The sequence below is a fragment of the Microcaecilia unicolor genome, chromosome 1 (assembly GCF_901765095.1).
Source record: "Microcaecilia unicolor chromosome 1, aMicUni1.1, whole genome shotgun sequence".
Classification (NCBI taxonomy): Eukaryota; Metazoa; Chordata; class Amphibia; order Gymnophiona; family Siphonopidae; genus Microcaecilia; species Microcaecilia unicolor.
This window is the reverse complement of record NC_044031.1, coordinates 182,734,901-182,806,989: the sequence shown is the minus strand read 5'-3', so window position 1 is coordinate 182,806,989 and position 72,089 is coordinate 182,734,901. Positions and strand designations below refer to the sequence as shown.

General features: G+C 46.1%; 1 protein-coding gene across 1 annotated transcript; it reads right to left on the bottom strand.

Moving 5' to 3' along the window:
• Positions 1 to 16,556: 16,556 nt before the first annotated feature.
• RBX1 (ring-box 1) lies at positions 16,557 to 65,137 on the bottom strand. The gene is made up of 5 exons (XM_030189980.1): positions 64,992 to 65,137; positions 58,154 to 58,232; positions 43,506 to 43,576; positions 42,246 to 42,332; positions 16,557 to 16,785 (listed from the first exon to the last, which is right to left on the bottom strand). Exons 1-5 carry the CDS (start codon positions 65,067 to 65,069, stop codon positions 16,750 to 16,752), a joined length of 351 nt encoding a protein of 116 aa, XP_030045840.1. The 5' UTR covers positions 65,070 to 65,137; the 3' UTR covers positions 16,557 to 16,749.
• Between the last annotated feature and the right edge of the window lie 6,952 nt (positions 65,138 to 72,089).

Below are 72,089 nucleotides of genomic sequence, written 5' to 3'. Positions count from 1 at the left end.
CATTCTTTTCAATTTGTTGGCGTAGTTATATTCAACATGTGAAACGAGGTAGCCTGGCTTACTCTTGTAGGCTTACGGCAGTCCATCATCTGTTCAAACATAAATTGTGTGAGCATAGGCTAGAAACCTCTCTTCCTATCCTGGGTCTCTCTGGGTCTGGGTTTTTAACTTCCTCGCTAAGGTCCACCCTCAACTCCAGATCCTTATGCTCCTGTTAAAGTGGGTTGGGGCTGTTGTGTCCCTTAAGAAAGGCAGAGACTCTCTTCTGTATACCCCTTCACACACCCTTCTACTCAGCTCAGTCTTCCTCAGTTGAGATCTGCCTCTGCCAAAGTCATCTCCCAAAAAAAGACAATCCTATTTCTGGTGGTCCTTGCCTTCTCTATATTGTACTTCATAGATGAAGGGTAGGAGACTTAGGAACCAGGTCGTTACTCTAGCATTGGTCCCTTTATTCTGCAGCATCCAGTTGAGTGTGTAGTGGTCTATCACTATGGTGAAATAAAGTACCTTGCAGCAGGTAATAATAGAATGCTTCCAATGCCCAATTCATTGCCATTGCTTCTTTCTCAGTTGCTGTATATGTTTTTCCCCAAGGGAGTAGATTCCAATTTATAAAAGTCGTTCCTAATCATTGTTTTTATTGGGCAAGAACTGTTACCAGGCTGACTTCTAGGGCATCTGATTGCACTACGAAGGGGCAACTGGAGTTATCAGAAACAGTTCTACACACACTGCCTCCTTCAATTCTTGGAAGACCTCTAACTCTTCAGACCTGAAAATCTTAAGAACATAAGAAAAGTCATGCCAAGTCAGACCAAGGTACACCGAGTCCAGCATCCTGTCTATGAAAATGGACGGTCCTGAGTTGAAAGTACTTGACAAATCCCAAAAGTAGTTATTTTTCCTATATTCAGTTCTAAGGATGAACAATGGCTCTCCAAAGTATGTATGTATGTATTTATTTATTTATTGCATTTGTACCCCACATTATCCCACCTTTTTTGCAGGCTCAATGTGGCTTACAGAGTGTTGTAATGATCTAGTCGTTACATGGTTTTAAATACAGTCAATAGTAAGCTGAAGGTAAAGAGGGTTTAGATGGAAGGTGTTAGGTAAGGTCGTGTGAGAGGTGTTTTTTGATGTACTTGGGTGGTTTAAGGAATGGTTTGTTTCATTAAGGATGTTTCTTGTAGGCTTTGTTGAAGAGATGTGTCTTCAAAGCTTTGCGAAAGCTGGTTAGATTATTCATGGTCTAATAATAATAACTCTAATAATTGTTTATGGATGTTTCCTCCAGGTACTTGTTCAGTCCTCTTTTGAATTCCACTATGTTGTTTTCCTTGACTTTATCCTTTGGGAACAGATTCCACAGCTTAAATATAAAGCTGTGGAAATATAAATATAACTATGCTATATGTTAAAGAACAAAAAAGAAAAAAAATCTTTCTGGGGGGGTCAGATGATGCATTGAGCTGAGGAGCAGCGTTTCTTTTCAACTCCTGGTTCATCAACAACGCATTAACCCCAAAGAGCAAAATCAATATTTGTTTTATTCCTCCTGTCCCTATTTGTGATCTCTTCTTGCTTTATGGACAAATTTATTTGTTAAACTCTGACAACGATGGCAACAAAATGGGTAAGTGTGACAAACAGAACTGAGGCCTGTTACAGCGACTGATCTTAAAATGGTGGCATTGGGGGAGACATATGTAGAAGTTACTGAAACACTGCTTCGTCAAATAAAGGAAGTGGACAACATTAAGGGCTTCTTTTACAAAACCGTGCTACCGATTCTCGGTGCGGCACATGAGAGAACCCATTAAATTATTATGGGCTTCCTCTCATTTGCCATGCGGGAATTGCTAGTGCAGCTTTGTAAAAGAAGACCAAAGTAAGATCAGTGAACAACTTGAATATCTCATCCAGTCTATGGCTGACATTAAAGAGTGAATTATAGGGCTAGAGACCTGCATGAGTAGTGCAGAAAATTCAGTGATGGAGGCCTTAGTGGACTTAACACAGTTGGAAAAAAGTAATTACTGGCTATAAAGAATTGGGCAATCTTGAGAATAGATTATGATATAACAATATGTGACTTGTTGCCTTTCCAGAATCTTTGCTTGTTTTTTGTTTTGTTTGTTTTTGTTTTTTGAGTAGTGGCTTACAACAGAACTGTTGCAGGGGATGTATCCGAGTTCTAGAAGAACTGAGCTTGCACATATACTGGGCAAAGTATTGACATTCATTGTTTGGCCTCGGGTAGTAATCGCCTGTATACTGAATTTTGCAACAGTATTGGCAACGTAAAGAACTCAGCTACAACAACCATCATGTTTTGCTTTTTCAAGATTACTCCATGGTGGTTGTGGGGAAAAAGCATGTATACAGCATTCTGTAAAGAACTAGCAGAACATAAACTGTTCTTCATACTTCATTACCCTGCTTGACTCAGGGTGTTGTACAAGGACAAAGCATATGATTTCTTCAGCCCAGAGGACATAAGGTCCTATTTACAAAATGGATACTCAAGGGAACTGGAAGATGCAATGGAATTGTATTGATATTAGGAGTTGCCTATCAGGAAAAGGATCTAGGTGTCATTGTTGATGACACATTGAAACCCTGTGCTCAGTGTGTGGTGGCGGCAAGGAAAACAAATAGAATATTAGGTATTATTAGGAAAGGAATGGAAAACAGAAATGAGGATGTTATAATGCCTTTGTATCGCTTAATACTGTGTGCAGTTCTGGTCACCATATCTCAAAAAAGATATAGTGGAATTAGAAAAGGTAATGAAAATGATAAAGGGGATGGGACGACTTCCTCTGAGGAAAGGCTGCAGTGGATAGGGCTCTTCAGCTTGGAGAAAAGACGGCTGAAGGGAGATATGATTGAGTGGAGTGGAATGGGTAGATGTGAATCACTGTCAGGCTCATTTTCAAAAGAGAAGGGCATCCAAAAAGCGACACAAAAGAAGGTCACCCAAATCCAATAATCGAAACAGGGCCGCGAGGACGCCCATCTATTGTCATCCCCACAGCGGGTGTGTTAGGGGCGGCACCTCCAACGTGTAACGGCTAGCGAAATGGTTTCGCATGGGTGGGAACATGGGCGTCCTTAGTTAGACCTGAAATAAAAGCGACCAGGGTAAAGGGGAAGTTGTCTTTAGACCCATTAGTGATTTTGTGGAGTTGGAGAGTGGCGAGATCGTTGTTGGGAGAGAAAGCTGAATCATTGTTTGCAGAGAAAGCTGAGTTTGTTCAGTACCTGTTACCTTTGTCTGTGTGCCATAGTCGGAACGTTTTCACCCTCACCTACCTAATTTGTTTTACCTTTTCAGCTTTCCCTACCCCTTCTAGCCCCCAAACCCAGACACCACTACTTCTTCCTCTATCTCCCCATATCCCTCTCCATTCACTGTCCTCAAGTTCAAATTTCATTCCCTTACCTGTTTGTAGTCTCTGTTTGTCTCTTTGTCCTGTGTACTGCTGCAGCGTGTTTGTGAAGACTGTCGTTTGCTGCTTGGACAGTGAGTGGCTAGAGGGTGTGGCAGGAGAGTTTGTAGTGGGTCAGAGAGTGCTTGCAGTGTGGCTCTGCTGTGTGTGACCGCATTGTTTGTCGGTGGTGGGAGAGTGAGTGTCACCTTCTGTTTGTTGCTGCTGTGTTTCACCAAGCTGGTAGGGAGAGGTGAGCACTGGTGTCACTGCATTGCACCTGTAGTGTGGGGAAATGGAGGCACTAAATGCACAGGTGGCTCACATGTTGGAGGAAGAGGGGAGGCACTGCAGGAGGTACTCACACCCCAGAGTTTTCATACCCTGTAGCAGTTTCCTAGACCTCACTGACCTGAAGTGTCTCACTAGGTACTGGTTTGATAGGGCTGCCATCCAGCACCTTTGTGACCAGCTCCAACCCCTCCTGCAGCACAGGACCCATAGGAACAACACCATCCCTGTGCACCTAAAGATCATAAGTACATAAGTATTGCCATACTGGGAAAGACCAAAGGTCCATCAAGCCCAGCATCTTGTTTCCAACAGTGGCCAATCCAGGTCACAAATACCCGGCAAGATCCCAAAAATGTACAAAACATTTTATACTGCTTATCCCAGAAATAATGGATTTTCCCTAAGTCCATTTAATAACAGTCTATGGACTTTTACTTTAGGAAGCCGTCCAAACCTTTTTTAAACTCTGCTAAGCTAACCGCCTTTACCACATTCTCTGGCAACGAATTCCAGAGTTTAATTACACGTTGAGTGAATAAACATTTTCTCAGATTCGTTTTAAATTTACTACATTGTAGCTTCATCGCATGCTCCCTAGTCTAGTATTTTTGGAAAGCATGAACAGACGCTTCACCTCTACCGTTCAACTCCACTCATTATTTTATAGACCTCTATCATATCTCCCCTCAGCCACCTTTTCTCCAAGCTGAAGAGCCCTAGCCGCTTTAGCTTTTCTTCATAGAGAAGTCGTCCCATCCCCTTTATCATTTTCGTCGCCCTTCTCTGCACCTTTCTAATTCCACTATATCTTTTTTGAGATGCGGCGACCAGAAATGAAACACAATATTCGAGGTGCGGTCACACCATGGAGCAATACAAAGGCATTATAACATCCTCATTTTTGTTTCCATTCCTTTTCTAATAATACTTAACATTTTATTTGCTTTCTTAGCCAAAGCAGCACACTGAGAGAAAGTTTCAACATATCATCAACAACGACACCTAGATCCCTTTCTTGGTCTGTGACTCCTAACGTGGAACCTTGCATGACATAGCTATAATTTGGGTTCCTTTTTCCCACATGCATCACTTTGCACTTGCTGACATTAAACGTCATCTGCCATTTAGACGCCCAGTCTCCCAGTCCCGTAAGGTCCTCTTGTAATTTTTCACAATCCTCCCGCGATTTACGACTTTGAATAACTTTGTGTCATCAGCAAATTTAATTACCTCACTAGTTACTCCCATCTCTAGGTCATTTATAAATATGTTAAAAAGCAGCGGTCCCAGTACAGAGCCCTGGGGAACCCCACTAACTACCCTTCTCCATTGCGAATACTGACCATTTAACCCAACTCTCTGTTTTCTATCTTTTAACCAGTTTTTAATCCACAATAGAACACTACATCCTATTCCATGACTCTCCAATTTCCTCTGGAGTCTTTCATGAGGTACTTTGTCAAATGCCTCTGAAAATCCAGATACACAATATCAACCGGCTCCCCTTTATCCACATGTTGTTCACCCCTTCAAAGAAATGTAGTAGATTGTGAGGCAAGATTTCCCTTCACTAAATCCATGTTGACTTTGCCTCATTAATCCATGAATTGAATATGCTCCTGTAATTTTGTTCTTATAATAGTCTCTACCATTTTGCCCGGCACTGACGTCAGACTCACCGGTCTATAATTTCCCGGATCTTCTCTGGAACCTTTTTTAAAAATCGGCGTTACATTGGTTACCCTCCAATCTTCCGGTACCACGCTCGATTTTAAGGATAAATTACATATTTCTAACAATAGCTCTGCAAGCTCATTTTTCAGTTCTATCAGTACTCTGGGATGAATACCATCCGGTCCAGGAGATTTGCTACTCTTCAGTTTGTAGAACTGCTCTATTACATCCTCCAGGTTTACAGAGAATTCATTAAGTTTCTACGACTCGGCAGGGACTGTCCTTCTATGTTTGAATTGTACAGCGCTGCGTAACCCTAGTAGCACTTTAGAAATGATTGTTGTTGTTGTTGTTGTCAGCTTCGAATACCATTTCCGGCACCGGTATCCCAACCAAATCTTCCTCGGTGAAGACCGAAGCAAAGAATTCATTTAATCTCTCCACTACGGCTTTGTCTTCCCTGAACGCCCCTTTTACTCCTCAGTGATCTAGTGGTCCAACTGATTCTTTTGCCGGCTTCCCGCTTTTAATATACCTAAAAACAATTTTACTATGTGTTTTTGCCTCCAACGCAATATTTTTTTCGAAGTCCCTCTTAGCTTTCCTTATCAGCGCTTTGCATTTGACTTGATATTCCTATGCTGTTTCTTATTATTTTCAGTCGGTCCCTTCTTCCATTTTCTGAAGGATTTTTTTTTAGCTCTAATAGCTTCCTTCACCTGTCTATTTAACCATGCCGGCTGTTTGGTCTTCCGTCCTCCTTTGCAGCAGGCTTTGATCCTGGTGACCTGGGTTCAATTCCCACTGTAGCTCCTTGTGACCTTCCATTATCCCAGGTACAAAAACATAGTAGATGACAGCAGATAAAGACCTGTACACAACAAGATAAACTCATAGAATAAGGCAGTAGTTCCCAAACCTGGCCTGGAGGCACCCCATTCAGCCAGTCAGGTTTTCAGGATATTCATGAGAAAGATTAGCCTGCACTGCATCCACTATAAGCAAATCTCTGTCATGAATATGCATTGTGGGTATCCTGACTGGCTGTGGTGCCTCCAGGACCAGGTTTGGGGAACTGGTATAAGGTATGATACGTATACTTGGTCTTGATTTGTCCATGCTATTTCCGGTCACAGTCTGTTCTCTGGTTACAGAAGCTGAATCTGTCCAGCCATGATCAGGGCACAGACCATAGAAGTCTGCCAGCACTGGCTTCACTTCCCAATTACTGGTGTTGCCATCCAATTACCACTAAGCTTGTTTGGTTCCACGCCTCCTATACAGGATTCTTTGTGCTTATCCTACATTTTTAAATTCCCGTTACCATTTTCATCCCCATCACCTCTCATGGGGAGGGCATTCCAGGCATCTCCCACACACCTCAATTTATGTCCTTAGTTCTACCAGCTTCCCATATCTGGAAAAGGTTTGTTTGTAAATTAATACTTTTCAAATATTTGAATGTCTGTATTATATCACCCCTGTCTCTCCTGTACTCCAGGTATACATGTTCAGGTCCTCAAGTCTCTCCTAATACATTTTGTGATGCAAACCCCATACCATTTTGGTTGTGAGCCCTCTAGGAACAGAGAAAGTACCAGCATATAATGCGTACAGCACTGCGTATGTCTAATAGCACTATAGAAATACTTAGTAGTAGTAGGAAAGGTGGAGGAGGAGTTCTCAGCTAATGATCCCCTGGCACCCTATGATGTAATTGGATAGCACCCTCATGTTAAAAAACAGGCCTTGACAAACATTCTTGGGATTTAGAATTCAGTCCAAAAACTTAGGAACTAGCGGCTCAGATATTTTTCAACACCCCTTCTCCTGTTTCCCTTGAAATAAGGAGTGTGGTGGAGGTGGTGGTGGTGGGGTATTCTAAGGTCTATGTGAGGTCCTTCAGGGCCTGATTTACTAAGGCTGTTTTTTGTCTTCCTTGTCCAAGGGAAAAAAGTACATTTGGTACATCAGGCCTTTAATGCATCCTTGAATGCCACTGGCAGTAATACATAGCAGCAACTTCCCTCCCCATTTGGTCATCACCTAGTCCAGCTCACTCTCTTCATCCGCACCGCACCCCATCTCACATTCTCTCTCTCTTTCTCTCTCTAGTCCTGTCATCACTCTGCATGCCCTGTGGTCACCTACTCTTTTTTTTTTAGCCCGTCCACCTCACCTGTCTCCCTCCTCCTTTATATCAACCACCCCTAGCCCTATCCCTCACCCCAGGGAAAGCAGGAACACCGTTTTGTTTGGGGTGACCAAGCTCTGCCCCCAACTCCACCACCAATCCTTCCCTAACACCCCATAGCTCCCCCATGGTGTCCAGAATCTCTCTCCTTCCTCCCAACATCCACCACCGGCCTGAGCCATCACTCCCCCCCCCTCCAGGATTGCCGCCGATGCTGCCCCCCCCCCACCCGAACTGCAAATACCTTGGCTGGCGGGGACCTCAAGGCCCTACCAGCAGAAGAGGTCTTCCTCCAGTGCTGCTTTTTTCTCTGCCGTATTGCCTGCCCCTGCTTTTTCTCTCATGTCGTGCATACTCAGAGTGAAGTCCCACCCAGCACATCACAGGATGCACTGGGCAGGGCTGGGCGCCACCATTTTTGAGGCGGCACTGATGGAAGAGGAGGGAGGCCACCTCCCTCCTCCAACAAAAGTGGGGGTGGGGAAGGGGGCCGCCGCTAGACCACCAGGTTGGGGGGGGGGGGTTGACTTGTGGTCCATAGACCATCAGGGCTATTTGAGTGGATGCTAGGGGGGGTTTAAGGGGGCTGGAGACCCACCAATCTCCAGCCCCCCCCACCGAACTTGTCGCTTGGCTCAGGGTAGGGATACTAGGCCACCAGGGCCATATTTTTTGGGAATCTGGTGGTCCCATGGACCTCCAGCCCCTGTGTTTGACAGGTCTAGGATTTTGACAGCCCAGACCTGTCAAACAAGTGCAGGATTGTACCTGAGCACAAGCTCAATCACAATCCTCCCACACTTTACCCTATGATCAGAGATAATAAGGTGCTTAAATTTGCATGTTATTATCTCTGATCATAGGGGTGGTAAAACCCCGCACGCTGTTCCAGCACTATTTTTAGAGTGTTATTTGGAACAGCATGGGCCTTTCAATCATCTGCCCGAGAGAATCAGCTGCAGGGAGTTAACGGGCTACCTAACCCAGGACATAAAGGACACTAAAGTTAATGCAGTGCCTGAGAAAGGGGGGAAGAACAGGTTTCCAGTCCTCACCAGGAAAAGTGCTATTGTGAGACAGGCACTGACCTGCCTGAAGACAGAAAAGGGGTCGGGGTCAGGGGCACACGTAGTGCCCAATGCAGATGCAGAGCAGACAGACGCCTACATAGAGACCTTGGACTTAGCACCAAAGAGTACCCTGTGAGCCAATCTGGCTACCTGGGTTTCTGGTATGGATCTGAAGACATAGAACTCAACTGGAAGGGGTATGTTCAGACCTTAAACACGTTAAAGAGTAAAAGAGTGGACGTGCCAGAAGCAGTCTAATTGGAATGGCAACACTGGGAACTTCCGAAGGAAAATGGGAAGACTTGATGATGCTTCAGAAAGGACAAACAACCAGAGAAATAAAATAAGGGAAAAACCCGACTGGGGCTCAGGTCTAAGTGCGACCTACTGTGTACAGTACATAAAGGGTGGGGGAGGGGGGGGGAAGAAAAGAAAAAGAAACTAACAGGAAGACATTGAACCTGAATGAGGCACAGAAAAAAAAGGCACATAAAGCAGCTCTGTTAAAGAACCAAAATCAGAAGCTGTGAAGAGAGGAGGAAAAATGCGTCCTCTCCTCACCACGGGGGAGAAAAAAAATAAACGACTGTTGATCCTGCACTTGCGTGGCAGATTGGGAAGGCACTTGCGCATGCGTAGTGGAGCATGACTCGCGCTCCAAAGGGCTCTGTAAAAGCTTGATACACGCTCCAGACCAGGCAACGTAGCTCAAATTATCCACATGTGAGATATTAGCCTGCTTGTCCTCGGAGAAAGTGGGGAACAACATAATAAAAATCCATAAATTAATACTAAGAGAATGCCAGTATAAATCCATAAATTAAATACAGTATAAATCCATAAATTAATACTAAGAGAAAGACAGACAACAACCAACCAAACAAATCATTATCAAAAATGCTAAGTTCCAGGCTCCAGTGAATATCTCCCCAAACACTGTTAGCTATACCAATCCATAATCAAAATAAATTAAGGGGTGACACCAAAAGCTTTTTGAAAAATACAAATTGTGTTTTAAGTAATCTTTTGAAGAGCATCAATGAGGTTCCCAGCCTCAAAAAAGTCGGCAAATGACTCCAAAGCTTATTTCTGGGATAAGCAGCATAAAATGTATTGAAGTTTTGGGGGATCTTGCCAGGTATTTGTGACCTGGATTGGCCGCTGTCGGAGACAGGATGCTAGGCTTGATGGACCCTTGGTCTTTTCCCAGTATGGCAGTGCTTATGTACTTATGACTCTCTACACTAAACAAGGAGATATGCAAAGATACCAAAGAGACTTGGTGGAGGGATGGCACTACCAATTGACATTTTTGAGCTAACCAGAGGGTCCAAGAGGGGATATTAGATATCAGAAAGAATGCCAAAAACAGGGGAGAACCCAATCCGTGAATTTTAAAAATGAACTCCAAAACCTTAACAAAATGCGAAATTGTACAGGCAGCCAATGCTTCATCTGCAAAAGCGGGGCAACATGGTCAAATCCAAATAGGAATGTAGTAATGCATGAATAAGAACTCGCAGCACTCCTTTGGTAAGCAAGCACTGAATTAAACGGGTCTCAAGTGATAAACACTTCCTGTAATAAAATGCACAGCCACCCGCCTGGGGTTACCCCACGGCCACTTAGAGGATCTATCCCCAGCACAGCTGAGGTCCGCCTGCACTCTAGGCTAGCAACCTCCTCCCACAGACTGGGTCCCAACCACCTCTGGGCAAGTCTCCCGCTCTCAAATTATCTCCTTACGTAAGTACAAAAGTACGTAAGTATTACCACACTGGAACAGACCAAAGGACCATCAAGCCCAGCATTCTGTTTCCAACATTGGCCAATCCAGGTCACAAATACCTGGCAAGATCCCCCCAAAATTCAATACATTTTATGCTGCTTATCCCAGAAATAAGCAGTGAATTTTCCCCATTTTAATAATGGGTCTATGGACTTTTCCTTTAGGAAGCTGTCCAACCTTTTTTAAACCCCGCTAAGCTGCTTATACCACAAAGTGGAGGAGTGGCCTAGTGGTTAGGGTGGTGGACTTTGGTCCTGAGGAACTGAGTTAAATTCCCACCTCAGGCACAGACAGCTCCTTGTGACTCTGGGCAAGTCACTTAACCCTCCATTGCCCCATGTAAGACGCATTGAGCCTGCCATGAGTGGGAAAGCGCGGGGTACAAATGTAACAAAAAAAAAATTCTCTGGCAATGAATTCAAGTTTAATTACACGTTGACTGAAGAGAAACTTTCTCCAATTTGTTTTAAATTTACTACTTTGTAGCTTAGTTGCATGCCCCCTAGTCCTAGTATTTTTGGAAAGAATAAACAAACTATCACATCTACCTGTTCCACTCCATTCCTTATTTTATAGACCTCCATCATATCTCCCCCAGTCTTTTCTCCAAGCTGAAAAGCCTTAGCTGCTTCAGCCTTTCCTCATAGGGAAGTCGTCCCATCCCCTTTATCATTTCATCTCCCTTCTCTGTACCTTTTCTAATTCCACTATATCTTTTTTAGATGTGGCGACCAGAATTGAACAGCACTCAAGGTCTCCCATATGGTCATAACCATTCCCACTAAAGCAGTTTCAGTATTGTGACCAGGGTGAAACCCCATCTGAGAGGGATGTAATAAAGAGTTCTCCTCAATAAAGGAGTTTAATCGGTCAGCAACCAGGAATTCAATTGCTCAGCACCAGAAAGTGAGCAATAGGCCAATAGAAGCCAAGACCACACCCACTTTGAATCTTTTCATGTGGTCTAATAATTACTTTCTTCCAAACTGATGTGACCAATCCTGAAGATAAACTCTCCTTAATCACAGCAAAAATAAAAGGGGGAAAAAAAAATCAAACGTTTCAGTAAAGGGGTAGGAAATGGATCGTGGAGTGAAGTAGTTGGACGCACCACCTGTATAGGCATGAGTGTGGAAGACAAATCCAGCAAAGCTTTTGACAACTGTTCCATACAGATGACTAATAAACTGAATTCCCTTGGTATGGGTCCTAAAGTGACTGACTGGATTAGAAATTGGTTGAGTGGAAGGCAGTAGTAAATTGAAGATTACTCGGGGAAAAAAAGGGATGTTACTAGTGGTGTGGCCGCAAGGTTTGGTTCTTAACCTTTTTGTAGGTGATATTGATGAAGGGCTGTCTGGTAAGGGTTGCCTCTTTGCAGATGATACCAAAATCTTCAATAGGGTAAACACACCCTGTGGATAACATGAGGTAGGACCTAGTGAAGCTTGGTCTGGAATTGGCAGCTAAGATTTAATACTAAAAAATAAAAATAATGAAGGGTCGTGCATTTGGACTGCAAAACCCAAGGGCATGGTACAGTTTAGGGAGTGAAGAACTTCTGTGCACAAGAGGAACGGGATTTGGGTATAATTGTATGTGATGACCTTAAGGTGGCCAAACAGGTAGAAAAGTCAATGGCAAAAGCTAGAAGGTTGCTTGGGTGCATAGTGAGAGGAATGGCCAGTAGGAAGGAGATGATGATGCTCCTGATTAACACTCTACCGAGACCTCATCTAGAATATTGTATATAATTCTGGAGAACATACCTTCAAAAAGATATATACAGGATGGAGTCAGTCCAGAGGGTGGCTACTAAAATGGTCCAATGGTCTTCATCAAAGCATAGGGGAACAAAGATCTCAATATGTATACTTTGTAAGAAAGGTGAGAGGAGATATGATAGACATCTACATACCTATGTGGCATAAATGCACAGGAGGCGAGTCTTTCAACTGGAAGGAAGCTCTAGAATGAAGGGGCCATAGTATGAAAGGGGAAGACTCGGAAGTAACCTGAGGAAATAGTTCATGGAAAGGGTGGTGAATTTGTGGAACAGCCTTCTGGTGGAGACAAACTATCTGAATTCAAGAAAGCTTTGACAAGTACATAGTATCTCGAAAGGATAGATGTCATGGATGGGCAGACTGGATAGGCCATATTGTCTTATAGCCTTCTTTTTTACTTTTGTTATGTTGCTCAGCACACGATTGAAGAGTGTGGCATGCATTTGGTAGATAGCATAGTTCTCCCTACTGTGGTCCCAGCTGACGTGGTTTTCAACTGCCCTCACCTATATCATTCACCAGTGTTCAGGATGGCTGACTTGACAACCCCAGTGTGGTGGCACTTGATTATATCTGGCATGGTCAGACTGCATATGTCTGCCCTGTTTACTGACCAGCCTCAAAAAATTGTAAGCTGCAGACATATAGCGAAGAAACCTGTAGCAGTAATTCTTGAGGACAGCAGGTCTTATATTCTCACAAGTGGGTAATGCAGGCCATGTTGCCCAGTCCTGATCTTATGACGAGCAGCTTTGTCATACATGTGCAGTGGAGCAAGACATGCTCCACCGCTCATGTACAAGTGCTTTCCCTCCTGCCACGCAAACACGGCCTCGTCAGTTGGGTATAACAGCAAAAAAAGGAAAAATAAGAAAAGGAGACAACTCCAAGGGGAGGTGGGAGGGACTGTGAGCATATAAGACCTGCTGTCCTCAGAGAATACCTGCAACAGGTAAGTATCTTCGCTTTCTCAGAGAACAAGCACGCCATTAATTCTCACAAGTAAGGAATCCCTAGCATCCAAGCTCACCAAAAACAACCTTACAAGTGGGGGAATCCCTAGCCCCAGGCTCATCACAAACAACAAACATTGGTCAACTGGGCCTCGCAACGGCAAGAACACAACACAGATCAACCTCCTTGGCTTGACAGAAGTCCTCCTAGTTGAGGTACATGCAGAAGATGCCCAATGGGAGAGAGAAGAGATGGTATCTATGTTTTTTTATGTGGTCTGCGATCTCCTTAATCTTCTCTCCAAAAGGGTTATAACCCCAGAATCTGCCCACTGCTGATGAACAGAATGTTCCAAGTCAGAAACATGCAGCTGTAAGAAAGTCTACACATTGCTATACTCTGAGCAGAGATCCTGGATACCACGTCAAAAGTGTCTAAGTGCCCCTGGCCAAGTACTTCCGACATGCCTTCTCCTGCTTGACCAACTCATGAAGCAACTGGCCTGCTCTGGAGGTAGCGTCTCAAGCCAGGTCCAATAACTTGTGCACTGAGGTTTCTCAAGTAGACACTCGTGAAGAGCCGATAGGATTGTAGTCGGGAGATGAGCATGGAGGCCTGGAACATCTTTCTCCCAAAAGAATCCAGGGTTCAGCTCTGGAACTCCTGGCTCTTTGAAAGCAGATTCCACCACCATGGAATTGAGGCAACTGAGGGTTATCAAATCCAGGTGTACTGAGGATCTGGTACATGGAATTGATCTTCTTGGGCAGTACTGGACCAACAGAGGGACTCCCAATTCCTAACGAGGACTTCCTGAAGTACGTCATGGAGAGGGACGGTCACAGCCTCCCTATGAGAAGACGTGTGTAGTCCAGGACCTCGAGCATCTTGGCCCTGGCTAGTCCTCCACTTCTAAAGGAAATGGAATGGCGTCAGCCATGTCCTTCATAAAAGATGGAAATGAAAGGCTCTCCAAGGAAGATTTTATTCTTTCAGGTGGAGGGGAGGGTTCAGAAAATATCCTAAAGGGCTCGTCTGAGGAAATTTACCTGGATCTTCGGTGTAAGACAAAACCTCTCTATGGGAGGGTTGAGACATGTCCTCAAGAATGGTGTAGAGGTGTTTGTTCCCATCTCAACTCTGGTGAAGCTTCCTCCACTGACATTGAGGGAGATCTCAGTTTGGGTGGCAGCACATGATACAGGTGTCTGAGGTTGCACCACAAGCTAAGGGTGGCAAAAAACCCCCAAAAACCTAAGAAAATAAAAGGTAAAAAATTCCTCAAATGGAAGGACCGCCAAAAAGAAGAAAAACACGCTGGAGGCATAAAAGAAGCTCTTGGACTGAGCAAGTGTGGACAGTGAAAAAAGTACACCCTCTCCTCATCGCAGTAAAAAAGCAACTGAGACCAAGAAGGCACTTATGCATGCATGTTGGAGCATATCTCACGCACCACAAAGCTCTTCTTATGCTTGTGATAAGATTCAGACTGGGCAACGCAACCTGTGTTACCCACTTGTGAGAATTAATGGCCTGCTTGTCCTCAGAGAAAGAATGTTTACAAGTGAGGAGTGTGTTGGCACATGTAGGGACTCACTGGCGGTAAGCAGGTTGGTCAATCTTCCTTCCCCTACCCTTGTAAAAGTCTGCTGGTAGTTATTCTGGAGTCATTTTGGACTGTGCTTGCTAGGCTGGACACCTCAATGTGCTGAGCTTAAAGCTCTTTCTGTTGAGGTAAAAGATATTAAAGGACTCTAGGCTAGAAGCTAGTGTTAAAAAACAATCTCGGAATTTTCAGGTGTTACATTCCTCAAGGTGCCCAGGAGTTTCATTGCAATATCTTAAAAAATACCAAAAAATATATGAAGGTGGTACTGAAAATTCTATCAGATACTACTCTTTATTGACAAGTCCTATTATCAACCTTCAGGGAGGCAGTCAGAAAATAAAAAAGGAGATTCAGTTGATGGATCCCCTCCTCTGAGGCTGGGACTCCATTTTAACAGCTATACTTGAACACTTCTGAATCTGTTGTTTGTAGGAAGGCTGCTTACTTTTTGGTCTCAGTGGTGTTTGAGCAAGATCTAAACATGGTTGTGTTTGTACTTCCGAAGCCTCAAGAGTTTTATTCATGGGACACAGAATATGGATTTACATGAACTTGGCCAAGTTATTACTTTCTGTGTTAAGAGGTGATTTAACATAGTAACATAGTAGATGACAGCAGAAAACGACCTGCACGGTCATTCCAGTCTGCCCAACAAGATAAACTCATATGTGCTACTTTTTGTGTATACCTTACCTTGATTTGTATCTGTCATTTTCAGGGCACAGACCATAGAAGTCTGACCAGCACTAGCCCCGCCTCCCACCACCCAATCTCAGCTAAGCTTCTGAGGATCCCTTCCTTCTGACAGGATTCCTTTATGTTTATCCCACGCATGTTTGAATTCAGTTACTGTTTTCATCTCCACCACCTCCCGTGGGAGGGCATTCCAAGCATCCACCACTCTCTCCGTGAAAAAATACTTCCTGACATTTTTCTTGAGTCTGCCCCCCTTCAATCTCATTTCATGTCCTCTAGTTCTACCACCTTCCCATCTCCGGAAAAGGTTCATTTGCAGACTAATACCTTTCAAATATTTGAACGTCTGTATCATATCACCCCTGTTAAGATACCCTTGTAAACACTTATTAACATAATGGAGGCTAGGAGCTTTACAACAACAAACTCTCTCAAATGCTCAGCTTTTCAATGCTGCTTGTGCGAATGTGAGGCTAACACTGTAGTATGCCAACTCTTTTCAGGGTCCAAACACCACATCAATATACTCACACCTCTACCTACTATACAAATTTTCTGTCTTAGATGTTGTTTCCTACTGATCTTTTCTTCTTTGGAGAACCCCCCCCCCCCCCAAGAGTCCTGGGAAATTTACATGATAAATTACTAGTAGGCTAAACCAGTGATAAGTACTATGAGGAATAGCTGTGCTCCACATAAGCCAGCTGAGGCTGCTGTGGTGATGCCATTCATAGTCCCTGGGAGTAGACTAGAGTTAAGGGTCCATATTAGTCAGGTTCTAGAGAGAGCCATAGATTTCAGCTCTTGGCAGAGGACCATTGTTGCGATTACATAATTGGACAGCTATTTCACAGAAAAGGTTCACAATACTATATCCAGTGAAGGGATGGCTCTGATCGAGTAAAAGTCCAAAAAGAAAATGTTGGGTCGAAAGAAAAAAAAAAAAAGGCACAATAAAGAACAGATTACTAGGGTGATTAGAGACAAGCATAGCAAAGAAACTCATTTTACTACAGAAACTAAATCTTAAGGAAGAACACACAAGTCAAAAGTTTAGAGCAGACGAAACACTTTATTTAAACAAGGGGGGGGGAGAGGAAATCACATGACTTGCATTTACAAAATCAAAATAAGCTCAAAAAAAAGGGGAGGAGAAAAAAATAGAGCTATAATGCTTTGCAAGAAACATCCTGTAAAGGTTCTCTCTTCTCCCACTGCTCGGATAGAGTACAGACATAACTTAAGCTAAATGTGCTTCCAAAGTGTCTTTAGTGCCCATACCTGTAGAAGGAAAAAAAAAAATTGTTTTTTCAAAATTTGTAGGAGTTAGGATTCATCCAGTTTAGAAATTTTAAGGCAAAATGTCATGTTACAAAAGGTGACAAATATGGAAATGACTGATATGTGAAACCAAACCAGATATCCAAATATACTTTCGTAGTGGGATCAGTGGTGCAGCTGGCATCTAAAGTATCAGCATATTTTATTCTCTTTCTACAAAATATATACACCTTATAATTGTTCTTTAAAAAAAAAAACAACCACAAAACCACTGCAACGTGCAAACAGGTGCTTTATTTGCTGCAAGGTGAAATCAGATTTTTTTTTTTAGTATACTGCATCATGAATTTGACAAAAAGAAAGAATACAGAGATGAGTGGAGGAGCAGCCTAATAGTTAGTGCAGTGGGCTGAGAACCAGAGGAACTGTGTTCAATTCCCATTCCAGTTCCCTGCGAACCTCGGCAAGTCACTCAAACCTCCCAGGTACAAAACTTAGATTGTCAGCCCACTAGGGGCAGATAGTATATAATATGTAAACCACTTTGGTTGGTTCCACAGAAAGATGGTATATCAAGAATCTAATAAGAGAAAACAAATATAAACATCAGGCTTTAAAACTGTATATTAGAGCGTTATCAATCAGGGTCGGTCTTAGCAATTGCGGGGCCCTGTGCAGACCAGTTTGGGGCCCCACCCACCCCCGTCACACTTAGCCCCATCCCCACTAACCACACCTTGTTGACAAATGTGTTTTAAACTTTTTTAAATTTTCAAATAAAGACAAATTAAGCAAAACTTGTACAGAAAAGCTAATTCAAATATGTAAAATGCTATCATAGGAAACCTTTGGGTTTAAAAACCAAATCCATGTGCATGTAAGGACTGGATAAATGAATTAAACAATTCCCCTTAATATGTATACTTGGTAGTAATAATGAAACAGTGATTGAATCAAACATATAAACGGCAAGTGACCGTACTCACTTGCAAATGCGCAGTACAGACTTCCCTCTCTATCCCGCCCTCGCGTCAAGACGTCAGAGGGCGGAACAGAGAGGGAAACAGAGTCGAATTGTCGGACGCCGCTGCTGCCACCTGGAAAGGAACATCACGCGAAACAACCTCCACCCTCCCCCCCATCACCGCCGTCGCTCCTGCCCTCCTCCATATCAGGCCCCCTGCAGTGACCTGACACGGAGATGAAAGGCGCTGTCAGGTCACTGTAGGGGGCCCGGCATGGAGGAAGGAGGGAGTGGCGGCGATGAGGGTAGCTGGACATGGGGGGAGGGCAGGGGGGGGAGAGGCCATGGTTGCTGGACTTGGGGTGAGAGCAGGGCACAGAGGAGGGTTTGCTGGACATGGGGGGAGGGGGAGGCCAAAGGAAAGAGGAGGGTCGCTGGATATGGTGGGGAGGATCGGTGGACGGGGTGAGGCCAGGGGAGAGAGAAGGGCTGCAATACTCGCCCATTTTTACGGGCTTAACGGCTAGTATTCACATAGAAAGCAGACTGAGCCAACAGATTTATTTTCCACTGAACATAATTAACTTTGCATGAATTTGGCTGCTAACAGTGTGCTGAACTGGACAATGTTGGCACATTTGGCAACACCCCCTTTTACCAGCCATGGCGCATATAAACAGTTAATCACTGAAAATATTACACCAGTACAGGAGAAGAAAAAAAAATTTTTTTTTTTCATTATAAATAAATAATTTCTGTAAGCTGTTACAGCTCCAGTATACCCAAAATGACAAAAACCAAATTAGCATACAAACTCTACATGCAGCACAAAACCAGAAAAACAGAAAGAAACACACTGCTATACACTGCAAAATAAGATAGCAGATGTAAATTATCAAACTGGACATCTTCCAAACACTAAAATGAAAATAAAATGAATTTTTTTCTACCTTTGTTAGACTGTTTTTCTGATCATGCAGGTCCCAGTCTCTGATTCTGTTCTTTTAACTCCGTTTCCAGAGCTTTATTTCCATTCATTTCTTTACTTTCCTCATTCTTGCTCTACATCCATAGGTAAAAGCTGGGTCCTCCTCGGACTTGACTGGAGAAGGTATAGAGTGGATCCAGCTTTTGTCCATTTTTCTCATCCATATGCAGTTTTTCTCCTCTTTTCCCTTTCCTTCATCTCCGTCAGTATGCATCTCCTCCCTCCCTCCCCTCCATCCATATGCATCTCCTTCCCTCTCCTCCATCCAAGTCCAGCATTTCTGCTCTCTCTCCTCCCCTCCCCTCCATCCCCTGTCATCTCACTTCCCTCCCCTCCATCCATGTCCAGAATTTCTCCTCTCCCTTAAATCCATGTGCATCTCCTCTGTCTTCCCTCCCCTCCATCCATGTCCAGCATTTCTCCTCTCCCCCTCCATGTGCATTCTTCCTGTCTTACCTCAATCCATGTCCAGCATGTCCTCTCTCCCTTCCCCTCCATCCATGTGCATCTTTCCTTCCCTCCAACATCTCTGCTCTTCCGTCCTCCACGCCATCCATGTCCAGCATTTCTCCTCTCTCCTCTCTCCTCCCCCTCCATGTACATCTCTCCTTCCTGTCCTCCCTCTCCTCCATCCATGTCCAGCATTTATCCTGCCCTCCCCTCCATCCATGTCCAGCAACTCCTCTCTCCCCCCTGACCTCCCCTTCCATCCATGTCCAGTGATTCTCCTCTGCCTCACCTCCATGTCCAGCGATTCTCCTTTGCCCCCTATCCTCCCCTCCCATTACGTCCAGCGATTCTCCTCTCTCCCCTGCCTTCCTCTCCCATCCATGTCCAGAGATTCTCCTCTGCCCTCCCCTAACCATCCATGGCCACCGATTTCTCCTCTCGCCCCTCCCATCCATGTCCAGCGATTCTCCTCTGCCCTCCCCTCCATGTTCAGTGACTTGCCCCAGCCCCCCACCTGCCCCCCTTTTCAGCCCCCAAGTTCCAGTTCCAACCCCAGCCCCACCTACCCACCCTCTTCTCCCACATCCCCCTTTTTGTTCCTGCCACGCTGCATTTAAGTCTTTTATTTCATCTCAAGTCGCAGCAGTGGCAGCAGTGAAAGCAGCAGACTTGCCTCTAGCCTCCCCTTCCCTCATGGTGTCCCGCCTTGCAGAAACAGGAAATTATATCAGAGGAGGGCGGGACACAGAGGGAAGGGGAGGCTAGAGGCTAGCCTGCTGCTTTCACTGCCACTGCTGCAACTTGAGATAAAATAAAAGATTTAAACACAGAGCGGCTGGAAGGAAAGGAGGGCAGTCGGAAAGCGGAGTGCGGGCAGGTGAGGACCCAATGGCAGGGAGCGGGAGCACTACGGAGCCCCTGGAAGCATGGAGCCTGTGCGACCACTCCCATCGCCCCTGCCTAAGACTGGCCCTGCTATCAATAACAGGTCCAAGTTCCAAAGATTTATGATAACTTTTGAGAATTATGTTCCTAAGTTGATCTCTTTGAACATATACTAGGGCCAAGTTCCTAAAGTTACTCAATTTCACAAAAGTCCTAGATTTAGGGGTTTAAAAAGTGGGTGATAAGGACAGGATTTAGGGGGAAAAAAGTTAGGAGCTTAGTTCTGATTTTCAGGATCAAAATAAGGGTGTGTGAGTTGCAACATCAGACAGAACGGCCAGCACAGTTCGTCCAAATGCACTGTCCTTACTGTAGATTGGTCCAAGCAATAATCCAATGTAAAAGATGCAAAGACCAGGCAGCTGCTTCACAAATAGTATCCAAGGAAGATGATTTCAAAGGAGCTATAGAAGCTGCAGTTGAACTGATTTGCTAAGATTCACTTCAGAGATAAGAGGAGAACCTGTTTGCTCATAACAGTCTGATAGTACGTTTTGTAACCAAAATGCTAATTCTGTTGGGGTCAAAGGAGACAAAGAGCTAAATAGATTTTCTGATGGATTCAGTTCTTTTGAGGTAATAAGCAAAAGCCCATAAAAGCGTGGATAATGATGAACAGACATAAGGTTCTTCGATAACTAGAGACTGAGTCTCATTTCTAGCTGAAGTAATTACCACCGAAAGAGGACTTTCCATGTGAGGTAATTAAGCAAGGTGGACTCCCATTGCCTCAAATGCCAGCTTCATAAAAATTGTAAGGACCATATTAGGATCCCATGGTACGAGAGCTTTCTTCAATGGTGGTTTGACATGAAGGAGCCCCTTCATGAACCAAGAAATGACTGGATACTGGGAAGTCCGTTGCTTGTCAGTTCTAGTACTATAGGCTGTCAGCATGGAGAAGAACTCTGAATGACAGAAATATGACAGCTGAATCTGAAAAAGTATTTGTGCACTGAACAGTCCTGCAATCCTGTCACTGAAACTGGAAAAAAAAAAAAAGGAATTCGAAATATAAACAGTATAATTCGCTGCTAGCAGAAATTTTATATTATATATATATATATATTTTTTTCCTCTCTCTCTATCACTGAGCTCAGATTTACATAAATTTAAAAAAAAAATTATATATCTATATTAATAATTCTCACCTCCAGGATTCTCACCTCCAATTCTGAAGCTCACAGTGTGGCAGGGAAACACTGAAGCCCTGTACTGGTGTAGCCTGTCAGCACCACTCACTCTCACTCATACAACCACCCTCAGCCACGCGGACATAATTCGCTACCTGAACGTTCTTATTCAGGCCCCAAGCTCCTGCCACTTCCGTTCAGGGTTCGTAATGTCACGGTGGTGAAGCCTCTCTACTCACCATGTCTCTCGGCCACGCCCTCGTGTCGGCCGTGATGACGTCACCACAGAAATGACGTACGGAACGAAAGGGTCATGAGGAGGTGGAGCCAGGACGCAAGTGCCAAATCCGGGGCATCGGACGCATGGCAACAGTTCCCGTGCACCGCAACTGAAACCGCTATTGTTTCGACCGGCCACGCTGCCACAATGCCTGGCACTCCAAACACCTGCAGTAGCAAAAGCGACGCACCGCCGCTGCCATGATGGGAGAGGTAACAATCACGGACACCAGTGTGCTCTCCGAGCATGGCTGATGTTCCCCTTCACAGAGGTGGGGGCCAAGGAGCTGGCAGGATGCAGGGAGCAGCGAACACGCACCCGGCGCGACCCTGTGGACACCACCCTTTCCAGCGGGAAAACCTCCCTTGAAGCCTCTGGCCGCTACCCACCACCCCAGGTCGGTCGCTTGCTCCTCCACCCAGGTCACCGCACCGCCCACAACTTTGCCACTACACCCGCTCCCCCCCCCCTTTCCAACAACGGCCCACGCCCCCCCCATTGAATTAACACAGCCAACACCTCACCAATGCAGCAGTACAGCACATCGCTTCTCTTCGGGTCTTCTTCCCTCCCTGTGTCCCATTCTTCCAGACGTGACGTCACAAGAGGGCGGGGACACAAGGAGGGAAGAAGACCCGAAAGGAAGCAAACTGGCTGGGCTGGCCTGCTGCTTGCAGCACTTTCAACGGACTCAACGAAGGTAAAACCCGGAGAGGGAGGAAGGGGGGGAGAACCGGTGACCGACGATCTCGGGGGCTGGGGCGACTGCAGAGCTCAGGGGAGGGGCATGGATGGCCTGGCCTGCTGCGTGAGCACTTTCTAACGGAGGTAAGACGCGGGGGGGGGGGGGGCCTGAACGGTGATCTCGGGGGCAGGGGCGACAGGAGAACTCAGAGGGAGGGCCATGGATCAGAACACAAAGGGAGTGATGGTGGACATTGCGTTGGTGGGGACAGATGCTGCATGGGAGGGCAATGTAAGAGAAAAGGAAGACAAGTCAGGGAGCACTCTAGAACCACAAGGGAGAGAGGACCCCTCCAACTGCGACGGAGGGAGGGACCCCGAAACAAGGAGGGAGGGGGGAGCATCAAACTAAGAGGGAGGGAGGGAGCTGCAATCTGCAGGTAGGGAGTGGGGGACCTGGAACTGGGAGGTACGGAGGGACAAAACTTGGAACTAGGAGGTAGGGACCATATTGGAAGATGGGGGAACGTGGGGAGTGACGACAACCCTGGAACTGCGAGGGGTAGGAGGGGAACCCCCCCCCCCCCCCCGTCTCACTCTCTCAATGTCACACACTCGCAAATTCACTCTCTCTCTCATACACTCACTCTCACACACACTCTTTCAGACATACACAATCTGAGGAAACACCTTGCTAGCGCCCATTTCATTCATTTCAGAAACGCGCCTTTTTTCCTAGTATATATATATATATTTAAATTTGGCAAAGACACACTCCAACATTTAATTACCAGAGGCACAAGCAAAGCAAACTCCACGTCACTAATCTTTATATCCTCTGCTACCAAATGTTTATAGTGGAGTCTGTTCTTATGTGCCACCCCCCCCCCCCCCCCCCGACATCCTAGTCTCAGAGAGGGCTGTAAATTATGTGGGAATTATCTCTGGTATATTTCCTATGGTAAGTAGAAATATACCAGAGAGAACAGACTCCACTATAAACAATCCCATGGTACGAGAGCTTTCTGCAATGGTGGTTTGACATGAAGGAGTCCCTTCATGAACCGAGAAATGACTGGATACTGGGAAGTCCGTTTGCTTGTCAGTTCTAGTACTATAGGCTGTCAGCATGGAGAAGAACTCTGAATGACAAAACGTTTGAAGTCTGAACTAATAAAGAGGATAGAAATAAGTTTAGAGTAACTGGAGGAGGATACTGAATAAGGTAGTTGATTTGTCATCTGCGTTTGACTTGGTGGACCATGCTATTTTATTGGATATTTTGGGAAATTAGGAATGGTAGGAGAAGTAATACAATGGTTTGTTCCAATATTTTTTTTTATTTTTAAGAGGAACAACAACAAAAGCAAGATGACAATATTTAACAAATGACTAAACAGGTTAGTCAGTGAGGAAAGGAAAAGACTATAACTAAGCATCAATATACATGTCTGAGGAAATGAATGAACAATAATTATTACATCATAAGTCACAGTGTAAATACAGATTTCAATTCTGTGAAATAGTATTGTGCAGTTGGTCTTGTAAAGGAGCCCAGCTGCATATTCATATTTAGCTAGTAAACACAATATTCCACCATGTCAAGTTACTTTAGATAAGTCTTTCCAGCAGAAGAAAAGTGTTCTTAAGGCTAGGTGAAGAAGTATGTCCCAATAATTGTGCTTGATATTCATCCAGTGGAGATTGTATTGCCAAGGAGCCTAATATGGCTCTCTTATAAGAAAAAGAATCCGACAATATTTAATGTGGATGATATAGTATTCCATATGGAGTACCAGTAATCTTGTATAAATGAACATGAGTAGATAATGTGTTTAAGAATTCCAGTGTTCATATCACAGTTCAGCATTTGTCCAAATGGTTTTTTTTGTAGTTTTTTTTAACTTGGCCAGTTTAGATGGTGTCCAAATGCTTTGTGCGCCAAAAACAACATGGATTGTGAGGGTAGATGCTGATTTGGTGGCAGTGTAGCCTTATGCCAAACTTTTTGCCACTCTCGCTCATCTAGTTGGTAATTTTAAGGTATGTTCCCATGACTGCATAGTACTGGTGGGTGAACCAAATTTTTCTTGTGCATTATTTTGTATCATTTAGATGCCATTAGAGTTCTGCATAGTTGCCAACAACTAGGAGTTTCAGTTGAAAGCTTATGTCTAAACTGCCAGCTATACAGTGCTTAAGCTGTAACCATTGATAGCACATGAATTGGGAAGACCATATTTCAGGCTTAACTAAGAAAGGGTATCCAATTGTGGTCCTTGATAATATCATTTAATGACCAAATGCCAACTTTTTTCCCATACAGTCCAGTTTATACAAGATTTATTGATTTTGAAAATTGGATTATTCCAGATGGGGATGTATATGGAATTCTTAAACGGATTTTTTTTACAACTGAATCAAGTTCGTTAAATAGAGTTTTGAGAGACATATATAAAACATTATTAGAAATCTTGTCATATTGTGACCATGGAAAATAGTGTAAAGGAGTGTCTGTTTGCTTAATGGCTTCTAAATGAAGCCAAGTGGGAGTGTTAAATTGCTCCTTGTCAGCCATAAATAGTGAGTTTGTTTTACTAAGAAGGATATATGATAATCATAGAAGTTGGGGAAATTAACACCACCACTCAGTGGACAAGCTTTCAATTTTTTAGTAGATATTCTGGGTGTCTTATTGGTCCACAAAAACTGAATTCGTTTTGATTTAATTTTCTTGTAAATTGTCGATTTAGTAATATCGGTAACATACTAAGTATATAACTGATTTTTGATACAATCATCATTTTTATAGTTACCAGTCGTCCCCACCAATTCAGTCTCAGTGGGTGACCATTTTTGAGTTAAAGCGTCAACAGTTTAATTATATTAGTGGAATTATAGTTAAGAGTGTCTTCTATTGTGGGGCCAAACAGAACACCCAGATACTTGATCTGGAGTTCATTCCACTGAAAGTGGTATTGTTGCATGATGTGTTTCATATAAATACAGTTTATAGGTAATAATTCAGTTTTGTGTTGTTCAATTTATACCCAGATATTTCAGCATAATCCGATATAATATTCAAATATGAGGTATTGAAGGAGAAGTAAATAGTAATACATCATCTGCATATGCAGCTAATGTAATGATGGTTTTGACTGATCTTAACACCTTGAATGAGGGGAAGCCTGGCGAATAGCTTTAGTAGGGGCTCAAGAGCTATATTAAATAAGAGAGGGGAGAGGGGACAACCCTGTCTAGTACCTCTTGTTGGGTTAAAAGGTTTAGAGATACCATCATTTATTTGTATGTATGTAGTTGGTGATTGTATGTAAGACCTTAATTTGATAGAATCTTCAGAAAAGCCATACCAGTGAAGAACTTTAAATAAATAAGGCTATTCTACATGGGCAAATGCCTTATTTGGCATAAGACCAATTGCAACCAAGGGCTTGAGCATCCTGGCCATGTATTAATACATTAGAAAAGATTCTTGTATTATCTGATGAAGATCTACCATGCATGAATCCAGATTGATCTGGATGTATTACTTTGGGTAATATATTTGTAATCTTTGAGATAATTTTTGCAAAGATCTTAGCATCTAGATTTATTAGAGACAGAGGTCTATAATTTTGTACTAATGTGGGATCTTTGTTCTGGTTTCAATAGCACAAATAATAATGGCTTCATTAAAAGAGCCTCTGATAATGCCTGTTTCTATCATATGATTATAATAAGCACATAGGACAGGAGATAATAATGTTTTGAAAGAATAAAATTCTATAGGAAGGCCATCCGGCCCTGGAGCCTTTTTGGTCGCCATAACACTGAATGTCATCATTAATATCATCAACAGTAATTTTTTTGATAGTAGCTCATTGTCCTCCTTTGTGATTGTAGGATGATCTAATTGTCTAGAAAATCATATTTTACTGTTTCTTCCACAATTTCAGAGGAATATAAATCCTTGTAAAAGGATTGAAATCTATAATTAATGAAATGACACTCTTTTCTTCACGAGCTTTCAAGTAATTGGCTAGTAGATGGCCTGCTTTATTACCTTCGTAGTAGTATTGGACCTTTTTGCTAAAGAGTGCCTTACTGGTCCTAGAGCCAAGTAATGAGTTATATTTAAGTTTGGATAATTTGAGGTCTTCTAATATTTGTATATTAGAAGTATCACATATATAAGTAGCTTCCAAGGATTTTATTTTATTTTCCAGAAGCCTAATTTCTTTATATAGTCTTTATTTCTCGATGCAGCAATGTAATTATGGCACCTCTAATGAAAGCCTTGAAGGCATCCCAAAAATTATGCCAAGTGGTATGGTAGGTGAGTTTAAAGGAAAGATATTCTTGTATTTCTCTCAGAAATTTTTTTAAACTTCTTATAGTAGTAAGGTAAAATTATGTATCATACCTGATAATTTTCTTTCCATTAATCATAGCTGATCAATCCATAGACTGGTGGGTTGTGTCCATCTACCAGCAGGTGGAGATAGAGAGCAATCCTTTTGCCTCCCTATATGTGGTCATGTGCTGCCGGAAACTCCTCAGTATGTCGATATCCAAGCTCCATCCGCAGGAACTCAGCACTTAGAGAATTACACCCACAAAGGGACACTCTGCCAGCTCACCACCGCCCGAAACGGGGGAGGGGAATTAACCCAGCTCATTCCCACACAAGTGGGGGAGGGGAATCCGTCCAGCTCATCCCCGCGGAGCGGGGGAGGGACACCAAACCGCCGATGCGGGGGATCTGGCTTATCCTGCAACCGCAACCGCGGGAGGAGCTGACTGACCCTAACACCGCCGAAGCGGGAGGGGTACAAAGCTGCCCTACTGCCCGCACGAAGCGGGAGGGAGCGCCGGCAGAATTTAAGTCTCAATCCAGCCCCGTAAAACGGAGGGAGAGGAATGCAGCAGCTCACTGTAACACAAATTAGTCTCAACTCTTGAAGAATCCATTGAAAAACTTGAACACGATGTCTTCCTGAACAGGAACTGAAGACTAAACTTGAACCTGAAATGCACCAGAATATAACCAATACAGATATCTGGGAGGGACTATGGATTGATCAGCTATGATTAATGAAAAGAAAATTATCAGGTATGATACATAATTTACCTTCCATATCATCATGCTGATCAATCCATAGACTAGTGGGATGTACCGAAGCAGTACTCACTCAGGGCGGGACATTGGAAATCCCTGACCGCAACACTGAAGCTCCAAACCGGGCCTCCGTCCGAGCAGCCACAGGCAAGCGGTAATGCCTGGAGAAGGTATGGGCCGAAGCCCAAGTTGCCGCCTTGCAAATCTCTTCCAAGGAGACGGAGCCGGCCTCTGCCATAGAGGCCGCCTGAGCTCTAGTGGAGTGAGCCTTCAGCTGGATAGGTGGCACCTTCCCCGCGGCCACATAAGCCGCTGCAATGGCTTCCTTGACCCATCTTGCCACTGTAGGCTTAGCAGCCTGCAGACCCTTACGCGGACCTGCAAACAGGACAAACAGATGATCCGATTTCCGGAAATCATTGGTCACTTCCAAGTATCTGAAGATGACACGTCTCACATCCAGATATTGAGAGCAGAGTATTCCTCTGGGTAGTCCTCCCTACGAAAGGAAGGGAGACAGAGCTGCTGATTCACATGGAAGCGAGAAACAATCTTGGGCAGGAAGGAAGGCACTGTGCGAATAGTCACTCCTGCCTCAGTGAACTGCAGAAAAGGCTCTCGACATGAGAGTGCCTGGAGCTCGGAAACTCTTCTGGCTGAAGTGATAGCCACCAAAAAGACTGCTTTCAACGTCAGGTCTTTCAGAGATGCCCTCGACAAGGGTTCAAAAGGCGGCTTCTGCAATGCTCTTAGCACCAGGTTGAGATCCACGCAGGCACCACTGAGTGCAGAGGAGGGCGCAGGTGATTAACTCCCTTGAGAAAGCGCACCACATCTGGCTGCGAAGCCAGGGAAGCACCCTTCAGGCGGCCCCTGAAGCAAGCCAGAGCCGCTACCTGGACCTTTAAGGGAACTGAGCGACAGGCCTTTCTCCAGACCTTCTTGCAGGAACGCCAACACTGAAGAAATTGGAGCAGTGAAGGGAGAAAGTGAGCCTGCTTCACACCACGCTGCAAAGATACGCCAAACCCTGGCGTAAGCAGAAGTAGAGCGCTTCCTCGCTCTCAGCATAGTGGCGATGACCTTGTCTGAGAAGCCCTTCTTTCTCAGACGCTGCCGCTCAATAGCCAGGCCGTAAGACCAAAGGGGGAGGGATCCTCCATCACCCACGGGACCCTGATGTAACAGGCCCTGCTCCACTGGCAGCCGCAGAGGATCGTCGACTGAGAGCCTGATCAAGTCCGCATACCAGGGACGTCTGGGCCAATCCGGACCCACCAGGATTATCCGGCCCGGATGCTTTGCCACCCGGTCTAGCACCCTGCCCAACATGGGCCAGGGCGGGAACACATAGAGAAGCTCCTGTGTGGCCACTGTTGGAGAAGAGCATCTACTCCAGGGGATCGAGGGTCCCGTCCTCTGCTGAAAAAGCGCGGCACTTGGCAATTGGCCGATGACGCCATCAGATCTAGGCTCGGCTGGCCCCAGCGCTTCGTGATGTCCAAGAACGCCTGAGCAGATAGCTGCCCACTCTCCGGGCTCCAAGGTATGGCGACTGAGAAAGTCCGCCTTGACATTCATGACTCCGGCAATGTGGGCCGCTGACAGCTGTTCCAGGTTCGCTTCCGCCCACTGGCATAGATTCATGGCCTCCTTGGCTAGAGGGGCGCTCTTGGTACCTCCCTGGCGGTTGACATAGGCCACAGCCGTGGCATTGTCCGACAGGACCCGTACTGGCTTCAACGCCAGTACCGGGATGAACTCCAAAAGCGCCAACCGAATGGCTCTGAGTTCCAGGAGGTTGATAGACCACTTTGCCTCTGCAGGAGACCAGAGCCCCTGCGCTGTCCTTCCCGAGCAGTGGGCTCCCCAGCCTGACAAAGAGGCGTCCGTCGTGATGACAATCCACTCCGGGGTCACCAGAGGCATTCCCGCAGACAACTTGTCTGTCTGCATCCACCAGCTCAGCGCCTTGCGCACTGCTGGGTCCATGGGAAGGCGCACAGCATAATCCTCCGACATCGGAGTCCAGCGCTGCAGCAGAGAGTGTTGTAGTGGTCTCATATGAGCCCTGGCCCAGGGCACTACTTCCATCGTGGCCGTCATAGAGCCCAACAGCTGCACATAGTCCCAAGCCCGAAGAGGAGAGGCTACTAGGAACTGGTCCACCTGAGCCTGAAGTTTGACAATCCGATTGTCTGGCAGGAACACTCTGCCCACTTGGGTGTCGAATCGAACTCCCAGATACTCCAGGGACTGAGTCGGGCGCAGCTGGCTCTTCTCCCAGTTGATGATCCATCCCAGGGAGCTCAAAAGAGCAACTACCCGGTCCACAGCTTTGCCGCACTCTGCATAAGAGGGGGCTCGGATCAACCAGTCGTCCAGATAAGGATGGACTTGTACTCCTTCCTTTCGCAGGAAGGCCGCGATGACCACCATTACTTTGGAAAAGGTCCGCGGAGCAGTAGCCAACCCGAAAGGGAGGGCTCTGAACTGGAAGTGTCGTCCCAGGACTGCAAAACGCAGAAAGCGTTGATGAGGAGGCCAGATGGGAATATGCAGGTACGCTTCCTTGATGTCCAAGGAAGCCAAGAACTCTCCTGCCTTCACTGCCGCTATAACAGAGCGGAGAGTCTCCATGCGAAAGTGCCGCACTTGCAAGGCCCGATTGACCCCTTTGAGGTCGAGGATAGGCCGGACAGAACCTCCTTTCTTTGGTACCACAAAGTAAATGGAGTAACGTCCCTTGCCAATCTGATTTTCTGGCACCGGAACGACCGCACCCAGGCGGATCAGGTTGTCCAGGTCTGCTGCACTGCCACAGCTTTGACCGGAGACTTGCAGGGAGAGAGTACAAACCCGTCTCTTAAGGGTCGGCAGAACTCTAGCTTGTAGCCGTCTCTGATGACTTCCAGCCCCCAAGCGTCTGAAGTTACTTTGGTCCACTCGCCCAGAAACGAGGACAGCCGTCCTCCAATCTGCACTGGGCCATGGACCAAGACCCCGTCATTGGGTACGAGACCCTAGGGGAGGACCGGAGTGCGTACCTCCGGGACGGCGGTCTCTGTGAAAGGAATGCTGCTTGGGGAGAAGTTCCTTTTGAAGGAAGAGGGGGCAGAGGAGCCCGACTTGCCGGGCGGTACCGACGGGCTTCTTGAAACCGTCCTCTGGAGATCCCGGGGCGAGCACTGGCCCGAGCCCTGACCTCTGGTAACCTCTTGCCCTTAGACGTGCCGAGATCGGTCACGATTTTGTCCAGCTCGACCCCAAAGAGCAGCTTGCCTTTAAAAGGCAACTTAGCCAGGCGGGACTTAGAGGCGTGGTCCGCAGACCAATGTTTCAGCCAAAGCCAGCGCCGCGCAGAGACTGTCTGAGCCATGCCTTTAGCCGAGGCTCTCAAGACATCATACAGTAAGTCTGCCAAATAAGCCAAGCCCGATTCCAGGGCCGGCCAGTCAGCCCTCAAGGAAGGATCCGAGGGGGAAGCCCGCTGCACCAACGTCAGGCACGCCCTGGCCACATAGGAGCCGCAAACTGAGGCCTGCAAACTTAAGGCAGCCGCCTCGAAGGACGACCTTAAAGCCGCTTCCAATCTTCTGTCTTGGGCGTCCTTTAGTGCCGTGCCACCTTCCACCGGCAACGCCGTTTTCTTAGTCACCGCAGTGATTAAAGAATCCACGGTAGGCCAACAAAGGCCTCACGCTCACTTTCAGGCAAAGGATAGAGGCGGGACATAGCCCTAGCCACTTTGAGGCTCGCTTCTGGGACATCCCATTGAGCCGAAATTAAGGTGTGCATGGCATCATGCACGTGGAAGGTTCTAGGCGGGCTCTTCGTCCCCAGCATAATGGCGGAGCCAACAGGGGCTGAGGGAGAGACGTCCTCCGGAGAGGAAATCTTCAAAATGCTCATGGCCTGCATTAACAGGTTGGGCAAATCCTCTGAGCGAAAGATCCGTGCTGCAGAGGGGTCATCCGCTCCATCCGAGCGGGAATCCGTCTCCTCCAAGGAATCCCCAAAGGACCGTTGGGAGAACTCAGATACGCTGCCCTCATCTACATCAGAGGAAACAGCGTCCTCTAAGGCCTGGGCATCCACCCGAGGGCGTTTACTTCCGGGGGCCTCAACCCCTTTATCGGACAAGGGAGAAGGGGCAGCGTTTTGCATAAGAAAGGCCTGATGCAGCAGCAAAATAAACTCGGGGGAGAAACCCCCCAGACTGTGCACTTCAGCAGCTTGGGCCACAGCCCTAGACGCACCCTCAACCGGCGCTCGCAAGAGCGGGGGAGAACCATGCTGCGCATCCAAGATGGCGTCCGGCGCGACACTCCGTGAAGGAGCCGCGCGGGAAGAACGGCGCTTAACTTTAGCCGCTTTTTTGCCGTCGCCCAAATCAGGGCGGCCATGGCATGAACGTCTCCCAGCTCAAGGGCGGCCCAAGAAGAAGCCGTCCGAGCAGAGTGGGCCGGCCAAGATGGCGGAGGCGAGCAGCGGGGATGGGCGTTTATGGCGGGAAAAACCGCCGCGCCGGAGGAAGACCCGGGACACTGACCGGCCTCCAAACTGACACCCAACAAGGGCGAATCAGATTTTAAAACCCCCGCATCCCCGCTAGAAGCGCAACACGCGGTCCGGGGAGCGGACTCTTCGCGCCCCTCGCCCTCCGAGCCCATAGGCCACGTGGAGAGCAATCGGGGGAACCCCCTGCCCGCTATAAAAAGGTAAAAATTACCTGCTTCTCGCTCCGAGCTGTAACGACCTGGTGTCCCAGTGAGTAGCTGCAATAAACATTTAAATAAACGTCGAAATAAACGCCCTTAAAGACGTTCAAAAATTTTTTTTTTTCTTTTTTTTTTTAACGGAGCCAGCGGGAGGGGGGAGAAAAGGAGGGACCTGGCGCCACCAGGTTTGCACTTGCTCAAGAAGAGCCCTCAACCCCAGGCACTCAACAAAACCTAAAAATTAGGCTTGGAGGCCTAGCCAGAGCTGCTGCTGTGTGTGACCACCACCTGCTGAGATAGAGAACATACTGAGGAGTTTCCGGCAGCACATGACCACATATAGGGAGGCAAAAGGATTGCTCTCTATCTCCACCTGCTGGTAGATGGACACAACCCACCAGTCTATGGATTGATCAGCATGATGATATGGAATAAAGAATTAAATCTCCAACGAGGTCTATTTTCTGATGAATGACCTTATGACGTTGGAAAGTGATATGAGCATGGTCAGATAATATATTACCAATACTGGTATGATAGACATCAGGTAACAGGGAAGACGATATTAAGAAATAATCAATTCTGGAATAAGAATTAAGAGGATTAGAAAAAAAAAACGTATAATCACTCTGATACATGTGTAATCTCCAAAAATCACAGAGGTTAAATTGTGACATTAGATCTTGAAGTGTTTGCCATGCTTTAGTAGTTTATATGGATATTTAGACTTTCTATCTAGTGAAGGGTTTAGTATAAGGTTGAAATCACCACCTACTATACAAGAATATTACCTTCAGATGCAATCAGATCTGCTAGAGATAGAAAAAATTCTGGTGAATCAATATTGGGGGAACAGATATTAAGTAAGGAAATTGTTTTATTGAATATTTTAATAGTTATTTTAACCCATCTGCCCATACTGTCAGTTTTATAAGAAAGTATATCCAACTCCTTATGTTTTTTAATTAACACTACAACACCATTTTTATTCCCTACTGCTGGAGAAAATATAGGAGGTAGGAAATTTTTAATGGAAATTTTACTAGACTCGATTACAGATAAATAAGTTTCTTGTAACATTATATCAGGAGTTAATTTTGAAATATAAGCTAAGATTTTTTTTCTCTTGATGGGATTCTTTAAGCCCTTTACATTAAAAGATATTATTGTACTGAACATTCTAAGAATTTTAGGGATATTCTGTTGAAATTTGTTCTAGAATAAACACTGACATAACAAAGAGAATGAGAGACATCTTAACAATCGTATGAAGATGATACTCAGACATGCATAACTGCTAATCTTGTGCATAAAAAAATGGAAATGCACAAGTATCACGGTACAGGATGAAGAAACACATGGGAGAGAGAAAAAGAATGTGCATTAGGAGAGACTCCCACCATTTTTTTTTCTTTGTTACATATCTCTTTCAGAATAATGTATTATATCAACAACTACTACAGTAATATAATAGTAATTACTGACATATGAATATATCACTTACAGTGAACGAGATTACACAACTCAAGTATGAATTTAACAGGAAAATATTATGACAGCATTGATACAGGTAATAAACCTTACTTTGTATAGAAAGAAAGTATACTTGCGTATGCAATTTATATCCATCTTAAACTGCATATTGCATGATTTGGATCTGGATCCAGGAGAGCAGTACTAGGTAATAATGCTGAAAATTAAATTGTCATGATACGTCTATTTTACTCTGAGATATTTCCTCCAAGTAATTAGCCAAGGCATCTGGCTCCATGAAATCTTAGGTTTTATTATTAAAGTGACTCGCATGTGCGCTGGGTAAAAGATTCCAAATCTGGTGTTTCTCTCTTTCAGCTTGAGCCGAAAGGCAAGTAATAATTTTCTCTTGTTTAATAGTATTCTTGTTGAGATCTGGTAAGAATTGCAAAACAGAGCCTTCATAATAGGAGCTCTGGTTTTGGCCTGTTGCATAATATCTGAGACTTGATTATAACATAGTACCTTGAAGACTATTTGCCTCAGGTATTTGTCTTGCGGTCTCTGAAAAGTGGGTACTCTGTGTGCACGTTCTATTTCAAAGTCTTTGCCAAATTGTAAAATAAGAACATCGAGTATGAATTTTTCCAAAAAGATCATATTTGGCCCTTCTACCGTTTCCGTAAGGCCTAACAGACGAACGTTGTTATGGCGTGCTCGATTGTTACCGTCTTCCAGTTCTCGTTCCAGTATTGAAATTTTCTTACATTGACGCTGGAGGAGTTTAATATTTTCATCAGTAGCCATTGCTTTGTTTTCTAGGATTTCAATTCTGTTATTAAATCTTGACAGTTCAGATTTGATAGTGGAGATATCTTCTTTTACTTCAGTGACATCGCCTTTCGTCTCACACATTAGTTCTTTGAGGCAGCGGATTTCCTCCAATATGGCTGCTGAGTTGTCATTGCAGCCAGGGCCTGTGTTCTTTTGCGAGGATGCGAGCTCGATCCTGTTTCGTTTTCTTGATTTATTTGAAGCCATTTATATCAATTGCACCTTCAGTGGTAGTTTGTAAAGATAAAAGTTAAGAAAAAAAAATGTATTTTGTCATCTTTATTTTCCGGAGTTATATTGACAACACGCAGCCTTCTCACATAGTGCTCAACACTGCCCCCAAGTAATACAATGGTTTAAAGTTGTGGGGTTTTTTTTGGTTTGTTTTTAAAGAACTGTTAGGAGTCTCAGTCTTGGAATTCTACAGTGGTAGTTCCACAGGGCTCCCCTTTGTCCCCAATTTTAATGTTTTAATGACTACTTTGAGAGAATGTTATGATTTTACAAAAAGTTGTATCTACCTGCAGGTGATAATTTTATTTCCATTAGCTAGAGAGGTTGAAGACAGCTACTTATCTAGAGATTATAGAATAGGCTTTGCAATATAAACTTAAAGATAAGACAAAGATTTTGTGTTTATCTCCTCCAACTAGGGCTCCTTCTAGTTCAGTTCTGAAAATCTGAGGCTCTTATTTTTCTTTAGTCATCACTGAAGGTATTAGGGACACTTTTGGTTAAGTGTGAAGGGTCAAATTTCACACTTAACCAGGAAAGCATTTTTCAAGTTGAGATAGCTCATGCATATTAAAATGTTTGACGAGTCAAACCCATTTTCAAACAGTAGTTCGGACGATAGTACTGTCTCAGCTTGATTATTGCAATTCACTCTGAGATGTTCTCAGTCATCTTTAAAAGGTTTGCAGATTTTGCAGAATACTGCAGCAAAATTGGACTTGTGGAAGACGTAAGTTTGATCATGTTACGCTGTTACAATCTCTTCATTGGCTTCCTACTGAAGCTCGACATAAATTTAAGGTCTACATTTCTGTCCACAAATTATTTTATGGTTATGTCCCTAATTATCTAGTGGAGTTATTTACTATGGGAAAAGTTCATTCTCTTAGATCTACGGAGCTTTGTTTGCTGCAGTTTCCTTCTGTAAAACATGTGAAGTATAAGTTCTATCATAGTTCTGTTTTGTTTTTATTATTGTTCTGTGCAACGTTGGAATTCCCTTCCTTTGGTGTTGAGATTGGTTCAAAAGCTGTTAAAGACTTACTTATTTTCTGTTTATTTTTCATAATTTTTTTTTTTGCTTGTTTGATGTACTAAGATAGCCTGGATGGTTTATATATGATTTTGTATTTCTCTAGTGATGGCCTAGTTTTCATTTGAATTGTAATCCACATTGATCCTTAGTTGGTACATAGCAAAATAGAAATTCTGTTGTATTCTATTATTATGACAGTAAAGCACCAGATGGAAAATATTCACTTGAAGACATAGTAATTAAAATATTATAATTTAGTAACTGCCCTTATGAAGGGATTTGCCCAAGGCAATCTACAGAACACATAGCTTGGTATAAAAAAAACAACAAATAATTTTGTTAACAGCATAATAGTTAAATGACTAAATAAGCATAAATACAATAAACTTGGTAAAACTGGATAAAGGCAAACTGAATCCTAATAGAAATAACATGATACACTGTCAAATATACAGATTAAAACAGTACAGTATAATAAAAAGTATGATAATAGTCAACAGGTTATAAACTGATACACCATACTGGGTAGCATAGAGGAACATTTATATAATACAGATATGATACTTATTTGGATATTGCTCATGCCTTTTTCAGTAGTGGCTCAAGGTGAGTTACATTTAGGTGCACTGGGTATTTCTCTGTCCCTTGAGGGTTCACAATATAATTTTATACTTGAGGCAATGGAGGGTTCAGTTTGCCCAAGATCACAAGGAGCAACAGTGGGATTTGAACCGGCCATCTCTGGATGTCAAGACTGGTGCTCTAACCACTAGGCTACTCCTCCACTCCCTCTGATGTCAGCACAATATAAAAGAAAACCTTCAATAGGCAACATATGGTGAAATGTGTTTTTTACCCTGATAAAAATGTCCTTTTCTTGAGTCCAGCTACACCAATCCGATTGACAGGTTATGTCCCCCTACCAGCAAATGGAAAGCAGGGAATCTGAACTTGGCAAATGTAGGGAGTGGTGCAGCCTTCACGCTTCCAGGGCTCTAGAGTGACTGAACTTAAACGAGTCAGAAATTAAGTAGGCAGTGCAGCCTGACAGAAATCACTTACCATGTTTCTCAGATGGGTCGTGAATTGATCTAGTAATACTCAAGGAAAGGAAATTAGGTAAGAACAATTTCACCTTCCTTATTCTGCTGAACCAATCCAGACTGACAGGCTTTTACAAAACTTAATTGTCGGGGGGGTGAGGGGAGAAAGACAAAGTCCCTCATAAAGTAGTGCTGCCAAAGGCACTATCACCCCAGCCTAAACATCAATCATGTAATGTTTCACGAAGTGGGAGAGACATATCACCACTCTACAAACATTCTCTGGGCTGACCGCTTGAGCCTCTGCCCAGGAGGCTGCCTATGCTCTGGTACGAGTGCAGAGCCCAACTGGAACCTCTTTCCAAACAAGAGCATAGGCCGCTGAAATCACCTCTTTAATCCAATGGGCAAAGAGATTGGATAGACTCTATGCTTTTTCAATCTACAAAGCAGTATGCCATCTCCATGTAGTACAGTAGAACCCTGCAGACATTCAACTTATGCTTTGAGTGTGTTTTGAGCACCAACAAGAGCACGAGATATCCTTAAGGTAAGTGATTATAATATTATTTGCTGTGCATTTTTTTTGGACAGATTTGGTTGTTTTGTTTGTGGGGATAGTTATATCAGTGTCACTGAATATGCATGTACCTCCATATATTTAGTGCAGGAGTGAGCTAGCAGGGTCTAAGAAGGCTGGGCAATGTTTTGTCAACAAATATGAAAATGTGATAATTTAAATTTATTATACTCTCTCATATATGGTGAAGGCCTTATATCTGGTCTGGATGTATATACATACATTTAAGGAGGCGGAACATCGAATGTGCAATGATGGTTCCAACTGTGACATGACCACATATTCTCCCTGGGGATATAATGGTTGCACCAGGCATGGACTGAGCACATTTTGATATACAAAATTTTTTTGTGTAGAATTGTTTTTAAATTGGATTAAGAGAAAATTTAAAAAAATATTATCTGTTTGAGCCTAAGGAGTTGTAGGAGTTGATTTGTTAGACTTGGGTATTTATGTGTGCTTCCATCTATATAGGTTTAAAGGACAAATCAAGATCAGGTATACATATGAAGTATCATATCATACCTTATGTAAGGAGTTTGTCTTGTTGGGCAGACTGGATAGACAGTCTGCCGTCATCTATGTTTGGACAAGTTTCTAAAGAAAAGTCTGTAAGCCATTATTAAGAAGGACTTGGGAAAATCCACTGTTTATACCTGGAATAAGCCGCATAAAATCTGTTTCTCTCTTGGGATCTTACTGGGTACCTGGACCTGCATCGGCCACTGTTAGAAACAGGATTCTGGGCTTGGACCTTTGGTCTGTCCCAGTATTGCAATTATGTCTGACAGCACTCATACTGGCTTCCTTTGCCAAAACAGTCTGAACGGACGGAGGGGCTCTCACGTCCAGGCAATTCATGCTCCAGGAGGCCTCCAGGTGACTAGGAGGCATATTTTCAAAGCACTTAGCCTTCCAAAGTTCCACAGAAACCTATGGAACTTTGAAAGGCTAAGTGCTTTGAAAATATGCCTCTAGGACTTCTAATCTAGCTGACCAAGACGGTGAGCTCCCCAGCCCTCCAGACCTGTATCAATGGTGAGAACCACACAATCCAGAGGATCCAGTGGAATCCCCTTGAGAAGATGAGCTGGAGAGTCCCACCAAATCAGGTGGCTCGTCAAGCCTTTGGCGAGTGGAATAACTGCTGAGCTTTGGGGGACCAATAGGACAACAGAACCCACTGCAATGGTCTCATGTGAGCCTTTGCCCAGGGCATTGCCTTGAAGCTGAGAAACTGCAAGTGATCCCAAGTTCAAGGAGACTATTATATCCAAAATGCCTTCTTCTGGATTTGGAGTTTGTCCAACCATTACTGAGGGAGGAACACCAATCCTTGGCTGGAGTCATACCACACATTAAGATACTCCAAACTCTGAGTGGGAATCTATTGACAGTTAATTCTAATTCTGGCATTTGTAAGTTTTTGTACTTAAGGCAATAGAAGGTTAAGTGACTTGCCCATGGTCATAAGGTGATGCAGTGGGAATCTGACCCAGGACGCCAGGACCAAAGCCTACTGCACTAACCATTAGGCCACTCCTTCACTCCAATTCATCATCCAAGGCGTTCAAGCAAGGAAATGACTCAGGAAGTCACATCTTCCCTGGAGTCCAGCTCACAGTCAGCTTGAATCAGCCAATCATCCAAATATGGATTGACCTGGATGCCTTGCTCATGCAGAAAGGTGCAATGACCACCATGACCTTGGAGAAGAGTCTCGGTATCCATGGCTAACCAAATGAGAGGGTCCAAAACTGAACATGCTGACTGATGATACAAACTTAGAAAATGTGTGCTCAGAGCAACTTACAAATATGGAAATAGAGTTCCAAGTGATCTATAGGAGTCAGGAATTCTCCAAGCCAGACTGCTGCAGTAACAACCATAAGGACTCCATCTGAAAAAGTGTGGGAGGTGGAGCAACACAGATCACCTTGAGGTCTAGAATGGCATGAAAAGAGCATCCCTTCTTGGATATGACAAAGTAGATTTAATAACAGCATTTGCTTAGCTCTTGGCATGGGATTGGTTCCATCACTTCTAGCCGGCACAACAGTCAAAAGCATGGACTTGGATACCTAAGACTTGCAGGGAGAACTACAAAGGAACACCATAAATGTGCTGGAAAATGGCTCCACTAGGCCAAGCTGTACCTCAGCTGGGCCACCTTGAGCACCCACTGGTTTGAGGTGATGGTGAGAGATGACCTCCCACCTGAATCTCAGCAGAGAGGGCCCACAACTCATCATCAAAGCTCCTTAATGGTGGCAGAAAAGGCAGAGTCAGGCTTCCTTGACCTCCTTGTGCCACGAAAGGGAAACACTTGATTGTGGGAAACTGATGCTCTAGAGGTTTGCTTGTTTTGCCAATACAGAACCCAGTGCTTAGTCCAGGACATATCTCAAACCCGAGACCCCAGTTTAATCCTATCCTTGGGAAGCAGGCCTTAGCATCTATCCAAAATCTTCTCAAGATCTTTTCTTAAGAACAAGCACTTGCAAAAGGGACATAGAGGCTGAATCTGCCGCCCAATGCCAAAGCTACAGCCACCTGCAGGCAACCACCAAGGACATGGACCAGTCACAGATACATGAGAGATCACAGAAGGCACCAGTAAAAAAAAAAAAAAAAAAAAAAAGGCTGCCACAGACTCCTGGGCAACTGCTGGGTCTACCTCAAGGGCTCTGGCCACCTAAGTGCCAGGAAGTGACCCAAAGGCATGCTTAAAGAACAATTCCACCTTACAGTCATGAGAGTCCTTGGAGACTCAGCCACTGGATAATTGTTTTTGTAACTGCTGTACCAAGGCATCCACCCGGGGAGATTAGGGGACAACCCCTCTCTACCCCCCCACACCCACACAAACACGCCTCTCCAGGCCCTCTTGAGGAAGGACATACAATCTGCTCAAGCGCTGGGTACTATTAAGGACTCCATTTGGTACCTGCGCTGAGTGCGATTAAGGACTGCATCCAGTATCTCCCATTATATTTAATGCTTGTTTGCCGCATATACCATTCATAGATCAATGCAGCTCATATTGAAGAAAAGTAGGTCATAATCCTAAAATTACAACAATATCGTCAAGTAGCTCTATACAGTAACATCCACATAAAAACGTTAAAACAAGGACCCTAGCATGCTACTACTATGACTGAATCAACTTTTAAAAACAGCCAAGTTTCCAAATCTTTCCTAACCATCCTATAGTTAATTTATTCTACCACTTGATAGGTGAAGAATGCTACCCCTATGGGGTGAAGGAAATTGCAGACTCAGTGTCTTGAGTTAGTAGTTTATTTCTTGCCAAGTAACTTGATCAAAGGTTGGAGAAGAACCATGAAGAATTAAATAAATAAACCAACCAACCAAAAAAAAAAAAGAAACCAACCAACCATAGCTTAAAAACAAAACAGCTCAAAAGGCAGCCAATGAAGGCTTAAAAAGTAGAAGTTTGGCACTCCCACTCTGCAAGCACCTTTGGAATAGGGCCTGTTTAAAGGAAAGGCCTTTGAGGGGTTTTGTACGCCTTCCAGATGGGATTCCCATCTATATGCTATATCCTTGAGGTGGAGATCCAAACAGCAGCAGCCCAGCGGCTCCCACACCAAGAGCCGCTTTTGCTCTCCCCCACCGGCGCAGATAGGGTAATGACTACTCACCCCCTCGGGAACTGCTGTCGCATGCCAAAGACAGTCCTCACACCCCTTAGCTGGTACTGCAAACCGGTATGAGCTCGTTGTGCTGGACGAATCACTGAGGAGGTTTTTTGTTTTTTTTTAACAGTGCTCAAATGGCATTATTTTATTTTACTACTTTTTTTTTTTTTTTAAGGCAGGACGCCGGAGCAAAAAAAACCTCAGACTTTTTAAAAAGTCAGGAGAGTAAGAACCACAAATCCTGGTTAAGCAGAGAGGAGGAGGGCAATGGGGAAGGAAGGGCGGGACCTGGCACCACCAGGTCTGCACCCAAGTCCCAGAACCGGGACACCTCAGACCTCAGAAGCTAGACTAGACCTAGAGGACCAGGCAAGGAGCCAATCAATCCAGAGCTGCACAGTTATGAGCATCCACCTGCTAGATAAGAGAGTATACCAAGGTTAAGGTGGCTGCACATGACCACATATAGTAAACCTCTGAAGTTCTCTATCTCCATCTGCTGGTACAGGGACATAACCCACAAGTCTCTGGATTGATTTGTGGGACGCTGTGGAAATACCTTTTGGGTACCAAGGCTGCTGCTCACCATCAATGCTGTCACCGCCTATTCCCCAGACAGCCCTACTCCCTTAAGACAGATTCACCTCACAAACTGGTAAGTTTAGCTTACCTCTGATACTTTTGTTTTTTAAAGGGGTCAGGGGAAATAAAGAAGGGGGAGGGTAAACTAGAGAGGGGGTGTGAAAAAAAAATCAGAAGCTGAAGGAGAGCCATGTGAGAGACCTGGACTCCTATAAAACTATCTCCCCTGGGGTTTAGGGGTAGAGACCACTCAACTCAGCCCAGGAACACACATCAGAAAATCCAGCACAGCATGGGATATTCCATCTACCATGTGCTGGCAATAGAGAAAAAAAAAAACCCAAAGAGCTGTTGACAGTACAATCCCCTATATAAGGCAGGACTCATAAGTATTTATTCTGTCTCGATTTGCTGGTCAAAAACCATAAACCATTTGTCTGGATTCATCTCGTGGACAATAAGAAAAAGGGATTTGGGATGGGTTGGGGAGGAGAGGGAGGGGTTCAAAGATAAAACTACCACTTAAGTAAACAGCTTTGTATGTTCTTATTTGATGTGTATTGCTTGGTGGTCTTTATTAAAATATTATCTTGGGGGAGGAAAAAAAAACAACTGGATTACTACTGTAATGATCAGTCAATCAATGCTTTGAATCCCTGAATGTATGTGTACACAGTTTAACAGATGATATCACCACAAACAAAAACGTTACAAAAATTAAAGTGTACATACTTCTGGAACTCCCCATTCTCGGTTATCCAGCGGACAAACCTGCCGAGTCTTTAGCCAGCGGGAGATGCAGTGAAAATGGAACGCATGCTAGAAAAGGAAGAGAGTCACTCAGCTGCTACTGATCAGTACAAATCTCTATATCAACACAATGGAATTATTTCTCTTACTTCAGCTCCTTAGATTTTAAGAAAGCTTCACTTTATCCACTATCTGGTACCTCTCTTCACTACATTCTCATCATTTAACTATAAGGCTTCCCTACTTAATGCGATTACTACTACCTGGCACTCCACTATTTATTTATACACTTCGATTCTTTGGCTCACACTGCCGGTGCTATGGTACTCAGATGTAAAGGGATGCTTCAGAGACCTTGAATGCAATCACACATCTGATTTTCTATCTATCCTTCAGAAGAGATTTTTCTATTTCTATTCTGTCCCTACTATCTCTCAATGCCATGGGAAGAAGAGAAAAGGAAAACTGTGGACTCAGGAAAAAGACATGGAAAATGACTTCTTAGCTACTATCTCATGCATAAAAGACAATATTTATTCCTTAGATTTCCACTTCTGAACCTGCAGAATGCAGACTAAACTTCACATTCTACCCGACCTCCTAATATATTCAGACAGCTATTGATGTCCCTAGATCAGTTCTACCCAACCTTTAACCTGCAGACCTCAGGGGTCTGAAGACCAATACAGGGATCCACAGGACACAAAGAAAAAAGGGCTTCATGCTGCTAGAATCTGTGTGAGCGGAATACAAAGGTTACTGTAGGAGGTGAGATCAACAGTAGCAACAGGGATAGCAGTAGTAGTATCAGTAGCTTTGAGACGAGAAGAAATGGAAGCAGCTGTGGGGATGGGCTCACAATAGCTACTGGAAACTGATGTGCCAGGACCAGTATCAGTGTGAAGAATAAAAAGGAGTACAGCATCAAGAGATAAGGATAGGGAGAGATACCAATGGTGGGAACTAGCTAAAGGGAAATCCATTGCTGGGAGTGGAGGGGGAGTGCAGAAGAGAAATGGTTGGAAAGAGCTAGAGAGCAAGAGAGAAGGTGAGAGACATGGGGCCGGGAGCTTGTGGAAAGGGTCTGGGAAGAGTGGTGGGACCGTGAGAATGAAATGAACTTTTTGATGGTTAATAAGGGGTCCACACAACCAAAAGAACCTTTGTCCTAATTCATTCTTGTATTTCCAAGGTTTAACAACTTCCACTACTTCTACAAAAATATGAAGTGAATTCACCTACATTGCAGACACCCCATGCAACAGTACACTCCTCTGAAGTGGCCGATGCTTGATTTGCTTGGCATTCTATACCTGGAGGAACAAAGAAAAGACAGTGAGATGCAGGAAGTCTGACCATGAGATCTAATGCCAGGGAAGCCAAGGCAGCAAGGCATTTTCTCCAGGTAACTCCTGGGAGAGCTATGTCTCTCGAGCGTTGCACTAGCTGATTTATAGTAAGTATGGTGAATATGGAAGGGAAAAACTGATCTAAGTCCAACAACAAAAGTGACTAGAGCACTGCAGAGATGAAATAGAAAAAGCATGACTAATCTTCACACAGTTCAAAGACTTTTCTCCAGGCAATGATCTGCTCTACAATCAAATATTTATTCATTAACATCTTAAAGCAGGGCAAAAGAACCCTATAGATTATACCGGCAAAAGGTGAAGGTAATCCCCTGTACATAAGTTGTGAACAATTTACAGGGGTTGCATTTGCATGATCATTTCTTGGCAGACTATTAGCAGTGTGGTTTTCCATTGCCTTTCCTGGTCATGTGTTAACCCCCCTCCCCCCTCCACAAAAAAAAAAAGGTAAATTATGTCTTACCTGATAATTTTCTTTCCTTTAGCCGCGGCAGATGAATCCAGGAACTGGTGGGTTATGTCCGTCTACCAGCAGGTGGAGATAGAGATAAACAGAATTGAAGGCACTGATACCAGACGGCCAGCCCCTTTATCAGTTGTATATTATCATTCGCAAGCAGTGTCAAAAGGCAAATTAGAAAGGTAACCAGAACTTAGAAACCATCCTCACTACAAAAAACAAAGAACCAAACATAACCAGGAACAGAATCCTTCTGTTCCTTGAACTGCTATCCGTACAGTGTTCACATCCTAGTCTGAATCTGCATCAGAGAACATCAAAATAATGTAAAAAAAAATACGCGCAGAATAGGAGGAAGTTGGCTAAGAGGGAGGGATCCTGGATTCATCTGCTGCAGCTAAAGGAAAGAAAATTATCAGGCAAGACATAATTTTACCTTCCTTATCAACTGCAGCAGATGAATCCAGAAATTGGTGGGATGTACATAGGGTGGGAAGCCGATGCTCCTCGTGACAACACCTCAGCCTCGAAATGCAAATTTTCCCGAGCTGTCACAGGTAATCTGTAGTGCTTGACGAACGTATGGCGGGATGCCCAAGTAGCTGCGCGAAAGATCTTGTCCAAGGGTAGAATAGAAGTTTCAGCCCAAGAAGTCACTCAAGTGGAATGGACCTTTAGAGCCGCAGATGGATTCCAACCATTCAAAATATATGCCGACATAATGGTCTCTTTAATCCACCAAGCAACAGATACCTTGGAAGTTGCTTCACCCTTTCTCGCCCCCGAGAGAAGCACGAAGAGGTGATCAGAGTGGCGAAACTCAGAGACCTTAAGATACTGGAGGAGAACCCTCCGCACATCCAAAAGGTGAAGAGACGCGAAATCCTCCGGATAATCCTTTTTTCAAAAGGAAGGAAGAAAAAGAGTCTGATTGAGGTGGAAGGCTGACGCTACTTTAGGCAAAAAAAGAAGGAACTGTCCGAATCGAAACCCCAGCTTCAGAAAATTGTAAAAAAAAGGATCCCAGCAAGACAAAGCCTGTAGTTCTGAAATCCAGCGAACTGAAGTAATGGCTACCAAAAACACTTTTTTGAAGTCTTGTGCAAGGGTTCGAACGGCAGCACCTAGAGAGCACGGAGCACCAGGTTTAAACGCCAAGAAGGGCATGGCCGCCAAAGGGGAGGACGAAGATGTAGAGCCCCCCCCCCCCCGTAGAAAACGAACCACATCAGGGTGTGATCTGCCAGGGATGAACCGGCCACTTGTCCTCTAAAACATGCCAGAGCCACTACCTGGACTCAAAGAGAATTATAGGCCAAACCTTTTTGAAGTCTGTCCCGAAGGAAGGCCAAGATAACCAAAATCGAAACCAGAAAGGGTGAGCCGAGGTAGACCACTTCAGAGCCCGCAAAAGGGTGGTAATGACAGGTTCCGAAAAACCCTTCTTCCTCAATCGGTGCCTCTCAAGTGCCAGGCCGTAAGACCAAAGTGAGAGAGATTGTTTATCTGGACTGGACCCCGGAGAAGATCCTGAGTCACCGGCAGTCGCAAGGGAGGCCCACTGATCAACCGAATCAGATCCTAATACTAAGGGTGCCGGGGCCAGTCCGATGCTACCAGCACCACTGGTCCCCCGATGAAGCCCGATCTGGTGCAGAATTCTCCCTATCAGAGGCCACGGGGAAGACAGAGAAGCCCCGTTTCCTACCATGGTTGCAGCTGGGTTGTCTTTTTCAGTTGAAGTTGGGGACCTTGGTATTCTGTTGCGTGGCCACGAGATCCATCAGCAGCGTCCCCCAACGCCGACATATTAGACGAAACGCTTCCGCTGACAACTCCCATTCCGCTGCATCCAAAAGGGTCCGGTTGAGAAAGTTTGCCTGGAGTTTTGTTGTGGCCTGCAATGTGAGCTGCTGACAGGCAAAGAACATGAGATTCTGCCCAAACCAAGAGACGGGACACCTCTTCTGCTAGGGAAAAAAGTGGGTGCCCCCCTGCCGAATGATGTAGGCTACAGTCGTAGTGTTGTCTGAAAATACTCCCACCATCTTGCCCTCCAGCAGATCCTGAAAACTCATCAGGGTGTTCACCACCGCTCTCAACTCCAAGCGATTTATGGGCCAAACCACCTCGAGCGGAGTCCAAGTTCCCTGAGCCACCCAATGTAGACAATGGGCTCCCCATCCTGAGAGACTGGCGTCCGTCACGACCACCACCCAGCTGGGTGAGGCCAACGGCATGCCCTTCTGCAAACTGGATGGTAGGAGTCACCATGCTAAGCTTTTCTTGGCTCAGCTCGACCAGGGCAGGCGCCGTTGGTAGTCCAGAGAAGTCAGCAACCACCTGCTCAACAAGGAGAGCTGGAGAGGATGCATGTGAGCCCTTGCCCATGGTATCACTTCCAAGGTGGCTGCCATGGAACCGAAGACTTGAACATAGTCCCAAACTTGGGAGCAGAGTAGGCGCAGCAAAGACTGGACCTGGGAAATCAGCTTGATTCGCCGGCCATCTGGCAAGAACACCTTCCCTTGCTTCGTGTCGAACAGCACTCCGAGGAATTCCAAGGTCTGAGTTGGAAGCAGATGACTCCTGGCTTTGTTGATGACCCAGCACAAGAGAGTGGCAGCCCGACTCTCTTGTGCTGAGGCTGCTTGAATCAACCAATCGTCGAGGTAGGGATGTACCGAATCCCTCCCTTCCGTAAAAAGTCTGCCAGCACCACGACTTTTGAGAAAGTGCACGGAGCTGTGGCCAGACCAAAGGGAAGAACCTGAAACTGGAAGTGTCACCCTAGCATCACAAATCTGAGGAACCTCTGATGAGGTTGCCAAATTGTAATGTGCAAGTAAGCTCCCGCAGGTCCAGAGCAGTCAAGAACTCGCCAGGTTGAAACACCAAAATGATGTCTCGCACCGTCTCCGTGCAAAAGTGACGTACTATCATGTCCCTACCTCAACGCAAGTGGTGTCCTTGGGCTGCGCGGGGTCCCGTCGACACACACACTTGACTGGCACTGCCATGAGCCATGTGTGTGTAGTCATCTCTGGGTTTGTTCAGAGAGCGGTGGTTGCAGGCTCCTTAATTGCTTTGCTTCCATGCACCTGTTTCTGCTCTCTCTCTGCCTGGCTTCCAGGTTCCTTGATTGCTTTGCTTCCACCCACCTGGGTCTGCTCTTCCTCTGCCTGGTTTCCCTTGCTTCTCTCCTACTGGTCTTCTGATTCCTCCTTCCCCTGCTCTTGTCCTATGGCTGTGCCCCTTCTCCCTGCTGATGTCAGATGCCAGCACTTTATCAGCTCAGTTCTTCCTGGACTCCATGCTTCGGCTTCTATTTGGTAGGTGTTTAACTCTGTAGTCTGCTTCTTATCTACTGGTCCCTCGTTGCTGCCTTTCACCTGTACCTGGATTACTCTCTTGCCTGCCTACTGCCTTTCGCCTGTACCTGGATTACTCTCTTGCCTGCCGCCTCCCTACTGACTGTCGCTTGTACCTGGTTTACTCTCTTGACCTGCTGCCTGCCTGGCTGGCCGATACATTCATCACCCAGCTTCCAGCTCCGTCCCATAAGTCCTCTAGGGAACGGCGGTCAGCACAGGTTGTCTGGCCGCCAAGCAGAACCTGGTCCAAGTACCAGGCTCAGCAGCGCTCTACTTGGTACAAGAACTCACATCTGACAGTAAGCTGAAGCCATGAGTTCGCAGGACAAACCCAACCTGAGTCGGCCCAGGTTCTTCAGCAGCAACAGGCCCAGCTAAACCATCTGTCTGGAGTTCTACATGAGGTGTGTTCCAAGATGTCAACCCTTCAATCCCAACGACAGCCTCCTGCTGCGTCATCTGGATCCGGGTTACCTACTCCACGGTTGCAGCTTCCTGAGCCTCCCTGGTTCGACAGCACCCCTTCTGCTTGCTGAGGGTCCTCAACCAATGTCTTATGCTGTTTGAAATGCAACCAGCAGCCTTTTCTACGGATAGACTCAAGATAGCCTATATAATCTCTCTACTCTCCGAAACCACCTTGGCTTGGGCCTCTCCTCTCTGGGAGCAAAGGGACCCTTTACTCACTGATCTTGGAGATTTCTTTGCCGCTTCCGGTTAGTTTTCGATGTGCCAGGACGGCCCTCCTCTGCATCCGCAGAACTTCTACAAGTTCAACAAGGCAATTGTTCTGTTGGTGCTTATACCATTTGCTTTCGAACCCTAGCTTCAGAGGTAAGATGGAACCAAGAGGCCCTTACGGCCATTTTCTGGCAAGGACTCAACGACCAGATCAGAGATGAACTGGCCGGCCGGACGTACGGTTTCAAGAAAGGTCACTGGAACGCTCTGCTCAGCGCTGCACTGAGAGACCATCTCCATGCTGCGCCCTTCTTCTCCCAAAGGTGCGGCAAGCTCTACTTCTGGAGTCCCTGAAGAGCCAGTGGTTATTGGACGGCATTGCCTCTCTGAGAAGGAGAGAGCTCACTGTCGGGACAATCAACTTTGCCTCTACTGTGGGCAGGCCGGCCAATTCCTAAGACATTGTCCGAATAAACCGGGAAATGCCTTGACCCAGGGTCACTGAAGGGGTGGCCCTGGGTCTTTCTTCACCTCTTTCGGATAATCTTGTCTCCGTCCTAAATTCCCTGCGCTGGAAGGAACTCAGTATTAACACTGTGGCTTTGATCAATTCAGGAGGAGGAAATTTTATTGACGCTGGTCTCCTGAACCAACTAGGAGCTCCTTCAATTCTTTGCAAACCTTCGCTACAAGTGACCTCCATTCAAGGTTTAACTCTTCCCTACTCCATCACTCATGTTGCCCAACCCTTGCAGATGCAAGTTGGAATTTTGCATAAGGAGGAAATTAAATTTCTGGTGCTTCGCCAGGCCATTCATTCCGTTATTTTGGGCCTACCCTGGTTACGACTACACGCGCCAAGTATCAACTAGACTACGGGTGATAATCAGCAGTTGGGGGTTCTCAATGTTTCGCCACATGTCTCACGCCGGTGGTGCCTTCCCCGAGGACTATTGCGGCCTCCCCGGGGGTCTTGAGCTCGGGTGATTTCCAAGATGTCTTTAATGCGCAGGAGGCGGACTCTCTTCCTCCTCCTCGCCCTCTTGACTGCCCCATTGAGCTACTCCCAGGCAAATGCCCCCCTCACCGCCAGCTCTACACCCTTCCTCGGGAGGAATGCGGGAATAATTTAAGAAAACCTCAATAAGGGCTTCATCAGACCCTCTTCAACCCCGGCGGGGGCAGGGTTCTATTTTGTTTCCAAGAAGGATGGCTCGTTGCGACCCTGCATTGATTACCGAGGTCTGAACGAAATAACCATCAAGAATCGGTATCCGCTTCCCCTCATTCCAGAACTTTGAAAGTCTGCAAGGGGCATCTATCTTCACCAAGTTAGATCTTTGAGGGGCATACAACCTAGTCCGAATTCGCCATGGGGACGAATGGACGACCACTTTCAATACCCATGAGGGACATTTGAGTATTTAGTTATGCCGTTTGGCCTTTGCACCTGCGGTGTTCCAGGAATTCATCAATTTATTTTTCAAGATCTTCTGTACTCCTCGGTCATAGTTTACTTGGATGACATCCTGGTTTTCTCTAATTCTGTTAAGGACCATGTCCATCATGTGCGCACGGTCCTGCAGCACCTCCGGAGCCACCGCTTATTCGCCAAGCTGGAGAAGTGCTCGTTTCATCAACAGTCTATCCCATTCTTGGATATATAGTCTCCGCGAATGGCCTCCAATGGACCCCGCTAAACTCCGAGCCTGGCCCGTGCCCCAGGGTCTCCAGGCCTTGCAACGATTTTTTGGGCTTTGCTAACTCTACCGGCAGTTCATCCATCGATATTTCATCATCACTGCCCCTCTCACCGCATTGACCAGGAAGGGGGCAGATGTGAAGATCTGGACACCGGAAGCCCTAGACACCTTTAGCACCCTTAAAAGAGCTTACTCCGCAGTCCTGATGTTAAAAGACCGTTCGTTATGGAGGTTGATGCCTCTTCCCTCAGGGCCTCAAGCCTCAGAGTCTGGCAAATGTCACCCGTTCTTTCTTCTCTAAAAAAAATTTCTCCAGCCTAGCAAAATTATACCGTATGAGACCGGGAACTGTTGGCCCTTAAATTGGCTTTTCAAGAATGGCGCTACCTCCTGGAATGTGCTTTGCACCCCATCACGGTAATCACATATCACAGAATCTCCTATACCTTCAGGAAGCCAAAAGATTGACCCACGGCAGGCACGCTAGTCATTATTCGTTGCCCATTTTAAGTTCTGCTTGGTGATCCGACCGGCCGAGAAAAATACGCAAGCTGATGCCCTATCCAGGCCTTCAACCCTTCTGAAGAACCCGAGTGTTACCCCATGCGCAATCCTGCCTGCATTGACTCCACAACCTTGGTCTCGCCCAAATTTACGAGAACTTCCGTGCCACCTCAATCCAGGAAGAAAGTCCTCAAATGGGGACACGCTTTCACTTTTGCAGGTCACCCTGGTTTCAGTAAGACTTTTCATTTAATATCTCAGTATTATTGGTGGCCTCACATGGCTCAAGGTACCTTACATTTTGTTTCTACTTGTCCCACTTGCACCCGGAACAAGTTCCCTCCTGGCAAGCCGGGGGACTCCTGCAGTCTTTACCAGTTCCGCAACTCCCATGGCAGGAATATCAATGGACTGTGTTACTGAACTCCCATGAATCCTAAGGGCACACAGTCACTTGGGTAGTGGTGGACTGATTTTCCCGGATGGCCCATTTATCCCCATGAAGGCTCCTCCTTCTGCTAGCACCCTTGCCACGGCCTTTATCCAACGCATTTTCCGCTTACATGGTCTCCCTCTGCGGATCATTAGTGATCGGGGCTCTCGATTCACTTCAAGGTTCTGGAGAGCCCTGTGCTCTACCTTCAAGATTACCACTCACTTTTCGTCTGGCCTACCACCCACAGACCAGTGACCTCGTGGAACAGGTCAATCTCAAGGCCTTCCTACGGATGTACACTAACAGTCGACAGGATGACTGGTCCGCATTGCTCCTCTGGGCAGAATTCCCCTATAACAGTTTTCATACTGCCTCTCATACCTCGCCATTTTTTAACAGTGTATGGATGCCATCCCTCAGACACAAGCCTTGCGCCTTTGCTCCACCGGACTCTCACTGATATTTAGGATATCTGGGCCAAGGTCCAGCAACATCTTTAGCAAGCCTCGGCTAAGTACAAGCTCTTCGCGGATCGAAAAAGATGAACTGCGTCAGTTTTTCAACCTGAACAGAAGGTCTGGCTCAGCACCAAATACTTGAGGCTTCGCCTACCCTCCTTCAAGTTTGCTCCCCGATTCATAGGGTCATTTCCAGTACAATCTCGGGTGGGGGCGGTCACTTACCAACGCCAGTTACCAGCTAACCTCAAGGTTCACAACGCCTTCCATGTAGCCCTGCTTAAACCATTTTTAATTTCCAGATGGCATCCGGAACCCAACAAGATCATCGTTCCTGATTCCGAGCCTGACCCTGAATTTGAGATAGAGGAGATTCTAGACTTCAAGCGTCAGAGAGGACGACTATTTCATTTGCTATCCTGGACAGCACCGCGGGCCTTTAAAAATGGAACACAGTTCTTTAATGAATGAGCCTTGACAAAAAGACCCGACACGGGCCGTGTTTCGGTGACTAGCACCTGCGTCAGGGGTCACAGTGATGACGTGGAAAACTTGGGGAATAACTCGAATATATTCCTCTACAATATATTATTCCTTACCCCACGTCTCATGTAGTAAGAGCTACAAAGCACCAAGGCACTTTCACTTTCTGTATCATTTTGATACAGAAAGTGAAAGTGCCTTGGTGCTTTGTAGCTCTTACTACATGAGACGTGGGGTAAGGAATAATATATTGTAGAGGAATATATTCGAGTTATTCCCCAAGTTTTCCACGTCATCACTGTGACCCCTGACGCAGGTGCTAGTCACCGAAACACGGCCCGTGTCGGGTCTTTTTGTCAAGGCTCATTCATTAAAGAACTGTGTTCCATTTTTAAAGGCCCGTGGTGCTGTTTTTTTTTTTTTTTTTTGGACTTTAGTTTGTACTTTGTTCCCTCTCTTTTGTTACATCTGCTATCCTGGAAACATTTTGGCCCGGAGGACAATTCCTGGGAGCCCGCTGCTAATGTCCATTCTCCTGACCTGATTCACGATTTCCATGACCGCTACCCACTGAAACCCGGACCTAGGCAGAGAGGGGTCCTTAAGGAGGGGGTACTGTCATGTCCCCTACTTCAACGCAAGCGGCGTCCTTGGGCTGCCCGGGGTCCCATCGACACGCACACTTGACTGGCACTGCCATGAGCCATGTGTGTGTAGTCCTCTCTGGGTTTGTTCAGAGAGCGGTGGTTGCAGGCTCCTTAATTGCTTTGCTTCCATGCACCTGTTTCTGCTCTCTCTCTGTCTGGCTTCCAGGCTCCTTGATTGCTTTACTTCCACCCACCTGGGTCTGCTCTTCCTCTGCCTGGTTTCCCTTGCTTCTCTCCTATTGGTCTTCCGGTTCCTCCTTCCCCTGCTCTTGTCCTATGGCTGTGCCCCTTCTCCCTGCTGATGTCAGACGCCAGCACTTTATCAGCTCAGCTCTTCCTGGACTCCATGCTTCGGCTTCTATTTTGGTAGGTGTTTAACTCTGTAGTCTGCTTCTTATCTACTGGTCCCTCGTTGCTGCCTTTCGCCTGTACCTGGATACTCTCTTGCCTGCCACCTGCCTTTCGCCTGTACCTGGATTACTCTCTTGCCTGTCGCCTGACTACTGCCTTTCGCCTATACTTGGATTACTCTCTTGCCTGCCGCCTGCCTACTGACTGCCGCTTGTACCTGGATTACTCTCTTGACCTGCTGCCTGCCTGGCCGATACATTCATCACCCCCCTTCCAGCTCCGTCCCATAAGTCCTGCAGGCTGCCCACACCTAGGGGCTCAACCTCTGTGGAACGGCAGTCAGTGCAGGTGAAACCCGGGGTTGTCCGGCCACCAAGCAGAACCTGGTCCAAGTACCGGGCTCAGCAGTGCTCTACTTGGTACAAGAACTCACAAGTTTGACACGTACGCACAAGAATTTGTTTACCTTTTTTAGATCAAGAATAGGCCGTCAAGTTCTTCCCGTTTTTGGAACTACAAAGTAATGGAGTAGCGGCCCCTGCGAACTCTGAGAGGAGGGACAGGCACTATGGCACCCAACTGCAAAAGGTCTTGAAAAGTGTTTAGGACAGCCGTTCGTTTTGAACATGTGGCACAGATGGACTCCAGAAAAAAAAAAGTCTGACGGGAGAGTTGAATTTAGTTTGTAACCGTCCCGGACCACATGGTATCTCTGGGAGAAACAGGGAGAGCTGACCTCCGATGTGCGTCCCATCATTGGGAAGCCCGAGGAGCTGATCCCTGACGAGCAGGGGCTCTGGCTGTATGCTTGTCATTGCGAAAGGAAGATCACTGCGGAATACGAGAACGCTGGAAGGATCCCGCAGAGTGACCCGGGTGATATCATCACGTATCCTGGGACCGAGATTGAGGATGCCTGCCTAGAACTAGGTTTGGGCTTATCCTCAGGGAGTCGTGAGGACTTGGAATCCCCCGTCTTTGACAATTTTCTCTGTCTTCCCCAAAAAGTAATTTCCCTTGAAAGGGAAACTTGATGGGATGTTGCTTGGAGACATTGTTCACTGACCAATGACGAAGCCACAACAGGCATCGAGAGGACACAGCCAGAGCCATGAGCTTGGCTGAAGCCCGAACCAAGTTATAAAGGGCATCTACCAAGAAGGCAAGACCTACGTCCATGTAAGAGAACGCAGGCGCCCCAGTAAACTCAGACTCCTGGTCAGAGTCTGAAACCTAATGGAGCCAAATAAGACAAGCTCTAGCTACAAACAGAAGCCTGTAGGGGCAAGGTGCCCACCTCAAAGGCTTGCTTCAAGGAAGATTCCAGACGTCTGTCTTGCATATCCTTGAGTGCCACCCCACCTTCCACCAGATGGGTCATCTTCTTAGTGACCGCCGTCACCAGGGCATCCACCTTAGGAAGGGAAAACTGCTCTGGCCCGTTTCACAGTTACTGGGTACAGTCGAGACATAGCCCTGGCCACCTTAAGGACACCATCAGCGTCTGCCCACTGAGCTGAAATTAATTCTTGTATAGCTTTGTGCACTGGAAAGGCCTTCAACAGGCGTCTGGTACTGGCCATCTTGGGGTTAACAGCTTCAGAGGTGAAAACCTCCGGGTCTGCAATATTCAAGGCCTCTAAAGCCTGAGAGATAAAAGAGGACAACTCCTCTTTATGAAAAAGCCACACCACAGAGGGGTCAGCCACTTGGTCATGGAGAAGGTCACCCTCCTCCACATCATCCAGGCCCAGCTGTCTCTAGATCCTTCCATAGGAGCTACCAGAGACGGTGCTGTTGTTACAGGGATCAAGGACCCCTCCTCAGAAAGTGAAGAAACTCTTCGCCTCTTTAGGGAGGAGACCTCTTCCGGTGACAACCCCACTAGACCCCTATCTCCTCCAGAGCCCCCAGGAACCTCAACAGAAAGAGCTGGACCTGAAAGGGGGAGAGTCTGTTTGAGAACATATGCCTGATGCATCATTAAGACAAATTCAAGGGAAAAAAAATCCCCCGAAGTAGCAAAGGCTGCAGGCAGTCCCCCAGAAGGAGGAACAGATGTGCCAGAAACTCCTGGGCAATTTCCCCCCACTGAAGGAGAAGAAATGCAGGCAGGAAGCGCCGCCGAAGCCGTTTCAGCGGCATTCTTCAAAATGGCGCGTGGCCCCTGCGGCTCAGTGCGGGAAAGCACGGTCTCTGGCAAACGAAGGGCCAGCCACCTCTGTGCACTCAGCACTGCAGAAACCTGTTCCCAACGCCATTTCCCCCATTAGGAACAGCATTTCACTATCTCTGCCGCCATAACGGACTGCCCAGGGAAGGACAACAAAATGCCAGCACTTACCCGCTGCTGCAGAGAAGTGTGGGGACCTGACAGTCGGGAGCCGAGGAAAACGCTCCGGCTCTGAAACTGAGGCAGGAGTCAACTGGCACCAAAAATGAACTGCTCTCTCTCTCGTAGCCAATTGTCGAGATACTGATGAACCTTGATTCCCTCCTTCCGAAGGTGGGCCACCACCACCACCAAATCACCTTGAAAAAGGTGTGCGGTGCTGTGGCTAATCCAAAGGGCAGGGCACAGAACTGAAAATGACGACCCAAAATTGCAAAATGAAGAAATCTTCGATGGGGTGCCCAAATGGGAATGTGAAGATAGGCCTCCTTCAGATCCAAAGGCAATCACTGATTGCACTGTCTCCATGCGGAAGTGGCGAACTCGGAAACACTCGTTCACCTTCCTGAGGTTGAGAATAGGTCTGAAGGCGCCCCCTTTGCGAGGAACAACAAAATAAATCGAATAACAACCAGTGCACCATTCGGCCCGAGGAACAGGAACAATCACCTCGAGATCCAACAGCGCTTGTAGAGTAGTCCGGACAGCCTGCTTCCTGGATGCCGTGGCACAATGAGACTCCAAAAAACTGTCTGCGAAGGGAAAGGCAAATTAACATGTATCCGTCTTTTATAAAATCCACTGGTCTGAGGCTATAGCGGTCCAGACCTTGTGAAAAAGGGATAGCCGACCCCCTATGGAAACCACCAAGGAATGGACCTGTGCCCCATCATTGGGCAGGTCGGCCAGAAACCTGAGTCCTGGTTGAAGTTCCTGCTGATTGCTTGTCATTCCGAAAGGAAAACTTACGGACCGGACAATAACGGCGAACCTCACAAAAACGAGGTCTAGAAGAACCGGCCTTAGAACCAGTTCTAGGCTTGTCTTCAGGAAGGTGTTGAGACATAGAATCTCCCAAATCCTTAAGTATCTTTTCCAGGTCTTCGGCGAAAAGCAATTTTCCACACAACAGAAGCCTGGTGAGACACTGTTTAGAAGCCATACCAGCAGCCCAGTGACACAGCCAAAGCAAACGGCGTGCAGAAACTGACAGAGCCATCTGCTTGGCTGAAGCCCTGACTAGATCATAGAGTGCGTCCGCTAAATAGGCGAGAGCAGAATCCATCGGGGTGGTAGCCAAGGACCCAGAATTTGACTCCTGATCCTGCTCCAAACTGCTGAAACCAGGAAAGGTAAGCTCCAGCCGCATAAGAACTACAAATAGAAGCCTGAAGGGCCAATGCAGCCACATCAAAGGAATGCTTAGCGAAGCTTCCAGACACCTGTCTTGCATATCCTTAAGAGCTACCCCCCTCTTCCACCAGGGGAGTGGCATTCTTAGTGACCGCCGTCACCAAAGCATCCACCTTAGGCAAGGAAATAAAGTCTCTAATGTAGCAGGAGCCACCAGAGAGAGACGAGTCATGGCCCTAGCCACCTTAAAGGAACCCTCAGGGTCAGACCACTGAGCTGAAATAAGTTCCTGAATAGACTCGTGCAATGGGAAAGCTCTGGAAGGTTTCCTCGTGCTAGCCATCTTAGGGTTAACTGAAGCCGCGGAAGGCTCCTCCGGATCAAAGATATTAACCACTGCCAATGCCTCAGAGATGAGAGTAGGAAGTTCTTCACGATGAAAGATCCACACTGCAGTGGGATCATCCTGCTCACCCAGCAGAGCCCCCTCTTCAAAATCTTCCAGTTTAGAGGCCTAGGTTCTCCAGACTCCAGTAGCACAGGAGAAGAAACCGATGCAAAGGACCCCCCATCAGGGCAAGCAGGCAAACGTCAATGCTTAGGAGCTAAGTCCTCCTGACCCTGGCCAAGAGCAAAATCTGAGAGGGAAGTACCTCCTCTCTGGCTTCAGAAGAAGTCTGAGGGAAAGGAGAGGCTCCAGCATACATGCCTTTTTTGAGCAAATATGCCTGGTGGAGCAACAGAATAAAACTCGGGGGAGAAGTCAAAATCAGTTTCAGTAGGATTAAACCCACTAAAAGGAGTCCCAGGAGCCACCCCAGTGCTGGACCCCCCCCCACGCCCGCCGAACTGGGAAGGCGGGAAGAGTCAGAAGAAACAAAAAGTGCGGGCTCAGAAGGCGCTTCAGAAACCGCCGCAGAACCACGAGCCGCGGGTTCAGCAATGCGGGAAGAATCACCCGCCAGCTCTACAGTGGCCACCTCTGAACAGCGTGCTACACAGAGCCCCGATGAGAGCGACGAGAGCCGCAGCGGGAACAACGTTCTACCGCCTCTGCCACCATGGAACAGATAATAGTAGCGCCCGCCGACCCAACCACCGGGAAAGATGCAGAAAGTACTCACCGGCGAGACCAGGAGACTGAGAAGCGGCGGACACTCTCTGTGGGAGCCCAAAAGACGGTCCTGACCTCCCCACAAACCTGATAAACGCCTCAACAGGGGCAGCCGGCTCAACAGAGCTCAAATAAATTCTCTGTTTTACAGTCAGCAGTGAACAAAATAAATTCTCTCTCTCTTTTTTTTTTTTTTAAATGGCTGACAGCTGCAAAATGTTGTGAGGAGAGACAAGAGTATTTTCTCTCTTTTTTTTTTTAAGCAGCAAAGAAAGGAGGCAACAGAGAGAGGGGGAGATCGGGCTAGGACAGGGACCTGCAGAAAAAGTATGTCCTCAAGGCCAGCACCCTCAGCCAGACACCCCCCACTCACCTGGTCAAAGGCCCAGGAGTTCCCCAAGAATTCAGGAGCTGGGAAGAATCCGTCCACTACCTGATGGAGATAGAGATATACTGAGGAGACAGGGAGCTGGGTGTCCAGTGTCACTGTTTTCAGTGTTTCTATCTCCACCTGCTAGTAGGCAGATACAACCCACCAGTTCCTGGATTCATCTGCTGTTGATGCTAAGGAAACAAAGTAATTTAAGTGTCCCAACTAATCAGGACACATCCAGAATCTTTTTCCAGTTCCTATTACTAAGCATGTTAGGATTTATGGACTTGTGTCTCATACAAACGAAAGTAGCACTACGAATCCCAAGCAATGCTTAAAAGTTAGTGATTTGACAATACTTAGAAAAAACTGTAGGAATAAAAAAAAAAGTAATTAGGTCTGCTACTTACACAAATCCATGATATGATTCCTACAAATGGCGCAATTATCAACCACGATATCCCATGCCCAAAGAGCAACAGCATTCCACTGAAAGAAAAAAAGAGCTTTTTTTTAGCTTCAGGTTTCATTCTTTAAAATTTTAATATTGTAAACCACTCTGACTTGTTCATCAGATACACTAGTATAGCACATCTTTCATAAACATTGGGTTAACATCAAGGGGAGTCACTTATCAAGGGCCCCGTTACTAAGCCGCATTATAAACGTGTTAGCATTTTTACCCGCGCATTACCATGTGCGCGCCTACAATATCCCTATAGGCGTCTACACAGTTAGCATGTGCGCTAATTGTGGGCATGTTAAAAATGCTAATGCGCCTTAGTAAAACAGGGCCCCAAGCCTATAATGCAATAACGCATTTTCATATGTAAAGGAAATCAGTATAAATCACTTTTGCTTTTTAACCCTTAGCCTGCTGCTCTCATAGAAACTACCCACTCAGGGACAACAAGCATATGGTCCTTAATCTACCTTTGGTAATTTACTCCATCTTCTGCAGAAAGCAGGCCTATTCTGGGCCTTCTGAAAGAAGGCATGAGGAAAATAACTGATGCCTTCAAGGGATCAAGGCAAAGATACTGACTGGCATTAGGCTTACCACCCAGGAATAAGAGAACATATAAAGAAATAGAAAAACAGGAGCAGGAGGGAAGATGAATTCTGAATATCCACTGGCTCAGTAAGTGGAATAGAAGTATGTACAAGGATGAGGACACCAGGAATCCAGTGGAAATCCATGGGTACCCATTGTGTTGGTGACAAAACAGTCATTAATACTGTGGGGATGGATCCAAAGTGAAAGGGGACCAGATTATGTCCCTGTGCACACCTCGACTCAGAAACTTAAAACAATGTTTACAATATAGAAATTTAAAAAAAATATTGCATATAAGAAAGAAATGCCTGTTTTATATTAAATTTTAACAAGTTGTTGGATGCACTTTATGTTTTGTTTGAATTTACAAGAGCTTTAAATGTGGGTTGCTTATGCGGATGGGAAAGAAAACCATGGAGATGGTGAGGGGATGGTAGCAATGGAAAATAATTGAATGAGGAGGGGAGAAAAAAAAAAGAAAAAAAAAAGGAAGATGCAATGGACTATTAGAATAGGAATCTGTGATATTGAGGCTGGAGATAAAAAGAAAATTCAGGATGAATTTTCGCTTTTATTCTGAGGCTTCTCCTAAAGTACCTTGTGTTCCATTAGAGACTGCTAGTACAGGGGATTCCCCTTTATTTTCTCCAGCCTTTGGTTTCCTTTACCAGAATCACTGTTGAGTCAGAAACTGTTTGCATGTAGCTAGGGCAGTGGCACAAATTCTTCTCAAACTGTCCCAACTATGCAAGGGGATCCAAGGGAAGAACAGAATACTTTAAGCTGTTTCTATATCTTCTGAGCAGGATCTCTCTGGGACTGGGACCCTTAATTTTAACCTTTCTTCTTAAGAGAGCTTGGCCTCGGTAGCCCTTTTCATGATTGGGGGAGTTTTTATGCCCATCTCGGGCAGATGGGTTCTAGAGGGCTAAGTTATCCAGAAGGTCAGTGTAATCTTGGCATGACAGGCATTCCTTAGCAGAAAACTTGCTAGTTTGTCCAATATTGTCGGCTGATACTGCAGCGGCTACCATTATTTTTTCTGCTACCACTTTCCGAACGCGTTCAATTTTCGTTTCACATATCCAGTTTATCCCTACTGGCCAACCTCCGAATTTTTAATGGGGGAAGTCCCCAAATCAGTAAAACTTGGATCAAGAGTGTCTGAAATGTCCATATCGTAATTTTCTGATGACGATGACTCTGCCTTGCTTTCGACCATAGAAACATATTTGGCTTTACACTTGGAACACATTTTTTGGCCCGGCTTCACATTTGTTTTCAATTTTTTCAAATCATCGGACATAGCTAGATCGACTTTCAACAGTCCATGTTTAACTATGTGATTTTGTTTGTCGAATGGGTTGCAGCACGACTTTTGCGTCATTTCGTACTTTCCAAATGCATCGCTTTGTGATGCAGGCAGATTTGGTCGTCGTCTGCGAACTCAACCTCCAATCGCCGAGTAATGAGCATTTTTTTCATTGGCAGACAAGCTGTGCACATAATGCAGCCCAATTTCTTTAGAATAAAATGAACCATGGTGGCAAGTTGACGACAATTGTTTTCCAACAACACAAATGGGCAAAGTGGGATTGTCAGTTGACTCGACATTCATTTTTCGCATATTAAGCAAAATCGCAATAATTAATAATATGAAGTGTATTAAATTAATACGAATCTAAAAAAGAGAAGTTATAAAGATTCTTATGTTATGACAAACATACAACTACACCTGCACAGTACAGAATCCTATAGCCGAAACATGCTAATGCGTGGCATCAATAAGGTACTTACAGAATATTTAACCAATGCCATTAGTGCAGAAGCACCGCTAGTAGACTATCAGATTCATATAGCATACAAAAAATGAATTATACACTTTAAACTTCAGCAGAAATGGAAAGAAAACAACACAATATAGAAAAATGCATGTTGAAGTATATGATGTTGCGATAGCAATGTCCTCAACTTTGTCCCTATTTCTAGGGCCTTACAGTGGGGGAAATAAGTATTTGATCCCTTGCTGATTTTGTAAGTTTGCCCACTGACAAAGACATGAGCAGCCCATAATTGAAGGGTAGGTTATTGGTAACAGTGAGAGATAGCACATCACAAATTAAATCCGGAAAATCACATTGTGGAAAGTATATGAATTTATTTGCATTCTGCAGAGGGAAATAAGTATTTGATCCCCCACCAACCAGTAAGAGATCTGGCCCCTACAGACCAGGTAGATGCTCCAAATCAACTTGTTACCTGCATGACAGACAGCTGTCGGCAATGGTCACCTGTATGAAAGACACCTGTCCACAGACTCAGTGAATCAGTCAGACTCTAACCTCTACAAAATGGCCAAGAGCAAGGAGCTGTCTAAGGATGTCAGGGACAAGATCATACACCTGCACAAGGCTGGAATGGGCTACAAAACCATCAGTAAGACGCTGGGCGAGAAGGAGACAACTGTTGGTGCCATAGTAAGAAAATGGAAGAAGTACAAAATGACTGTCAATCGACAAAGATCTGGGGCTCCACGCAAAATCTCACCTCGTGGGGTATCCTTGATCATGAGGAAGGTTAGAAATCAGCCTACAACTACAAGGGGGGAACTTGTCAATGATCTCAAGGCAGCTGGGACCACTGTCACCACGAAAACCATTGGTAACACATTACGACATAACGGATTGCAATCCTGCAGTGCCCGCAAGGTCCCCCTGCTCCGGAAGGCACATGTGACGGCCCGTCTGAAGTTTGCCAGTGAACACCTGGATGATGCCGAGAGTGATTGGGAGAAGGTGCTGTGGTCAGATGAGACAAAAATTGAGCTCTTTGGCATGAACTCAACTCGCCGTGTTTGGAGGAAGAGAAATGCTGCCTATGACCCAAAGAACACCGTCCCCACTGTCAAGCATGGAGGTGGAAATGTTATGTTTTGGGGGTGTTTCTCTGCTAAGGGCACAGGACTACTTCACCGCATCAATGGGAGAATGGATGGGGCCATGTACCGTACAATTCTGAGTGACAACCTCCTTCCCTCCGCCAGGGCCTTAAAAATGGGTCGTGGCTGGGTCTTCCAGCACGACAATGACCCAAAACATACAGCCAAGGCAACAAAGGAGTGGCTCAGGAAGAAGCACATTAGGGTCATGGAGTGGCCTAGCCAGTCACCAGACCTTAATCCCATTGAAAACTTATGGAGGGAGCTAAAGCTGCGAGTTGCCAAGCGACAGCCCAGAACTCTTAATGATTTAGAGATGATCTGCAAAGAGGAGTGGACCAAAATTCCTCCTGACATGTGTGCAAACCTCATCATCAACTACAGAAGACGTCTGACCGCTGTGCTTGCCAACAAGGGTTTTGCCACCAAGTATTAGGTCTTGTTTGCCAGAGGGATTAAATACTTATTTCCCTCTGCAGAATGCAAATAAATTCATATACTTTCCACAATGTGATTTTCCGGATTTAATTTGTGATGTGCTATCTCTCACTGTTACCAATAACCTACCCTTCAATTATGGGCTGCTCATGTCTTTGTCAGTGGGCAAACTTACAAAATCAGCAAGGGATCAAATACTTATTTCCCCCACTGTATATGCAAGCGATGAAAAACCAACCCTACTTTTTTTAAGGGTTTTGAAACATATTCTTTCTAATGAAAATTATTAAAAAGAGTTTCCATAAGGTCTTTTTTTTTTGTAAAAGTGGGCTAAAAATACCCTATTTTTGGCGTTTTTGCAAAAATCATCAACTTTACACTCAATTTGTGAACTAATGGAAAATATTATAATGAAATTTTATATTCGAAAACCTTTTGTTGATAAGTTGTTGTGTGCAAAGTTTCACTTTTATCACACCTTTAATTCCAGAGATATAAAAAGGCAAACTTTACAATTTTTTCGTGCTGCAAATTTTTCGGACCAAGTTTGCTCCAAGTTTTCTTCATGGAAATCGCTCATGAAGATTTTTTATATTATTTTGTTTAATAGAGCGCAAAAAGTTGTACAAGATGGCCAAGTTTTGTTTCTCTCAACAAAATATTGCCGGAGATACAGTGTCTCAAAGTTGCCGAAATCTTGGAGTCATACCATAGAAGGCTGCAGTATGGGGTCAAACAGATTACTATATTTCAGCAAGTATTGCATCGGCGAACGTAAAACTTTACCAATGTTCATTGGGGACATGTATGAATGTTCACAGAAAATTTCATAGAAATCCGTGATGGTCGAGCAGGGCACTTCTCTGAAATCTGACCACTTGACATGGAATGACCCATATGACGAAATCACTGACCATTTTAGTAGCCGCCCTAAATGTCTCACCAGCGTCTTATACAGGGGGCATCATCACCTCCTTTTTCCTACTGGCCATTCCTCTCCCTATGCACCCAAGCATTCTTCTACCTGTCAGTCACTTTAAGATTAGCACGTCATAAAAGAATGCAAACCAGCACAGTAACAAGCCATGTTGTTTTATTACTAATTTAAATCAATAAAAAAAAATCACATATGATCACACCCAAGTACCGCTCCTCTTTCATGAGCAAAAGTTCTTCACCCCCTAACTGCACTGTTCACGCGGGTTTCTGTAGCCTAAATGCATGACCATGCATTTTTTAAGCAATAAATCAAATCTATCAAATTCCAGACCATTCCTCTAGTTTCAATAAGTCCTTCCTCATGTTATCCACACCATCGGAGGGGGGGGGGGGGGGGGGTATCTACCCTATCACAGATTTTGGTATCATCCACAAAGACAAACCTTATCAGACAGCCTTCATTAGTATCGCTTACAAAAATGCTAAAAAAGAATCAGACCAAGAACCAAACTTGTTGCACACCACTGGTAACATTTTTTTTCCTCAGAATGAGCTCCATTTACCACTATCCTTTGTCGCCTTCCACTCAACCAGTTTCTAATCCAGTCACTTTAGGGCCCATACCGAGGGCACTCAGTTTATTTATTAATCATCTAGGCGGAACCGTGTCAAAGGCTTTAAGTACAGAAATGCTGCTGCTAGAGCTGGATATTACATTGCCCACATGTCTCACTGATAATTTCTATAAATCAAATCAGATAAAATAATTTACAAAAAAGTGGAAAGTATGACACAGGTTCCTATGCCATGTCTTTACATATAAATTTGCTTTACTTAAAATATTACCAGGAAGCATACCAAGTTGTGTCTGATAGTCCTTTTACTTCGGAAAGCTGTAATCTGTTCGCCAGAAATGCCATATGAACATCAACACCTTAACTGAAATTTCAGAGGTAATAAGAGATGCTTGGCACAGGAGTATTTTGAAATGAGTCTTCTCCTGAAATAAAGTCTCTCCTCTGCTGCTCCAATGACGCGGGGGGGGGGGGGGGGGGAAGCAATCTTTATCCAAAATAACGAAGCACTCTAAAATGCTCTATCACCCAGAAAATCCCTGACCATTATCCTTAAAGCCATTCAAAGGCCACGATCATCCTGCAACGTCATGTTTATGCATCTTAACAAGCTGGGGGGGAGGGGGTAAACAAACCCCCTGCTGAAGCTCCATACAGTTGTAAAAGACAACCTACAGATCAAGAAAATAAAACCTCTACACATGCATTGAACATAGATGGTCAGCGGTGTAATAAGACAACAAGTGATACCCATTTTGCAACGGTAAAAAACACACACACATACATGGAGAAAAAGGAAACCCTTTTTCCGGGCGGGGGTGGAAAAAACGCCATATAAGTCTAATTAGCGCTCAGCATAATACATGCACTGTAAGAAGTGGTCAGTCCTAGTAGTAGTCCTGTCTTCCGAAGACTGTGCAGGATTCTGTATTTGTTGAACAAGCAATTTACTACATAGCCACAATACAAATACAGGTAGAATTCATGGCCTCCCTTATTCAGAGAAAGGTCTTCGTTACCACGGCAACAATGACGCTCGCACTGAGTGGTTCAACAAAATAGATAATCCACAAAGCTGCACTTTTATTGGTTCACCACGACATTCATCAACGTAACGGCGCACCCCACACCACCCCTATTACTAGACAGCACATCGCGCAGACTCGCGCCCAGGTGCTCCAATGCTTTAAAGCAAAGGCCCCATTATAAGATTGTGAACACCGGAATAACCTTTCACAGAGAAACACTAGTCTAGCTTTCACCCCTATACACATCATTCACTGAGCTGCATCCACACCTACCTTCTTCACTTCGAAACGCTTCTTACTAGCACCACTGTTGTTTCCACTTGGAGTATCTACATCCATCGCGGCCGCCATTTTCGAAATTGTTCCGGGTCTCCGGCTATGACCCCATTACGTATTTGCAGGAGGGGGAGGGGACTTGCCCATACTCAGGCAGAAAAAAGGGGAGGAGTTGATTGGACAACGATCTTCTTAAAGGCGCAGTGTGGGTGGAGCCGGAAGAGGATCGCAGTTGGCAGTGGCTATGATATGCCCAGCGCAGGCGCAAAATGGGTGCCACCACTGCCGTGTCTCGCGTGGGGAAGTCTGTGTGTGCTTGCTTACAGTCTTTTGTAGGGCTATGTTTTTGCTGGAACTGCTCTGCGTTTGTTCGACTTGTATCCCCCCCCCCCCCCCCCCCCCCCCCCCACGCGCGCGTTCTAATCGTGGCACAGAAATGCCAAGCGCTGGTTCTTATGTATATGCAGTGGTGTGCTGGTAAATGTTTAACAACAGTCTCTCTCCCTGTTCCCTCTGTGTCCACCCCCCCCCCCCCAAATTGCAGAGCTGGCTATAGCCGGGGAGAGAGCATGGGGGGGGGGGGGGCAATGCATTACTCCAGGAAAAAAAAATTAAATGATCCCAGGTTCCAATCTAATTCATGTTTAATGTGGGATAAAATGCCATAAATAAGTAAATAAATATAAACTTTTAATGTTGAGCACCTGATTCTCACAGTGGACAAATTCCAAACACTATAATGAAAATAAAATGATTTTTTTCTAACTTCGTTGTCTGGTGATTTTGTTTTTCTGATCATGCTGGCCCAGTATCCGATTCTGCTACTATCTATCCTCTTAACTCCGTTTGCAGGGCTTCCTTTCCATTAATTTCTTTACTTTCCGCCTTCCTTCTTCATTTCTTGCCCTACATCCAGTGGTGTGCTGGAGCCGGCTCGCAAGATCCGGTTGTTAAATTTTGGCCAGACTTGCGAGCCAGTTGTTGGAAAGGGCGAGCCGGCTCTCCCTCCCTCCGCCCTCCGGTCCCTCACCGATCCTACCTTGACTATTGAATTTTTCGGGGCAGGCAGTGTTGCCAGCCCATTGCTATCGCTGACTTTCCTCCGCCGCCTGTTTGCGCTTTAAAAATGGCTGCCGAGACTTCTGTAAGTCTCGGCGGCCATTTTGAAGCGCGATCGGGCGGCGGAGGAAAGTCAGCGATGGCAGCAGGCAGGCAACACTGCCTGCCCCAAAGAATTTGATGGCCAAGGTAGGATCGGTGAGGGACCGGATCGGGAGGGAGGAAGCAGGAGAATTTGCGGAACAAGTCGGGAGGGGGTGGCAGGGGAGAGAAGGGAGCTGCTGGCCATGGGTGGATGGAGGGCAGGGGAGAGAAGAGTCGCTGGCCATGGGTGGATGGAGGGCAGGGGAGAGAAGGGTCACTGGCCATGGGTGGATGGAGGGCAGGGGAGAGGAGGGGAGAGAGAATAAATGCTGGACATGGATGGAGGGGAGGGAAGAGTGAGGAAGGAGATAAGATAAGGGAAAAGGAAGAGAGGAGAAAAACTGCATATGGATGAAGAAAATAGGCAGAAGCTGAGGACCAGAAATGAAGAAGAAAGGAGGAAAGGAAAGAAATAAATGGAAAGGAAGCCCTGGAAAGAGTTAAGAGGACAGATAGCAGGAGAATCGGATACTGGGTCAGCATGATCAGAAAAACAGTCACCAGACAACAAAGGTAGAAAAAATCATTTTATTTTCATTATAGTGTTTGGAATATGTTCCCTTTGAGAATCAGGTGCTCAACATTAAAAGTTTATATTTATTTACTTATTTATGGCATTTTATCCCACATTAAACATGAATTAGATTGGAACCTGGGATCATTTAATTTTTTTTTCCTGGAGAGAGTAATGCATTGCCCCCCCCCCCCCCCCCCCACTGGCTATAGCCAGCTCTGCAATTTGGGGGGGGGGGGCGTAGTGGTGGACAGGGGGGCGCCGAGGTGGACCGGGGAGAGACCCTGTTGTTAAAAATTTACCAGCACACCACTGCCTACATCCGTAAGTAAAAGCTGGGTCCTCCACAGACTTGGATCCAGTGGATCCAGCTTCTGCCTATTTTCTTCTTCCATGTGCAGTTTTTCTCCTCTCTTCCTTTTCCCTCATCTCATCTCCTTCCTCACTCTTCCCTCCCCTCCATCCATGTCCAGCATGTCTGCTCTCCTTTCCCTCTCCTCCATCCACCCATGTCCAGCAACCCTCCTCTCCCCTCCATCTACCCATGTCCAGCACCCCTCCTCTCCCCCTGCCATCCCCTCCCCCCCGCCACCTATACCCAGCGATTCTCTTTGCTCCCCTGCCCCCCTCCCACCACCCATGCCAGCGATTGTCTTCTCTCCCCTGCCCAGCCAGCCACCCATGCCAGCGATTGTTTTCTTCCCTCCCCCCCTCCAGCCACCCATACCCAGCGACTGTCCTCTCTCCCCTGCCCCCCTCCAGCCACCCATGCCAACGATTGTCTTCTCTCCCCTGCCACCCCCTCCAGCTATCCATACCCAGCGATTGCCCTCTCCCCTGCCCCCTCTCTAGCCACCCATGCCAGCGATTGTCTTCTCTCCCTTGCCCCCCTCCAGCCACCCATACCCAGCGATTGCCCTCTCTCCCCTGCTGCCCCTCTCCAGCCACCCATGCCAGTGATTGTCTTCTCTCCCCTGCCCCTCCTCCAGCCACCCATGTCCAGCGACTCCCTTCTCTCCCCTGCCCCACCCATGTCCAGTGCCTCCCTTCTCTCGCCTGCCACCCCCTCCGGTTGTTCAGCGAGTACTTCGGGACAGGCTGCCGGTGCTGACCCTCCCCCGCTGCCTGGATCGCTCTTCAAAATGGCCACCGTGACTTACAAGGGCTGCCTCCAAGTGCAGCAGAAGTCTCGCGAGGCCACCGCTGGAAGTCTCGGCGGCCATTTTTAAAGAGCTATCCGGCAGCGGGGGAGGGTCAGTGCCGGCAGCGGCCAGGCAAGACTGCCTGCCCCGAAGAATTCGTTGAACAAGGGAGGTGAGGGTCCACTGGACCCTGTAGGAAGGAAGGAAGGAAGGAGGGAGGGAGGAGAGCTGGCTCGCTCTCAGGAACAACCGACTCGCAAGTCAGTAAAAAATTTAACAACCGGCTCTTGCGAGCCAGTGCGAGCCGGCTCCAACACACCACTGTGTATATGTTTTGTAAATCATCTTTATTAAGGTTATTTAACATTACAATAATACAAAATCTATAGCCGATTTATATTTGTTATTGTAACATGTTATCTAATATAATAAAACGCACCGTGAACGTTCTGAAGTCACTCAAACACTCCCTGGCTGTAGGGTTTGTGGATTCATGGTGTGAAGCCAGCCAGCCGTCTCTGCCCCGCCCTCGCGTCAAACGTCATGACGTCGAGGGCGGAAAAAACAACAACACGGATCGCACCCACGCACGGTGCGTTTTATTATATTACATTTACCTCCGTGGTGGCGGTTCCGGCAGCGCAGCATCAGGGAAGGAGGCGGCGCTCCCGACGTCTCTAGCCTTCCCTTCGCTGTGTTCTGCCTTCTTCTGACGTCAAGGATGACGTCAGAAGAAGGCGGAACACAGCGAAGGGAAGGCTAGATGTCGGGAGCGCCGCCTCCTTCCCTGACGCTGCGCTGCCGGATCCGCCACGGAGGTAAATTAAAAAAAAAAAAAGGGATGTTGGGGGGAGAGAAGAGGGTGGGCAGTAAAGTTGAACAATGGGAGCGGGAGGGCAGGGGAGAAACGACAGCATGGATGCGAAGGGGGGGCCTGGATGCGAAGGTGGGGGGGAAAGGGCGGGCCAGGCTGGGACATGGGAGAGAGAGGAGCATGGATGCGAGGGGGGGGGTCATGGAAGGGAGAGAGGGGAATTGCTGGAAAAGGATGAATGGAGGGGGCAGGGGACAGAGGAGCATGGATGGGCATGGATTGGGTGGGCAGGGCTCAGGGAGAGAGGGGAATTGCTGGATAGGGATGAATGGAGGGGACAGATGGGCATGGGTGGATATGGATTGCAGGGCAGGGCTCAGGGAGAGAGGGGAATTGCTGGATAGGGATGAATGGAGGGGGCAGGGGACAGAGGAGCATGGATGGGCATGGATTGGGAGGGCAGGGCTCAGGGAGAGGGGAATTGCTGGAAAAGGTATGAATGGAGGGGGCAGGGGACAGAGGAGCATGGATGGGCATGGATTGGGAGGGCAGGGCTCAGGGAGATAGGGGAATTGCTGGATAGGGGAATTGCTGGATACCCCCCCCCCCCCCCCCGGAGTCGCCACCCCCCCCCCCCTTCACCCGGCCCGGGCCCTCTCTTCGTTATTCAACTTACAGCAGCGCCAAAACAGCAGCAAGCAGCTCAGCTTCAGCTCCCGTCGGCCTTCCTTCCCTGCCTGTGCCCCGCCCTCGCCGACGTGACGTCACACGAGGGCGAGGCACAGGCAGTGAAGGAAGGCCAATGGGAGCTGCTGCTTGCTGCTGTTTTGGCGCTGCTGTAAGTTGAATAACAAAGAGAGGGCCCAGGCAGGGTGAAGGGGGGGCGGGGCGACTCCGGGGTGGGGGGGCGGTAGCGGCTACCTTGGGGGGGAGGGGACATGGGAGGTCTCAGGAGGGGGGGGCCTTGGAGCTGGGAGGGCTGGACTGAAGGGGGCCTTCCAGCTGGCTGGGAAGAAGGCACAGGGGGGGGGGCGGGGGCCTTGGAAGTGGGAGGGAGGGCAGGGGGCCCCTTACAGTTGTGAGGGAATGGGGCCCTTACAGTTGTGAGGGAGAGCAGGGGGCCTTGGAACTGGGAGGGAAGGAGGGAGGGCGGGCAGGGGGCCTTGCAGCTGGGAAGGGGGGAGGACTGGAGCCTTGGAGCTGGGAGGGAGGGACAGAGGGGGCCTTGGAGCTGGCAGGGAAGGAGGATGGCAGGGGGCCGTGCAGCTGCAACGGGAGGGGGGCCTTGGGAAAAAAAAACATTCCAATACGCGCCCGTTTTAACGGGCTTAACGGCTAGTTAAGCATAAAACAAGATAAGAATGAGCAGATGAGTTTTAAATAAATATTAATCAAACTTAAGCCATTATGTTTAGATCTACAAGATTTACGATTTTATAGGGGTCCATAAGGCTCTAAGTGGAAGGAAGAAAAGAGATTAAGTGATAGAGGAAGAGAGAGAAGGTCTAGGGGCATGGAGTCAGAAAACAGACCATTGTTTATCTGACTAGAATCAGTTTCCTAAGCAGAGCCGGTGGCAGAGCCGGTGGCGGGAGGCGGGGCTGACTTATACGGTCTGTGCCAGAGCCGGTGGTGGGAGGCGGGGCTGGTGGTTGGGAGGCGGGGATAGTGCTGGGCAGACTTACACAGTCTGTGCCCTGAAAAGGACAGGTACAAATCAAGGTAAGGTATACACAAAAAGTAGCACATATGAGTTTATCTTGTAGGGCAGACTGGATGGACCATGCAGGTCTTTTTCTGCCGTCATTTACTATGTTACTATGTAATTATTTAGAGTGAGTTTAAAATATCTTATAAAATACTGAGGCAGAGTATTTACCAGAGTGGTGAGAGACAAGCATAGATTGAAAGGAGAGAGAAGTAAGTAAAACTTTAATATTCAAGTTAGCATGAAGCCTTTTGTAATCTGTGCTAGTTGAAAAATTGAGTCAGGAAGGGAAAAATTCTTGTTGCAATTGTGCAAATGATTTAAATTTTCCATTGGGAGTCACGTGGTACCATGCTGGAGAGCGGTCGCTGAAACTCTGAGCTCCTGCACTTCCTTCTTTTCTAACTCCCTAATCAGGCTCAATTGTGTTTTTCCTTTTTTTTTTTTACCCTGAAGCAGTTTGAATAGAACAATTAAACTGGGAGTACATTGGCAGGATCTCAGCGAGAGTGCATGCTATGGCAGCAAAATTGCAGAGAAAAGACAAGGCCCAGAGTAAGGCCTCCGAGAACAAGATGGTGGACCTGCAGATCTTTCCAGGTGATTCTATTTGCTCCATGCGGACTCCGGAGATAACTGCAGAGGTCACTGCAACTGTTGAAGCAGCCTTAGACAAGAAACTACAGATTCTGTTCGACCGTGCTGAAGCCGCACATGAGAGACTGGATAGCTTTCACTTGGACTTAGATCATAAGCGACATCGAAGATAGCATGGTGGTGGTGACAGGACCGATGGCTGTGCTACAGAAAAGGCTGGAGAGCTTGGAACTGAAACTGGATGATTTAGAAAAACGGTCCCACCACAATAACTTGCGGCTAATTGGTCTCTCGGAAAGTTTAAAAGATTCGAAGCAGGTGAGTTTTCTTGAACACTGGATCCCTCAGACCCTACAACTTAATAACTTGCATGGTCCACTGTGAATAGAAAGGGCGCACAGGGTGGGACCTCGGCGACATCAAGCCACTAGACTGCAGGCAGTGATTATTAAAAACTTACATTATGGCCACAAGCAGGCTATCTTGCGTGCCATCTGCTCAGGTCATGCACTGTCCCATGACAGTCAAAGATACTATGTTTTTAAGATTATTCTGCTCAGGTGGCTGCTGCCTGAAAGGCATTTGCACCTGTTTGAACAGCATTATATGAGAAGAAAATCAAGTTTTCCCTGGTGTACCCCGTCAAGTTGAAAGTGCAGTATGAGGGAATAGATAAAGGTTTTGAAACTTCAGACTCTGCAAAAGACTTTGTCAAGACCCTCACCTGCCCAGTTACTGGATGACTTACAGTACTCAATTTATTTAATTCAGTGAGTTCTTAGAAGCGAATTTACTGGTGCATATGCTTCGGCTACAAGATATCTGCAGTTTCAACTTTGCATTGCCAATGATCAGTTTGACTGTTTGTTGCAAAGAAAGCTACTTGGTATTTTGTTCTATCTTGACTAAATGCGGACAGGGTTCTATAGTGACTTAAACAAGGTACGCCTTATACTTCACTGGTATCTATGGTGTCTAGGCTCTTAGGTAGAAAGCTCAAATTCAGAACCTCTAGGGTAGCATTTTCTGAAGTGTTACCCGTTCCACGTGCAGGGCCCAAGAGACGGTCAGAGCTCCAGCGTCTCAATGCGTGGATGAGACGATGGTGCAGGGTGGA

Excerpts from the sequence above, each read along its gene's own strand:
- RBX1 (XM_030189980.1), bottom strand. The coding sequence starts at position 65,069 with ATGGCGGCCGCGATGGATGTAGATACTCCAAGTGGAAACAACAGTGGT. Across the intron at positions 43,577-58,153 it reads GAATCATATCATGGATTTGT|GTATAGAATGCCAAGCAAAT; the intron begins GTAAGTAGCAGA and ends TTGTTCCTCCAG. Across the intron at positions 42,333-43,505 it reads TTGCATGGGGTGTCTGCAAT|CATGCGTTCCATTTTCACTG; the intron begins GTAGGTGAATTC and ends TTCCTTTTCTAG.